Here is a 68,326-nt window from a genome sequence, read left to right as displayed (position 1 = left end):
GGTTCGATTAAACCTTGGTTTCTTACTGAGGGAAACTTGCCGCTGTGCGCATCACACCTTCCTCTTGGGGTTCCCAACGGACGTGTCAACCACACGCATCACTACTTATGAAATCACTGCTGCTTCTTTAGTTCACATGTTGGAAACAAAATTTGTTAATCTTAATCCTATAATCCAACACATGTTTCTCACACTTGGTGATATGGAAGAAGGGGAAAAGAAATATTTTGTTTTAGAAACCCTTCTTAAAGAATTTGGTGGTGTAGCAAGAGAGGCTAGAAAGGTCTTTATCAAATACAATATGCTTGGCTCTTATACCAATTTTGCTAGTATCCTTGAAAAGATGGATATGGAGAGAGTAAGGTACACTAATAATATTAATGATGTAGGGGATATTAAGACATCAATACCTTGCAAGCTCGCAGGAATGTTCGAGGCACTAGAAAAGAATTATGACTGGATTGTTCCTGAAAATTTGTTTAATGAGAATAGCAAGCCTAAGAGTAATGAAAAGGGAACCTCTGAAACTTACATAGATAAGATAACATGCATTGTTGAGGCAACTCCCAACACCCAAGGTAATGTTGATGCTTCATCTCTTGATAACACTTGATACACACTTTCTGCGCCTAGCTGAAAGGCGTTAAAGAAAGCGCTTATGGGAGACAACCCATGTTTTTACTACGATACTTTTATTTTATATTTGAGTCTTGGAAGTTGTGTACTACTGTAGTAACCTCTCCTTATCTTAGTTTTGTGCATTGTTGTGCCAAGTAAAGTCGTTGATAGTAAGGTTCATACTAGATTTGGATTACTGCGCAGAAACAGATTTCTTTGCTGTCACGAATCTGGGCCTAATTCTCTGTAGGTAACTCAGAAAATTATTCCAATTTACGTGAGTGATCCTCAGATATGTACGCAACTTTCATTCAATTTGGGCATTTTCATCTGAGCAAGTCTGGTGCCACTTTAAAATTCGTCTTTACGAACTGTTCTGTTTTGACAGATTCTGCCTTTTATTTCGCATTGCCTCTTTTGCTATGTTGGATGAATTTCTTTGATCCATTAATGTCCAGTAGCTTTGTGCAATGTCCAGAAGTGTTAAGAATGATTATGTCACCTCCGAACATGTAAATTTTTATTGTGCACTAACCCTCTAATGAGTTGTTTCGAGTTTGGTGTGGAGGAAGTTTTCAAGGATCAAGAGAGGGAAATGATGCAATATGATCAAGGAGAGTGAAAGCTCTAAGCTTGGGGATGCCCCGGTGGTTCACCCCTTCATCGACAACATTATCAGGTTCCTCCCCTGAAACTATATTTTTATTCCATCACATCTTATGTGCTTTGTTTGGAGCGTCGGTTTGTTCTTGTTTTTGTTTTTGTTTGAATAAAATGGATCCTAGCATTCATTGTGTGGGAGAGAGACACGCTCCGTTGTTGCATATGGACAAATATGTCCTTAGGCTTTACTCATAGTATTCATGGCGAAGGTTGAATCTTCTTCGTTAAATTGTTATATGGTTGGAATCGGGAAATGCTACATGTAGTAATTCTAAAATGTCTTGAATAATTTGATGCTTGGTAATTGTTGTGCTCATGTTTAAGCTCTTGCATCATATACTTTGCACCCATTAATGAAGAAATACATAGAGCTTGCTAAAATTTTGTTTGCATATTTGGTCTCTCTAAAGTCTAGATAATTTCTAGTATTGAGTTTTGAACAACAAGGAAGACGGTGTAGAGTCTTATAATGTTTACAATATGTCTTTTATGTGAGTTTTCTGCACCGGTTCATCCTTGTGTTTGTTTCAAATAACCTTGCTAGCCTAAACCTTGTATCGAGAGGGAATACTTCTCATGCATCCAAAATCCTTGAGCCAACCACTATGCCATTTGTGTCCACCATACCTACCTACTACATGGTATTTCTCCGTCATTCCAAAGTAAATTGCTTGAGTGCTACCTTTAAATTTCCATCATTCGCCTTTACAATATATAGCTCATGGGACAAAATAGCCTTAAAAACTATTGTGGTATTGAATATGTACTTATGTGTCTTATTTCTTAATAAGTTGCTTGTTGAGCGGTAACCATGTTTTCTGGGGACGCCATCAACTTTTTACCTTTGTTGAATATCATGTGAGTTGCTATGCATGTTCGTCTTGTCCGAAGTAAGGGCGGTTTTCACAATCAAATGGTTTGAGTATGCATACTGTTAGAGAAGAACATTGGGCCGCTAACTAAAGCCATGAATCATGGTGGAAGTTTCGGTTTGGACATAAAACCTCAATCTCTTATGAGAATATTATCTGATGTTGAATGCTTAAGCATTAAAAGAGGAGTCCATTATCTGTTGTCTATGTTGTCCCGGTATGGGTGTCTAAGTTGAAGAATGATCAAAAGCGAGAAATCCAAATGCGAACTTTCTCCTCAGACCCTTGTACAGGCGGCATAGAGGTACCCCTTTGTGACACTTGGTTGAAACATATGTTATGCAATGATAATCCGTGTTAATCCGAGCTGATTAGGACAAGGTGCGGGCACTACTAGTATACTATGCATGAGGCTTGCAACTTGTAAGATATAATTTACATGATACATATGCTTTATTATTACTGTTGACAAAATTGTTCCATGTTTTCAAAATAAAAGCTCTAGCACAAATATAGCAATCGATGCTTTCCTCTTTGAAGGACCTTTCTTTTACTTTTATGTTGAGTCAGTTCACCTATTTCTCTCCACCTCAAGAAGCAAACACTTGTGTGAACTGTGCATTGATTCCTACATACTTGCATATTGCACTTGTTATATTACTTTACATTGACACTATCCATGAGATATACATGTTATAAGTTGAAAGCAATCCCTGAAACTTAATCTTCCTTTGTGTTGCTTCAATATCTTTACTTTAATTTATTGCTCTATGAGTTAACTCTTATGCAAGACTTATTGATGCTTGTCTTGAAGTACTATTCATGAAAAGTCTTTGCTTTATGATTCATTTGTTTACTCATGTCATTACCATTGTTTTGATCGCTGCATTCATTACATATGCTTACAATAGTATGATCAAGGTTATGATGGCATGTCACTCCGTAAATTATCTTTGTTATCGTTTACTCGCTCGGGACGAGCAGAACTAAGCTTGGGGATGCTCGATACGTCTCCGACGTATCGATAATTTCTTATGTTCCATGCCACATTATTGATGATATCTACATGTTTTATGCATACTTTATGTCATATTTATGCATTTTCCGGCACTAACCTATTAACGAGATGCCGAAGAGCCGATTCTTGTTTTACTGCTGTTTTTGGTTTCGAAATCCTACAAAGGAAATATTCTCGGAATTGGACGAAATCAACGCCTAGGGTCCTATTTTTCCACGAAGCTTCCAGAAGACCGAAGAGGAAACGAAGTGGGGCCACGAGGCGACGACACGCTAGGGCGGCGCGGCCCAGGTGCTGGCCGCGCGGCCCTGTTGTGTGGCCACCTCGTGTGGCCCCCTGACCTACCCTTCTGCCTACTTAAAGCCTCCGTCGCGAAACCCCCAGTACCGAGAGCCACGATACGGAAAACCTTACTGAGACGCCGCCGCCGCCAATCCCATCTCGGGGGATTCGGGAGATCGCCTCCGGCACCCTGCCGGAGAGGGGAATCATCTCCCGGAGGACTCTTCACCGCCATGGTCGCCTCCGGAGTGATGAGTGAGTAGTTCACCCCTGGACTATGGGTCCATAGCAGTAGCTAGATGGTCGTCTTCTCCTTATGTGCTTCATTGTTGGATCTTGTGAGCTGCCTAATATGATCAAGATCATCTATCTGTAATGCTATATGTTGTGTTTGTCGGGATCCGATGGATAGAGAATACTATGTTATGTTGATTATCAATCTATTACCTATGTGTTGTTTATGATCTTGCATGCTCTCCGTTATTAGTAGAGGCTCTGGCCAAGTTTTTACTCTTAACTCCAAGAGGGAGTATTTATGCTCGATAGTGGGTTCATGCCTCCATTAAATGCAGGACGATGTGACAGAAAGTTCTAAGGTTGTGGATGTGCTGTTGCCACTAGGGATAAAACATTGATGCTATGTCCGAGGATGCAGTTATTGATTACATTACGCACCATACTTAATGCAATTGTCTGTTGTTTACAACTTAATACTGGAAGGGGTTCGGATGATAACGTGAAGGTGGACTTTTTAGGCATAGATGCATGCTGGATAGCGGTCTATGTACTTTGTCGTAATGCCCAAATTAAATTTCACTATACTTATCATATCATGTATGTGCATTGTCATGCCCTCTCTATTTGTCAATTGCCCGACTGTAATTTGTTCACCCAACATGCTATTTATCTTATGGGAGAGACACCTCTAGTGAACTGTGGACCCCGGTCCATTCTTTTACATTAAATACAATCTACTGCAATACTTGTTGGTCTTTACTATTTTCTGCAAACAATCATCATCCACACTATACATCTAATCCTTTGTTACAGCAAGCCGGTGAGATTGACAACCTCACTGTTTCGTTGGGGCAAAGTACTTTGGTTGTGTTGTGCAGGTTCCACGTTGGCGCCGGAATCCCTAGTGTTGCGCCGCACTATACTTCGCCGCCATCAACCTTCAACGTGCTTCTTGGCTCCTCCTGGTTCGATAAACCTTGGTTTCTTTCTGAGGGAAAACTTGCTACTGTCTGCATCACACCTTTCTCTTGGGGTTCCCAACGGACGTGTGTTAATTGCACGCATCAGTCGTGCATTATACGCAACGTTTACACTGACTAGAGTGACACACCATCGCTGAGCCGTTTGTTTCGTCATTATTTATCTCACATGTAGTGTGTCTCGCATCACTATACTTACCGCTGCCTAAACTCTCCCCACAACTCTCACTATAGCAATGGTGGGCAATGTAGAGGGGGTGACCGCAAGAAACAGAATCCCAAAGGTGTCAAGCACGACGGTGATAACGAGATGCATGATCATGGACGTGTTGAGTGCGTGGCGACAAACGTACATCATCCTTATGTATTTGGAGTATTTTACCTCCATATATGAAAAACTAATTTGGTGTTTTTTTTTTCTCGGACAGGGCATCAGGCCGATGTGGATCAATTTGAGAGTAGATGGGTGGACCGCCATCTTCAAGTCAAACTCCGATCTACTTTGCAAGTGCAGCCCTACCGCCACATTGCTTCATCGCATTTGAGGGCGTGAACACCGGCCGCAGGTTCCTCAGGTGTCACCACCAACAAGCTAAGTGTTCCTCAGGTGTCATGTTGTATGTTCATAAATATCAGTCATCGGAGTTGCAAAGTGTGCACTAGCCATTCAAAAAGTAATGTACTCCCTCTCTCATAGTTTATTAGGCGTGCGCGTACCCCTAGGTCACAAATTTGATCAAGTTAGCATTAGTTATATGTCATATAATTTATATCATTAGAAAGTTTAGATGTTCTATTTTCTAATAATATAATTTTTACATTATATAATTTAAATTATATAGGTCAAAATGTCGATCTAGGGATACAGAAAAGACTAGTAAACTGAGAAGGAGGGAGTAATGATTTTTATCTCTCTAAATGTAATGGATATTTATATTTTGAATTAAAATTATATCTTAACGAAAGATCACTTCATTATGGATTAATGATTGCGATTAATTTCGGTGCCATAAAAATGTACCAAAGTATGGCATAATTATGCCCGCACTTATCTATATGATGGTAGTAAATTTTGCGCCATCTATTATTGTACCAATGCTATTAAATCGTGGCACCACCTACTACAGAGTGTCGTGGATCAACATGTGCCACGAAAATAAGTGCTAGGTAATTGTCCTTGTGGATTTTATTTGCCAGCCAACGAGCGCGACGATTAGCAGCATGGCTCGACATTTAAAGCTGGTAGGGCCTGCCTACCATGTTGTAGTGCTTTCTGATGGTGTGCACTCTCTGGCACAGGAAATTGTGCTTGGATGACCTTGTCCCGGTAGATCAAAAGCTGCGGCGTGGGCATGGGTAGTGGCATCAAGACTCAAAGCCTAATGTTAGATGAAGAGCGAAGCCAGATGGACATGATTCCATGTGCCTTAACAACTAGATCGATTATGTATATGATGACATGTACTAGGACAAATGTTTTTCATGCTCTGAGTGTAAGGAGGCATGGTGATCGAGGCAAAAGCCATTGGATATCAGTTAATAATATCTTAAAGTACATAAGAAGGGAAAAGATATGTTCCTAGTTTATGATGGTGAGTAGGAGATCGATGTAAGGGGTTACAATGATGCTAGCTCCAAAACTATAATTTTGTGAAAGTACACAATAAAAGGTGTAAAATAGGGGTGTGGTGTTTTGGAACATGGGAGCATATGCTCCCTATATTTTAAAATGCATCTTACACCTATTTTAAATTTAAAAAAATTGAAACAAAAAATCCGCACGTACATATTCATGTGCTACGCGCTCGCAAAGTCGTTTCATAAAAAATGAACTTATCATGTGACGTGTGTAAAAAAGACAAAATTCAGTGCTTAAAACAATGTTTTTCACAGGATAAATTTTCTCTTTTTTACATAGGTCACAAAAAATATTATTTTTTCGTGAAACTTGACGCACACACATATATTATGGAGATGTACATGTAGATTTTTTTTTCAAATTTTTTTCCACAATTTTAAATATGTTTTGTTGGTAGAGGGAGCATGTGCACCCGGGAGCCGAATTGAATTTCCGGTAAAATAGTGCAAACATTATATTAATCTTCAATAGACATATATACGTTATGGACATACCACCCATGGCAACCAAACATACCCTCGATTGTACAACTGACGAGTCACAACCATCAGCCCTTGCCTCACGTGTCGACCCAACAACCTTGTGTGGGCAAAGTCCCCAAAGAAACCGACGTGGGGTGGAATTTAGTATTCTCTAGGGCCAAACATGGCATGTTCAATACTAACAAAAGAGCTGTTTGGATGCGAACCCCATGAATTTGTCCTCTACTTAATTAGAGAGAGAGGTTGAGATAAAAAGCGAGATAGAGCATCCACGCGACCATGCCATGAATGTTCACGTCAAGCGCTCTAGTTGAAACCGTTTTACACCATTCGTGCGGTCTTGACACTCACAGTCACATGCCCATCCCACCCGGCCATCTTGTGTGGTTAGAGTCCTCAAAGAACCCTCACACCCTTGAACTTGCATGCAAACTCTAGCGGACAAAGCATTTATTAGTTTGGATATTGTCCACGCTAACATCATGAACTCTAGCTGGAACCTATATTTGTTGTTCATCTGGTCCCCACGTTTGTTGTCACGTTCCCACCCCCTAGCATGTGGGTGGAGTTCCCAAAAATCATGAAGTGTAATTGGAACCGTTTTTGCCATCCATATACCCCCCACATTTTCTGTCATGTGCCCACCCCTTCCGCCTCGTGTGTGGCCGGAGTTCCCATAAAAGGCCATGTCAGCTTGAATTTATTATTTTCCACATCTAATGAAAGAGATTTCTGGATGCGGAAAGGCATGGATTTGTGCGCCACTTAATTGGATAGAGAGAGGTGACAATGATGCAAACATAGAAGAATTGTTCTTTCGAGAATGAATTAGGCTTGGTTTGCTGGAAAAAATTGTATGAAAAGCCATATATTTCAATTTATTTGGATTGACATTACAATTTTTTTTCTTTCTCCGCACTTTTTAGGGTTCGGGAAAGTACCTTGCGATGTTCAGCTCCAGCTTACAAATTACGGTTTCCAATTTCAACTTAAATGTCACGCATACCTCCTACATAAAGGGACGAGTACGGTTCGGTTTCTGAAAAGCTTTATATGTGCAGAAAAGGAACATGTGGGAGTACCAATTCCGAACATAAAACCATACACACATTTCACACCAATTCTGGCTTACAAAGAAGAGATGATGATGATGGAAAATGTCACCGTCAGGGCAGGTCAGATCCGCCCAACCACTAACCTTAATCGAACAGCAACACCAATTTCACCGGTGTGCTCTCCGGGCGAAGGAAGGTACTGGCACCTCGAAGGAAGAAAAATGACCGTTGGCGTCTCTCCGGGCGACACGGGTGGCGACCTCGCCATCCCAACGCCGGTGAAGACTACGACGGCCGGAGCGACTGGAAACACTCCGGATTGGATTGTTGGGAGTCGCTTTTGGACATTACAATCTTCAGATGATGAGGACAATGCGGAAGCAGAAGGAGGAGAAGGTGAGGATGAGAACTTGGTTTTTTCGGTAAGCTCTCTGTGTAGATCTCTATCACCAGCGGGCGATGCGGATCTTCATGAGAGATCGGTGGAGCTGGCGAGACGACATCGAAAGAGGATCCAAAGGCGAGATCATCAGCGAATGGCTACCAAAGCGGCCCTGATGTTGTCTACGTCCGAAGGTACGTATTCATCTACCTCGCCTTCGATGCCGATGGGCAATTCTGTTGGTGCACATCGCCTCAAAGCGTCACCTGTCCTGGAACCCACCGTCTTTTTCGATGATGATGTTGAGGGTTGGACTGTCGTTCGCCGGAGACGTTGGTCGCCGGTGTCTGACAAGAAGATCCGAGATCCGAGGAAAGAGGAAATTTCAAAAAACCAAAATGTGGGCTCCGTCAGGTTGCGGGCTGGAGTCCATTACAAATCGTCTCTGGTTGGCCCAAATTTGGTGCGTGAACGCAGCTTTGGTTCATCCCGGATTAACGGTGACCAGGATCCACGCCAAGCAAAGGTAGGGAACGCCGTCGCTGGGCACGCGTTTCGGAAATTACTAGGGTTAGCCTGGAAACGCTGCGAGTCTGGTGCTCCTGTGGTTTCGTGGCGGCGTGAAGTTGGTCCGATGAATGGAGATGGTGGCCGGGGAGGTTTCAATCCCGGTCGCGGTGGCTTTCAGGCTGGCCGGGGCGGGACAGGTCAAGGACGCGGCGGATATGCCAATGGTCGTGGTGGCTTCGCGGCTCGGGGTCGGTACAACTACGGCGGAGTCCGTGGAGGTCATGACTATGGAGCCGGTCGAGGGTACCAAGGCAACAATGCCGGCGGCCGTGGTGGTCGCGGATACGGACCTGACCGTAACTTCTTCCAGGGTGAGTCCAGCAATTCCACTGGTAGAGGTACGGGGCAGGGTCATGATAACTGGGATGATTCGTACGGCAATTATCAGAGAGGTAACAATTTCAACAATAATAATAGATTTTCTTACGGAGGTAATCAACAGAGGTGGATCTCTGGGCGAGGAGGGGGTTTTGTGAACCGACCTCATGCCGGTGGAACTGAATCAAATGCAAGGCCAGGTTTTGATGCTGAATTATTGCAGCAGACGGTACAGGCGGTGGTAGCGGCGGTCACAGCAGCTACTAAGGCTAATGAAACACCATCTGTGAGGGCTGACCAAGTGGCTGATTTGGATACGGGGAAGGATCAGCAGGGAGGACTGCCGGTTGCGGCATCCAAGGCTGTTCCTCAGCCGATTGTGTCTGGTCAGGAAGTTCAGGGTGTTCAAGATGGTGGTGCAAAGGGAAAGGAGACCGAGGTCCAGGGTCCTCCGAAGAAGAAGAAGGAGGATAAGACGGGCTGTTTTCGTTGTAAGCAACCTGGACACTATATTGATGATTGTCCTTTGCCTTTCTGTGATATTTGTGAGTCCGTTCACCATGCCACCACAGCTTGTCATCTTCTGAATGCTCCAAAACCCTCAGCTATTCTCCATGGATATGCAAATGAAGCTCTTATGTTTTTTGAACTTTCATGTGGTGCCTTCAAAGCCAAAGCCGAGAATCCTAAGCTGGCCAAAGTTACTGTAGATGGAGAGGCTATGACGATACCACAGTTGATTGAGCAGCTTAAGAAAATTGTACCTGCTGAGAAGTTCAATTGGGAAGTGTTCCACTTCAAAGATAATATCTACAGAGTTAAATTACCAAGCAAACTTGAAGTTCAGAGGTTGAAAAATTTTGGCACTTATATATGCACCGACAGGGAATCACACTTGACCTTTGATCTCTGGTCATCTTTGGAGGAGCCATTGTATATGCTACCGGAGGTCTGGGTTCGTGTTTTGGGTTTGCCATCTGATATTATTACAGATTATCTTTCTTTATGGAGTGTTGGAACTTTGTTTGGAAAGACTCTGGATGTAGATATGGCATATACTCGGAAGAATAGAGTACTTAGGATCAAGATTGGTTGTTTGGATAAGAGACTTATTCCAGAAGACTGTGATATGTTTATTAGAAGGGGTTTCTTCAAACTCCGTTTTGAGGTGGAAGCAGCAAATCAGCCACAAGAAGTGAACATGATAGATGCACATGATGAAAATGGTGGAAATGATGATGCACACAATGGTGGAAATGATGATACTCAAAATGGTAAAGGGAAAGATAGTGGAGGACATGTTAGGGACATGGAGCCCAAAGGAAATGATTTGAATAGTCAATCCAACAATAATGAGCAAGAGGAATCCATCTTAAATAATGATATTATGCAAGAGCAACTAGTTTCTTCTACAGCTGTTCAGATTGGGTCTTTGAGTGTCACACTTTCACCTTCAGGTTCTATTTCTTGTGCAAAAAATCTGAACAAAAATGAGCTTAATTTGGAGCTTTTATCTCATGTTGTTTTTCTGCCACTAAATGACGAATCTGGCACGTTTTCTGATGCAGCTTCGAAATCCAGAGGATCGGCCTTGGGATCGGTTCTGAGCAGGGCTGGGGATCCGTGCATTGGGCAGCAGGCCGCAGTTGTGCCGCCACTGTCAAAAGCAGCTGCCTCGGTTCCCGCCACTGAGCCACCTCTGGCCAATGAAAAGCCTCATGCGGCCCACCTGGTGCAGCAGCAGAGACCTGGGACGGATGGCGTGTTGACGCCTGTATCCTCGTCGCCCACGCGGGACGGTGGGAGCCGTCTGCTGATCGCCACATGTGACAACGCCGTTGGGAAGAGGATCAGCAGCGGGACGCCACTGCATGCTGCTGTCGAGCCTGTCGGCCACACAGCAGGCGGGGCGGGATCTTCTGAGGTCACTCAGGCGCCGTTAATGCGGAACAGTGCAGGATCGCCACAGACGATCCGGCCGGTCCTGCTTGGAAGCCAGGGGCTGCCCATGGCTGACACAGCCAATCATGAGGCAATGATTTGTACTGACGTGCAATCATTGGTTCCTGATGAAGGATCTTCTATGGCTGCTGGAGTTGTAGCAAATGGTATGGAACAAAATTCAGATTTTAGTTTATCTTCTATTATGATTTCAGATGATTTGTGTAGAGATTCTTCTAATTCTGTTCATGAGTTTGACAAGGGAACTATGTATGACTCAGGGATGGCTCGGAATAAGGATATCATGATGGATATTTCAGGGGTGCATGCAAATCAGAGACCGGATTATTGTCTTAAGGGAACAATGGGGGTTGCCTCATCTTCTAAGACTAATGGTAAGGTTTTTGATGCAAAATCAGTTTCTCCAAAACGTTCAAATAATCCTTGTTCATTGTCTTCCATTGAGAGTGACAATATGTCCCAATGTCCTTCGACAGAAGAAGTTATTGCTTTTGGGGGAATTCCGAAGCCTACTCTTGGAGTAAGATCGAGTACTAGGTTGGGTGGCCAGCCTAATGCTGATATGTCTCAAATGGAGAGGGCAATGAAGAATGCGCAGCTGCGTGATGAGTCTTTTAGTCCAGGTAAGTGTATGAAACCTACATACTCCATTGTTAATATTCCAGATTCTGAGATATGTAAGAGGGCGGGTTGTTTAGGTATATCCTTAGGAAAATCGCAAGATGAGATATGCAAATCGATTAAAGGTATTAAAATGGTGGAAGAGGAACGTATCTTAACTATTTTAAAAAAAGTGAGGCTGAGATTGAGAATAGGGAGGAAGGGTTGGAGACTTTAGTATTGACAAAAGTATCCAACCTATGTGAGGACTTGGTTGAGGATGATGATATCCCTTTGGGGTTAGATGATCAATTGGACCATCTTAAACCCGTGATTAAGGTAAAGAAAAATAGACAAAGAAAGGTGTACGACACTAGTAATATTCGCAAAAGCTCTAGGAAAAGAATTAAGAAACAGTTCTCATAATGCAGAATATAAAAGGAATTAACTGGAATCCAGGGGGTTTTGGTGATACTGCTAAGCATCTGTTTGTCAAAGAGGCCATTAGGGAACATAAATTAGATTTCATAGCCTTATTGGAGGTCGGGAGATCTAATTTTTCGATTCCTTTTTTGAACCAATTAGCGGCGGGATACAATTTCTCTTGGTTTTGTTTACCACCACATGGTCGCTCGGGGGGTATTCTAGTGGGAATAAACTCTGATACGTTGCAAGTGTTAAAGGTAAGCACAGGAGATTTTTGTGTTAAACTCCATATTAAATGCAAGAGAGATGGTTTCGAATGGATCCTGGTGCCGGTCTATGGGGCTGCCCAAGATTTGCACAAAGCAGAATTCTTGGCTGAGTTAGTGAGAACTTGTGAATCGGAATCATTACCTATGTTGGTAGGGGGTGATTTCAACATCATACGTAAGAGAGAGGAGAAAAATAATAATAATTTCAAAGCGCGTTGGCCCTTTGTTTTTAATGCAATCATTGAACATTTGAACCTGAGAGAAATTGCTCTATCTGGGAGACAATTTACTTGGGCAAGTAGGAGAGAAGAACCGACATATGAAAAACTTGATAGAGTGCTGGCTTCAGTTGCATGGGAACAAAAATTTCCATTGGTAACTGTAAGAGCTTTATCTAGAGCTGATTCCGATCACACCCCAATACTTATTGATTCGGGGGTGAAAGCTCATCTGGGCAATCAAGCAAAATTTTCCTTTGAGTTGCATTGGTTGCGACAAGAAGGTTTTTTTGATATGATAGCAAAGGAGTGGAATTCAGTTGTAGGTGGAGCGGATCCAATGGAGGTTTGGTTGAATAAGTTAAGACATACTAGAAGATTTCTCAAGGGGTGGGCAAAGAATCAAAGTGGAAAATATAAGCATGAAAAGATGAGATTGTTAAATATCATTGATCATCTTGATATGAAGGCGGAAACAAACCCATTAACTACAAATGAAAGAGATGAATTAAAAAAGGCAAATGATAGTTTGAACAAATTAAGAAGAGATGAAGAGTCTAAATGGGCACAAAGAGCCAAAGTTAAGCATATTCAAGAAGGGGGTAATAATACGAGGTATTTTCATTTGATAGCGAATGGTAAACACCGTAAAAAGAAAATTTTCCAATTAGAGCAACAAGAGGGAACTATTGTCGGGGAAGATAATTTGAAGGTCTATATTACTGAGTTTTATAAGAAATTGTTTGGGGCACCGGCACCAACCAATATTTCTTTAGATGAAGAGGAGATCCAGGATATTACACAAATTTCATTAGTTGAGAATAATATCTTGACAGCCCCTTTTACAGAAGAGGAGGTTTTTGAGGCGATTTCTCAGATGGAACTGAATAAAGCTCCTGGACCAGATGGTTTCCCAGCTGAGTTTTATCAAAAATTTTGGGAAGTAATAAAATATGATCTCATGGCCTTGTTTTTTCAGTTTACCAAAGGGGATTTGCCTCTTTATAAACTAAATTTTGGCATAATCACTTTATTACCAAAGAAAGAGGACGCGGTCCAAATTCAACAATATAGACCGATCTGTTTGCTAAATGTATGTTTTAAGATTTTCACTAAAGTTGGTACTAATCGCATATCGGGGATTGCCCCGAAGGTTATAAAGCCAACCCAATCAGCATTTATGCCAGGTAGAAATATCTTGGAAGGGGTAGTTATCCTACACGAAACAATTCATGAATTACATACGAAGAAAATGGACGGGGTATTATTTAAGATCGACTTTGAGAAAGCTTATGATAAGGTGAAATGGCCTTTTTTACAACAAACTTTGCGCATGAAGGGCTTTGCCCCGGAATGGGGGAGATTAGTGCAACAGTTTGTTCAAGGGGGTAGTGTTGGGGTGAAGGTAAATGATGATATTGGTCATTATTTCCAGACAAAAAAAGGACTTAGGCAAGGGGATCCGCTATCTCCAATGCTTTTTAATATTGTAGTGGATATGCTTGCCATTCTGATTGAACGAGCAAAACTCGGATGGTCAAGTTGGAGGTTTAATCCCACATTTAGTTGAGGGAGGACTCTCTATACTACAATATGCGGATGATACTATCCTTTTTTTGGAACATGACCTCGACAAAGCGAGTTAATATGAAACTAATTTTATGTCTCTTTGAAGAGTTATCGGGGCTTAAGATTAACTTTCACAAAAGTGAGATTTTTTGTTTTGGAAAGGCAAAGGAGGAGGAGGACCAATATAAGCAGATCTTTGGATGTGATGCTGGTCAACTCCCCTTTAGATACTTGGGTATTCCAATTCATTACAAAAAACTCAGGAATTCGGACTGGTATCCAGTAGAAACACGGTTTGAAAGTAAATTAGGATGCTGGAAAGGAAAGTTGCTATCCTATGGTGATAGGTTAGTCCTTATCAATTCAGTATTAACTAGCTTACCGATGTTTATGTTGTCTTTCCTGCATATACTCGTTGGGGTAAGGAAACGACTCGGATTTCTATAGATCTAGATTCTTTTGGCGATCCGATGAAAATAAAAGAAAGTACCGCCTTACAAAGTGGAACATTGTTTGTCGACCCAAAGATCAAGGGGGCTTAGGTATTGAGGTTCTCGAAATCAAAAACAGATGCTTATTGAGCAAGTGGCTCTTTAAAATTCTGAATGAAGACGGGGTGTGGCAAGAGTTGCTACGTAATAAATACCTAAGATCGAAGACTTTATCGGAGGTGCAAGCCGGACCTACCGATTCCCCTTTTGGAAAGGATTGATGGAGGTCAAACGGAGTTTTTTTCTAGAGGTCTTTTCAAAGTGGGTAATGGGAGGAACACCCGCTTTTGGGAAGATATCTGGTTAGGAAATACTTCTTTGGCTCAGCAGTATCCGTCATTATATAATATTGTACACCATAAGAACGTCACTGTCGCTCAGGTGTTAGCACAATCACCTTTGAATATTACATTCCGGAGGGTGTTGAGTGGCAACAAATGGACTTTATGGTTACAGTTATGTAGGAAACTTATGATGGTTAATTTGAATGAAGAGGAGGATCGTTTTGTTTGGAGGTTGACAACTAATGGTTCTTTTACAGTGAAGTCGATGTATGAAGATATTATGTGTGACCATACCCCATTTCTAAGAAAATATCTATGGAAGGTTAAAGTTCCACTTAAAATTAAGATATTCATGTGGTTTTTAAGTAATAAAGTTTTGTTAACTAAGGATAATTTAGCTAAACGGCATTGGAATGGTTGTACAAAATGTGTTTTCTGTGGGGAACAGGAGACCATACAACACCTTTTCATTGATCGCCCTCTAGCTAAGCTCTTATGGCGCACGGTTAATTTCACTTATGATCTTCCACCTCCCACCAATATTACTAATTTGTTTGGTAATTGGTTAAATGGAGTAGATAGACAATCTAAAGCTTTTATCCGGATTGGGGTTTCGCTTTATGTTGGTCTATTTGGAGGGTCGTAAATGATATAATTTTTAACAAAAAATCCTCTTTTCATTTCTTGCAGAGTTATTCATATGGTCTCCCATTGGGTTCAGCTATGGGCCCTTCTCTCGCCGGAGGGCCAGCGGGATGCTATGGTTTCTGGATGCACACGGCTCCTGATGGTCGCTCAGGATATCTTGTGCGAGGCTGGTTGGCGACATACTAGAAGACTATGTTGAGATATAGTCATAGTATATGTTGTTTTCGATGGTTGATTCTTGTATCAATCCTCGATGATGTGTGAGTTGTAAACCTTACTTTGTGGAACCTTTTTTTAATAAATGGCCGTGTGCATCATCATGATGCAGAAGCCGGGGCAATATCCCCATTTCGAAAAAAAAAAAAAAAATTTCACCGGTGTGCAACTACTGCAACAGCAACCGGATTCACCGTCGAGCCGTCCAAACAGGGACACGCCAAGGGAGCGACAGCGACCAGGACGACGACGAAACCCCTGCCACCTGGACCTGGACCCAGGTCGCGCGCGTGGAGGCGGCATCCGGGCCGTCCGCGCGGTCCAGCTGGAGCGGATCTGGGCCGTCCGTCCGGCCGGGCGGGCCTCGCGCAGGCGGAGTCCCCGAAGACGGAATTTATTATTTTAGGCCGCACAGCCCCCATCCCCCTCGCCACGCCCCTCTCGGGATATCCGCCCGCCAGCGCCCGCTCCACTCTCCTCGCGCCGCCCGCCTCCGCCGGCACAACGCCGCCGCCGCAAGATCCAAGCCCGGGGCCGCGGCAGGGACGTCGCTCTCCCCGCCCGCGCGCGTCGGCACGTCCGCCTCCCCGAGGTGCGCGCCCTACTCCGCTAGTTATTTATGCCCTCCCCATCCCCGCCATTGCACTGTCGCGCCCCAGATCCGCCCGCCCGATCCGCCTCCGCTCCCGGAGGTGAGACCAGCCGCCGCATGCCGCTGCTGCTGTTATCTGCTATTGCTCTGTTTTGCGCGCGCTGGTTCGTCCGCGGCGTTGGTTCGTGGCGGGGTGGCGACGAGGGTTTAAGGGTGCTGTGCTGCGCGGGGCTTGGGGGTTAGCCTACCTCGTGTTCGACACTAGGCGGAGCTTAGGGTTGGATTCTTCCGACCTCGCGGTACCACGCTTAGGTAGTGCCGCTAGACAGGGCAACGCTAAAATGTGGCTCGCCTACTGTACACGCGCGCTAGTGCTTACCGGCTCGTCCAAGCCGCGTGCCCTGCGGGCATGCCTACCTAGCATTGGCGTTCCCCAGGTCGTGCTTCCGTTGGAGCATGCTCATGCCAAGCGCAGCAAGCCCCCTGCGACGTTACGCCATCGTCGCAGCGTCCGGTGCCGCAGTCTGTCGACGTGGGCGTTGCCACTAATGTGCCGAAGCTTTGGGATGATAGGTGGTGCATGTTCTTAGTTTCCCTTTCGGGACCGTGTCAATGCTACCTGCTCTACTGTGCTAGTATTGCACCGAGATCGCTAGACCTACCTACCTTTTTCTTTTCGCAATACATAGTGTGGGTTCCCTGTTCCACTGGAGAAATGCGTTCATTACCTATTTTACCCTGTAGCATCTAGGGTGTTTTGAGCTTACCTAGTTAGGCCATCAATTAATCCGTAAACCTCTTGTTGCATGTCTCTTTGGACTAATAATGATTCCCATGCCTATGCATCTGCCAGGTTTCCAAACCTGGGGTCACAAGCTTCTTTGATGGCACTCTGCCTCTGAAGAACACTGCAACTCTGCTCTCTGTCCAAAGCGAGGACGATGGGATCCACGCATTTGCCCATTGTTGGGCTGAATGCCTCCACAACGCCGTCGCTGTCCACTCTTCGCCAGATCAACTCAGCTGGTGCCTCGTTCCAATCCCCTTCCCCTTCAAGGTCGTCCAAGAAGAAAAGCCGCCGTGTTAAGTCGATACGGGATGATGGCGATGGAAGCGTGTCAGACCCTGCAGGGCATAACAAGTCTATTCGCCAAGGTAAACCCCACACCGTCTCCTTTCTATTTTGGTGTCAACCTCAGACTTGCATAGATGATGAAAGTTTTCTTGACTCAGAGCATGCGGATTTTAGTGTACGACAGCTCAATATTACTAGTACAAAAATGATAGTTAAGATACAAATCAATGTTGCAGCAACCTTCACATATTGTTTCAATGGTTTTGCTAAATCTTAGTCGCATGGGATTTCCTTTTGTCACACTGAGCCATCTGAGAATTCACGCTGGGATCTAGGAAATCAAGATTAGATCAGATGGCTAGCACCATTGATTTAGACATAATAAAATCTCTGTCAACTTAGGTGTAAAGATGGACTCTATTTTATTTGATCTATGTACTAGTATTTTATTTGTTTATTACACTATGCATATTTTTTCTTGATCAATTGTTTTCAGTGGACGGAATGTTTAATATTCAATACGATGTTTTCTTAATGAAAGGGAAACAACAATACATGTATATCGCAGTTTAAGTGCGGTTGACTGAATGCTTTTCATATTTATAATAGTTCTAGAGAAAGAAGGATGTCGCAAAATATTTTCTTATAAATTTGGTCAGAAGAATAACAATAACATTCCAAAAGTTGGCAGGCCATTGCTTGTTTTTAGCTGTTGTGTAGGCTTGCTCAGTTTCCAATGCATATCTGGATGTAGGTCTCGCTGGCATCATCGACCTCCCAAAGGAAGGCACATCAGTTCCGGAAGTGGACATTTCACAGTATGTACTTCAGCACAGTTAAATATAGTTAGTTCTCTTGAAAGGACAGGGAAAAATGTATAGCTCATCTACAGTTCAATATATTTAACTTGTTTTATTATCTTTACGCTTAAATGTTGAAGTTGTAAATTCTTTATTCTCATAGATTGACACTTGAATACATCATAGTTATACACTGTGCACCTGCTAGTGCTGGAAATTGAACCATTGTCATGTGGTGAACTGCAATCTGTAAGGTTTTTTTTTTGATCTAATAATAGTTATAAATCATGTACAACCTCTCTCCATTTATAACATTAATGCGTGATGTATAAGATATACTCCCTCCGTCTAAAAATAAATTCACTTATCTAGATGCATTTTAGTTAGAGACACCTATTTTTAGACGGAGGGAGTAGTAATGTTACAGGGTGTGATTTCGCTATGTAAATTATGGAATTACATCCAACTTTGTAAAGGGAAATATCCCCCAAAAGAGGTTACTTCTTCTTAAGGGTTACAGCCCAAGCACATTGCTGTTACACTGCATGGAGATTGTTGGGCACTCACAAAACATTTCACTGGAAAGAGTTTTTCATATACGCATTGTTTAAATTTAATTGCCAACTGAAACCCATACCCTACTGGCGGATGAAAGGCCACTTGTGTTTCCGATTCATACTAGGCAATACTATGTCACATGTATTATGGTGACCACAGTAATGATTTTCCTCGTTTCTTTTCTAGTGGGTCTGGAGACCACATGGGCTCCTACCAAATGAATGGGATACTGAATGAATCACATAACGGGAGACACGCTTCGCTGTCTAAGGTTGTTGAATTTTGTATGGCATTGGGTGGAAAGACACCAATTCACAGTGTATTAGTCGCCAACAATGGAATGGCAGCAGCTAAGTTCATGCGGAGTGTCCGGATATGGGCTAATGATACATTTGGGTCAGAGAAGGCGATTCAGTTGATAGCTATGGCGACTCCGGAAGACATGAGAATAAATGCAGAGCATATTAGAATTGCTGATCAGTTTGTTGAAGTACCTGGTGGAACAAACAATAACAACTATGCAAATGTCCAACTCATAGTGGAGGTCAGTACTGTTCACCCCTTTGATGTGCAATTTATGCACAAGCTACTCTTTGTTCTTTTAGCATGACATTTGACATGGCAACTTTGCTTTTGCAGATAGCAGAGAGAACAGGTGTTTCGGCCGTTTGGCCTGGTTGGGGCCATGCATCTGAGAATCCTGAACTTCCAGATGCACTCACTGCAAAAGGAATTGTTTTTCTCGGGCCACCAGCATCATCAATGAACGCATTAGGTGACAAGGTTGGTTCAGCTCTCATTGCTCAGGCAGCAGGGGTTCCGACTCTTGCTTGGAGTGGATCACATGTAAGCGTTACATTCTCTCGGATAATTCATCGCCTTATATTTTTGGTGGATGCATTTTATAATGACATTTTATTATAGGTGGAAATTCCATTAGAGCTTTGCTTGGACTCTATACCTGAGGAGATGTATAGGAAAGCTTGTGTTACTACCGCGGATGAAGCAGTTGCAAGTTGTCAGATGATTGGTTATCCTGCCATGATCAAGGCATCCTGGGGTGGTGGTGGTAAAGGGATTAGAAAGGTACATTATTCATTTGGTTGCACTGTACTCAAGAGATTCTGTTATTATGTGTGCAGTGTTAGACCTAACCTTTTTAACATATTAACTCGATATCTCTTGCAGGTTAATAATGATGATGAGGTTAAAGCACTGTTTAAGCAAGTACAGGGTGAAGTTCCTGGCTCCCCAATATTTATCATGAGACTTGCATCTCAGGTTAGACTTGTCTTGAATTTCTAGTTTCCAAGGATGCTGTTTCTGGGTGGTATATTGTACACCTGGAAGCTTCACTTGCTCTTCCTTGCAGGCTAGAATTGTATTTTGTAATCTGTACTCATATGGTAATTTTCATTTTAATCTCTTCCCCCTTTCCTTTTGTAGAGTCGACATCTTGAAGTCCAGCTGCTTTGTGATCAATATGGCAATGTAGCAGCACTTCACAGTCGTGATTGCAGTGTGCAACGACGGCACCAAAAGGTATGGTCCTAGAGATGGAAACCATCACTTTTATTACGGGTCTGCTTACCTGTAGTTTTGACCACATGGTTCAATTCCGTCCTTTTTTTTGTTATAACAGATAATTGAGGAAGGACCAGTTACTGTTGCTCCCCGTGAGACAGTGAAGGAGCTAGAGCAAGCAGCAAGGAGGCTTGCTAAGGCTGTGGGATATGTTGGTGCTGCTACTGTTGAATATCTCTACAGCATGGAGACTGGTGAATACTATTTTCTGGAGCTTAATCCACGGTTGCAGGTTTGTTCTTTTGAACACTCTACAGGACTTCTATTTTTTTTGGCAGTCATTTACATGGTTAAATGGTCTACATTCAGGTTGAGCACCCAGTCACTGAGTGGATAGCTGAAGTAAATTTGCCTGCAGCTCAAGTTGCAGTTGGAATGGGTATACCCCTTTGGCAGGTTCCAGGTAATAATAAAATCATTGTAATATCTTTAGTTTCTGGCCCATGTTATTTCGTTGTCTAATTATCTCCTTACACAGAGATCAGACGTTTCTACGGAATGGACAATGGAGGTGGCTATGACATTTGGAGGAAAACAGCAGCTCTTGCTACTCCATTCAACTTTGATGAAGTAGATTCTCAATGGCCGAAGGGTCATTGTGTTGCAGTTAGGATAACTAGTGAGAATCCAGATGATGGATTCAAGCCTACTGGTGGAAAAGTAAAGGTGCGTTTTCCTAATGTGATATCTATGTTTCAAGCACACTAGGGTTAGTAAACTCATCTGGTTTTGATTTTTCGTATATTTCAGGAGATAAGTTTTAAAAGTAAGCCGAATGTCTGGGGATATTTCTCAGTTAAGGTGAGCTAAGCTGTTCATAGCGCTATTGCAGTGCCATGTTATTTTGAGTTCTGCAGAAAATTGGTCTGCAAGATTTTTTATTTGAATTAGTATTCTCATTTTGGTTTTGATTGACTAAGTACTGATCCAATCAAAAAATCTTTTCCTACCCTCTTCATCTGTTTTCAGTCTGGTGGAGGCATTCATGAATTTGCAGATTCTCAGTTCGGTATGTATACCCAGTGCATATTCCTCTTTGCTATTTGTATTGATCCTTACATTGTAAATTGCTCCTTCGATTACAGGACATGTTTTTGCCTATGGAGTGACTAGATCAGCAGCAATAACCAGCATGTCTCTTGCATTAAAAGAGATTCAAATCCGCGGAGAAATTCATTCAAACGTTGATTACACGGTTGATCTCTTGAATGTAAGTAATAATAGCAACTTGTTGAACCCTACTTTTTGATTTTACATCTGGCTTTCCTTCAAAATAATCCCTTCTTGTGGTTTCTGCATCTTTAATTCAGGCCCCAGACTTCAGAGAAAACACGATCCATACCGGCTGGCTGGATACCAGAATAGCTATGCGTGTTCAAGCTGAGAGGCCTCCCTGGTACATTTCAGTGGTTGGAGGAGCTCTATATGTAAGCCAATGAAACTAGTTAATGTTACAGCAACTTTTGGCAAGCCAATTGTGAAAAACACAACTAGTGTTGAAATGATTGTTTTGTGTTGTAGAAAACAATAACCACCAACGCGGAGACTGTTTCTGAATATGTCAGCTATCTCATCAAGGGTCAGATTCCACCAAAGGTAGTGTCTTAATTGGCGTAAACTCTGTATATTACTTGAAGGTGAACGTTGTTGACCATTATTTTTGTGCAGCATATATCCCTTGTGCATTCAACTATTTCTTTGAATATAGAGGAAATCAAATATACAGTAAGTGCGACATTCCTTAAGAAAGATTCAGTTATAATGCAATGATAGCTACCATTGATGCTCATCTACACCATGTCACAGATTGAGATTGTGAGGAGTGGACAGGGTAGCTACAGATTGAGAATGAATGGATCGCTTATTGAAGCAAATGTACAAACATTATGTGATGGTGGCCTTCTAATGCAGGTATTTATACTTGCTCATAAATATAATCTAAGGTTGAAAAGTACTGCCGAAAGAGTTCTGATTCTTTGGTTGTAATTTCTCCAGCTGGATGGAAACAGCCATGTTATTTATGCTGAAGAAGAAGCAGGTGGTACACGGCTTCTTATTGATGGAAAGACATGCTTGTTACAGGTAAGGATATTCTCTTTGTTTGTTCCTTTATCTATAATCTTGGTGTTTGATGATTGGATTTCGTATTCCTATTTGTGACTTGTTACTGACTTACTGCAGTCACCTTCTGATCATTAGCACTTTAGTTTGAAAAGAAAAGATAAATCGGTATTATGAACTAATGAATGGTAGAACATGATGTTTTTCAAGATCACACCAGGACCAGGTGATATTAAATTTTACCGACAGCAGGTCTTGTGATGTATAAGGACAAGTTACATAGGTGCAATATAGCTAAGAGGGCTCCAGCTCTTTTATATTGCTTCTTCTATTTCTCAAATCTAGGTTTTCCAGCAACAATAGTATTTTTAACAAGCACTAATTATCATAATAAGGCACAAAAAGAGTTAGAAGGTGTCCTTTAACACTATGTCATGTAACCTTTAAAAGCTTGTGATCAGATCATTTTAGTGATACAAAAGAACAATTGAATACTTTATGATTTTTTTCTTACACAAAAACTTTATGATTCTTGATCACACTGCATTGTATCCTCAACTAAATAAATGACAAATCATTCTGCAGAATGATCATGATCCGTCAAGGTTATTAGCTGAAACACCCTGCAAACTTCTTCGTTTCTTGGTTGCCGATGGTGCTCATGTCGATGCTGATGTACCATATGCGGAAGTTGAGGTTATGAAGATGTGCATGCCCCTCTTGTCACCTGCTGCCGGTGTCATTAATGTTTTGTTGTCTGAGGGCCAGGCGATGCAGGTTATATTACTGCACTTTTTTGTTGCTTATGCTGTTAATAACGATTGCATGTGAAGCATCTGAATTTAATATTTTTTTCAGGCTGGTGATCTTATAGCGAGACTTGATCTCGATGACCCTTCTGCTGTGAAGAGAGCCGAACCATTCGAAGGATCTTTTCCAGAAATTAGCCTTCCTATTGCTGCTTCTGGCCAAGTTCACAAAAAATGTGCTGCAAGTTTGAATGCTGCTCGAATGGTCCTTGCAGGATATGAGCATGCGATCAACAAAGTAAACTTTAAGACCCCTACAGTAACTATATTTCGAATATATTGTCTCATATTTCCTGTTTTTCTCAAATACCATTATTTTATTATTATTATTATGAAATTCTGGATTATTCTGAGTTCCTCATTGACCTTTTTCTGCCTTTCGCTACAAAATGGTTTCTAATATATAGAAGTTCTTGATGCTTGTCTTTGCAAATGTTGATTCAAATGCTTTTCTCTTATGTTCATCGTACTCACTTACGATAGAGATGCTCTTTCTTTCTGTAATTAATGTTTTGGTTTGGTGATTCCTGATCAAACCGTGTATTTCCGTAATTAATGTTTTGGTTTGGTGATTCCTGATCAAACCGTGTATTTCCTTGTAATTTAGTCGATAAGCTTAGCATTTGATTACTTTTTCCATTGCACCTGGCTTCTTTTTCAGGTTGTACAAGATTTGCTATGGTGCCTAGATACACCTGAGCTTCCTTTCCTACAATGGGAAGAGCTTATGTCTGTTTTGGCAACTAGACTTCCAAGACGTCTTAAGAGTGAGGTATGTGATAATTGATATGATATGGAGGATCTGGCAAAAGGGGACATTGGCACATTTAGTTTATAATATAGAAGGGTCTTAATCCTTGACTAAATGATCATCTCACTTATCGTGGTTTACATTGTACATTGATCAATCACCTTGGTAATTCGACATAACTTATTGCACAACCTTTAAAATGTCTTTATATTCTAATAATGTAATAAAAATTCAGAATATTCAGCTTCAGTTCTTCATAATATGAAATATTTGGTACTTTGTCTCATTTATTTGCACTCTACGTTGTTTTAGTTGGCTTGCCATTCTAACTGAATCTTTAAAGAAGTTCTTGTTTGGTTTAGCCAGTTCTTGTTTATTGATCTTTTGTACCTTGTGTTCTGCCTCAACGGATTCTAATTTTTATGCAATCAGTTGGAGCGTAAATACGATGAATTTAAGTTGAATATTGACCATATGAAGACCAAGGATTTCCCCACCGAGATGCTTAGAGAGACAATCAAGGTCAGTTTTTGGTTTCTGATGGCATCCCGGTCTAAGTTGTACTATTTTTTGTAACAAGTTTTCTTTTAGGAAAATCTTGCATATGTTTCTGAGAATGAAATGGCGACAATTGAAAGGCTTGTTGAGCCTCTGATGAGCCTACTGAAGTCATATGAGGGTGGGCTAGAAAGCCATGCCCACTTTATTGTCAAGTCCCTTTTCGAGGAGTATCTCTTGGTTGAGGAACTATTCAGTGATGGCATTCAGGTATTCTTTCATTTCAAAACTGAGAAAATCTACTAGATTCATTTTTACGGGTCATTCCTTTTAAACATATATGAACTGATGTTATATACTCCATCCGTCCATAAAAGGATGTCGGAGGTTTGTCCAAATTCGGATGTATCTGTACACTAAAAAGTGTCTACATCCGAGTTTATACAAACTTCTGACATCCTTTTATGGACAGATGTTGTACATATTGTTGATTGCATCAGAGCCTTTTTTCGTAATTAAGTACCAAATATTTTGTACATGGCAAGAAATTGATTGATTTCCCCAAAATGTGTTATTTTGTAGTCTGACGTGATTGAACGACTACGCCTACAATATAGTAAAGACCTTCAGAAGGTTGTAGACATTGTTTTGTCTCACCAGGTAAGTTACTTTTGGCCTAATGACTTGGTGCAATTGATCACTGAAGCAATCTTCGTCACTGATAGTTTGATTTTTTTCTAGGGTGTGAGAAACAAAACTAAGCTGATACTCACGCTCATGGAGAAACTGGTTTATCCAAATCCTGCTGCCTACAGGGATCAGTTGATTCGCTTTGCTTCCCTCAACCATAAAAGATATTATAAGGTGACAATGGCGACCTAAAAGAAATGGAAGCTTTTGGATAATCTTAATGTGATATCTTAGGCTAACGAATTACTTTCATTGTAATAATGTAGTTGGCCCTTAAAGCGAGTGAACTTCTTGAACAAACCAAGCTCAGTGAACTCCGCACAAGCATTGCAAGGAACCTTTCAGCTCTGGAGATGTTTACTGAGGAAAGGGCAGGTTTCTCCTTGCAAGCCAGAAAATTGGCCATTGATGAGAGCATGGTAGATTTAGTCACTGCCCCACTGCCAGTTGAAGATGCACTTATTTCCTTGTTTGATTGTAGTGATCAAACTCTCCAGCAGAGAGTGATTGAGACATACATATCTCGATTATACCAGGTATTGCATGAGCTATTTTTTGGATCTTCTGCTTTTCTGGATGCAAACACTATAGTTTCTAATGAATAAGATGATCAGTGTGGAAGTATTTGATTTAGAACTTGTAAGACATTTACTGCTCTATAAGTGGGCTAACTTGCCAATGATATTTTCAGCCTCAACTTGTGAAGGATAGTATCCAGCTGAAATATCAGGAATCTGGTGTTACTGCTTTATGGGAATTCACCCAAGGGCATCCTGAGAAGAGATTGGGTGCTATGGTTATCCTGAAGTCGCTTGAATCTGTGTCGACAGCCATTGGAGCTGCTCTAAAGGATACATCGCATTATGCAAGCTCTGCGGGTAACACGATGCACATTGCTTTGTTGGGTGATACTCAATTGAATACAGCTGAAGATAGGTATGTTCATGTGCATATTAGTGCTGATGAGTTTATTTGGTGCAATTCTTAAAATAACTTAACCTATTTCTTTCAGTGGTGACAATGACCGAGCTCAAGACAGGATAGACCAACTTTCTTTGATACTGAAACAGGATACTGTCACGGCTGATCTATGTGCTGCTGGTGTCAAGGTTATTAGTTGCATTGTCCAAAGAGATGGAGCACTCATGCCCATGCGCCGTACCTTCCTCCTGTCAGATGAGAAGCTTGGTTATGAGGAAGAGCCGATTCTCCGGCATGTGGAGCCTCCACTTTCTTCACTTCTTGAGTTGGTATGCGACTCATCAAACTGACTGCATGATGTTTTGATACAACTTAAAATGCTATTATTTTGTTATCTGCTACTTGTATTTATTTAGCCTGCTTTGGATACAGGATAAACTGAAAGTGAAAGGATACAATGAGATGAAGTATACACCGTCACGTGATCGGCAGTGGCATATATACACACTTAGAAATACTGAAAACCCCAAAATGTTGCACAGAGTATTTTTCCGAACTCTTGTCAGACAACCCAGTGCTGGCAACAGGTTTACGTCAGGCCATATCAGCGATGTTGAAGGGGGACGTGTTGAGGAATCTCTTTCATTTACGTCTAGCAGCATAATGAAATCGCTGACGACTGCTATAGAAGAACTGGAGCTTCACGCGATCAGGACTGGCCATTCTCATATGTACTTGTGCATATTGAAGGAGCAAAAGCTTCTTGACCTTATTCCCGTTTCAGGGTAAGCTTGGACATTGTTCTTTTTACATAACATATATGCCTTGCTCTTGTGTCTCACCTTCTCAATGAGCTTTTCTTCGTACACAGGAGCACTGTTGTGGATGTTGGTCAGGATGAAGCTACTGCATGCTCTCTTTTGAAAGAAATGGCTCTAAAGATACATGAACTTGTTGGTGCAAGAATGCATCATCTTTCTGTATGTCAGTGGGAAGTGAAACTTAAGTTGGATTGCGATGGACCTGCCAGTGGTAGCTGGAGAGTTGTAACAACCAATGTCACTCCTCACACCTGCACTGTAGATGTAAGTTTTATTGCCTTGCATCTTGTTTTCCTGTATGGAACTAATGAAACTAAAGTGAACACATGATACTTATATACATAGAACTACCATCTTACTTAGTTTGTTGTCATTTCCACCTCATTTAGACATATGGTCTGAAGCTCATGGTGCTTTTAATGCTTTTAGATCTACCGGGAGGTCGAAGATACAGAATCACAGAAACTAGTATACCACTCTGCCTCATCGTCATCTGGTCCTTTGCATGGTGTCGCACTGAGTAATTCGTATCAGCCTTTGAGCATTATTGATCTAAAACGATGCTCTGCCAGGGCCAACAGAACTACATACTGCTACGATTTTCCATTGGTTAGTATCTATCTCTACGTATTGTGTATTCTGTTAGCAGATTACTATTGGTATTACATGTCCTCCTAAAGCTGATAAGAACTCAAAAATGTAGGCATTTGAAACTGCAGTGAGGAAGTCATGGTCTAACATTCCTAGAAACAACCAATGTTATGTTAAAGCGACAGAGCTGGTGTTTGCTGACAAGAATGGGTCGTGGGGCACTCCTATAATTCCTATGCAGCGTGCTGCTGGGCTCAATGACATCGGTATGGTAGCCTGGATCTTGGACATGTCCACTCCCGAATTTCCCAGTGGCAGACAGATTATTGTTGTCGCAAATGATATTACTTTTAGAGCTGGATCATTTGGCCCAAGGGAAGATGCATTTTTTGAAGCTGTTACCAACCTGGCTTGTGAGAGAAAGCTTCCTCTTATCTATTTGGCTGCAAACTCTGGTGCTCGGATTGGCATTGCCGATGAAGTTAAATCTATCTTCCGTGTTAAATGGATTGATGATAGCAACCCTGAACGTGGATTTGATTACGTTTATCTGTCTGAAGAAGACTATGGCCGTATTAGCTCTTCTGTTATAGCGCACAAGACACAGCTAGATAGTGGCGAAATAAGGTGGGTTATCGATTCTGTTGTGGGCAAGGAGGATGGACTAGGTGTGGAGAACATACATGGAAGTGCTGCTATTGCCAGTGCGTATTCTAGGGCATATGAGGAGACATTTACACTTACATTTGTGACTGGACGAACTGTTGGAATAGGAGCCTATCTTGCTCGACTTGGCATACGGTGCATACAGCGTGAAGATCAGCCCATTATCTTAACTGGGTATTCTGCCCTGAACAAGCTTCTCGGGCGGGAAGTGTACAGCTCTCACATGCAGTTGGGTGGTCCCAAAATCATGGCGACTAATGGTATTGACCATCTGACTGTTCGAGATGACCTTGAAGGTGTTTCTAATATATTGAGGTGGCTCAGCTATGTTCCTGCTAACATCGGTGGACCTCTTCCTATTACAAAACCTTTGGATCCAATAGACAGACCTGTTGCATACATTCCTGAGAATACATGTGATCCTCGTGCAGCCATAAGTGGCATTGATGACAGCCAAGGGAAATGGCTGGGTGGTATGTTTGACAAAGACAGTTTTGTGGAGACATTTGGAGGATGGGCGAAGACAGTAGTTACTGGCAGAGCAAAACTTGGAGGGATTCCTGTGGGTGTTATAGCTGTGGAGACACAGACCATGATGCAGCTCGTCCCAGCTGATCCAGGACAGCCTGATTCCCATGAGCGGTCTGTTCCTCGTGCTGGGCAAGTCTGGTTTCCAGATTCTGCTACCAAGACAGCGCAGGCAATGTTGGACTTCAACCGTGAAGGGTTACCTCTGTTCATCCTTGCTAACTGGAGAGGCTTCTCTGGTGGGCAAAGAGACCTTTTTGAAGGAATTCTGCAGGCTGGATCAACAATTGTTGAGAACCTTAGGACATATAATCAGCCTGCCTTTGTATATATCCCCAAGGCTGCAGAGCTTCGTGGAGGTGCTTGGGTTGTGATTGATAGCAAGATAAATCCAGATCGCATTGAGTGCTATGCTGAGACAACTGCAAAAGGGAATGTTCTCGAGCCTCAAGGGTTGATTGAGATCAAGTTCAGGTCAGAGGAACTTCAAGAATGCATGGGTAGGCTTGATCCAGAATTGATAAATCTGAAAGCACAACTCCAGGGAGCAAAGCATGAAAATGGAAGTCTATCTGACGGAGAATCCATTCAGAAGAGCATAGAAGCTCGAAAGAAACAGTTGCTGCCTTTGTACACTCAAATCGCGATACGGTTTGCTGAATTGCATGATACTTCCCTCAGAATGCTTGCTAAAGGTGTGATTAGGAAAATTGTAGATTGGGAAGAATCTCGGTCTTTCTTCTACAAGAGATTACGGCGGAGGATATCTGAGGACGTTCTTGCAAAAGAAATAAGAAGTGTAATTGGTGTCGAGTCTTCTCACAAATCAGCAATGGAGTTGATTAAGAAGTGGTACTTGGCTTCTGAGACAGCTGGAGGAAGCACTGAATGGGATGATGACGATGCTTTTGTTGCCTGGAGGGAGAACCCTGAAAACTACAAGGAGCATATCAAAGAGCTTAGGGCTCAAAGGGTATCTCAGGTGCTCTCAGATGTTGCAGACTCCAGTTCGGATTTACAAGCCTTGCCACAGGGTCTTTCCATGCTACTAGATAAGGTACACATGCTTACAGTTTTTAGCTGCATCTATTTTGTTTGCAAGTTATTTGCTGAGGGTGAGTAAAATGTTGCTATCTTCATATACACTTAGTCTGTAACCAAACAATGCCGCCGCTATCTTTTTCATGTAGTATCGTTCCAAATAATGTCTGACACACTTTTCTTTGGACACTTTGTAGATGGATCCCTCTAGGAGAGCAGAGTTTATTGAGGAGGTCAAGAAGGTCCTCAAATGATCAAATGATACCAACACATCCAACACAGAATGTGCATGATATCTGTTTCTCTTGAGTACATATATAGAAGGATACAAGGCGGCTGTAACCGATCGTAGCCAATCTGGGCCAACCATTATTTTTGTTAACTTGTTGGTGGTCTTGCTTTCGCGACCCCCTCCGGCTGGTTGAGGAGTGTAAGTGGATGTGTTAGTTCTGCTGCCACATGATTTGAGAAGAATAGGGGCAGCGGGTTACCTGCCATTGGCAAGAACACTGGTGATCTTTCTCGGGTGCTTTAGTTCTGTGATGTACTATGGCCTGTTCGACGCTGTAACTCTAGTCTTGAAGTGTGATTCAGATGTCCATTCAATTTTGAACTTGAATAATGTGTTTTGTAGGCTTATGTGTACCTGTACGTGGAATAAATGTCTGTTGAGCTAGCATTCAACATGGAAATCTGCTCGGATTGTAATGTATGTTAGAATTCTGATCTTGTATGTCTTTCACTTGATAGCATGTCGCCTCTTCTGGCAACATACACGCTATCAGAAAGGTTGGCATGCGTTAGGTGTTACTGAAGCTCATAACTCTTGCCTAACCTTTTTGTCACCGGCTTTACTTAATTTCTAGCCCATGTTTGTCAGCCAAGGTTTTACTCTGCTGAAAGTTCTCAAGAAATATTTTGGGTTGGAGCTATTGTAAGAGTTGTAAGTTGGCGTGAGCTAAATGCAGGGATCTTGTTTGCGACAGGGATAAGGTGTTTACGTTTCTATGTCTCTCCTCTCCCATCACTTTACAGAAAAAATTCTTTTGACTGTCGTAACTAATTCACATTCCCCTGGACTTGCTACTATGCTAGGGGTGCCCTGCGCCATTTTGGCATTTGTTCATTCTTCAGCTAGTGCAGTTCCGATTGTTTTATTGCATGCATGTGGTTGTTTCTTCTCAGTGAAACAGAGATGTGTTTGGCTGTTTGCTTTATATGCGCCAGCACAATGGAATGGAGCATCATGCCATTTTCTTCCACGGCCACCGGGCTAGACAAAGAAAGGAAAACATCGGAAGATTTTTCTCGCATAATCTATTTTCTTGCATGTGGGTGTTCCTATGTGAAGCCACTTGGTTGTTACACTGCATTAGTTAACTGTGTATATGTAAGAACTCTGTCGGATGGTTTCGTTTCTATGCATTAGTTAACCGGGAGTTGGGTCCCTGTTCATCAACTACCAGAAGTACGATGCTGCCACTAATCCATGCATACGTGTATAGTTCTGAACTCAAAATTCTAGCTATAGTTTTTTCTTTTGAGGGAAAATTCTACCCATTGTTGTGACACCGTGCGAGCATTTTACCCCAACGAAACAACCTTTATCTTATTGTACTCCTTGGTTGTAGATATTGTCACAACTTTAACCATTTCTCAGTATCCACTTGTTAGACATGTTAGCTAACTACAACTAAGACACTTACTCGTTAAAAAAAATTACCATACTATGTCAATTTACTCTGTGAAATTTTCTAACTAGTAGTGCTAGATGCATAATGGAACCAGATCCTCTAACGATAAGGAGCAAAGTCAGGGAAGCTACATTCCTTCAACTTCCTTCGCCACGTTCATGTGACCAATTTAATCTAAATTAAGTTGCACAACATATATATTTGGTATCCATTTACAAAGTTTCGGGAAGTCAAAGACAAATCTAATTGATCTCACAAAGTATCCACTGAGTCGCAATTGATGTGTGTGTGAGACGCACAACTCCACCTGCCACACAAAAAAGTAAAATTTACGACCACCCAGTTATATTTGCTTGCTAGTACGGCAACATGTCTACAGGTCAAACTTGTAAAAGCAGAATCAGTTCAGTTACAAACACTCCTATTCAAGGCATAGTATGATTTAGCAATCATTGGATCCACATGCTGTGTTAGACCTATTATCCAAACATGTCCCCCTTGCCACAAATCGTCACTACTACAAATAACGCCAGTCCAGTACACACATTCATAATCAACACATATATCATTGCTCATAATTAGACATGATTCGTGACCATGCATGTTAGGTGCGCCCTTGGACAGTTGTAGTTGGACCTTTGCCCCTCTCTCTTGGCAGCACACAGCACATCACAGCACAGCAGTCTCGCATGCATGACTCACACTGGTCGTACATACATATTGCACATCCGTCGACCCGATATATCAAATCCATCAAGAAAATATTGTGACATGGACGGCGGCTGTCTTGGAATAAAACTAGTAGGCATGTGACTTTCAAGGAAAGATTCGAGATGCAAAGCCCAGAGAATAATACTCGTAGGGGTCAACGTTCGTACGTACCCGACAAGTATACGCAACGCAATTATTGCGACTCGTGGTATTGTTTTGTGTTCTTTTGTTATTTATTTGCTGTAAGTGTATATATACATACATAGCCACTAGAAAGAAAGGAACATATGTGACACATCCAAAGTTACATAGTCTCATGACCATCCAACCCCAAATGAAAAATAATAATACTTAGGAGCAGTTAAGAGTAGCAATAAAATTCAGCAAAACTCCACAGGGACAAAGCATGACCCCATGGAAGTGAAATCTTGGCTCTGCTGGTCAATAGTGTGCTCAAAGAGTCTTCCCGGCTTTTAGGTTTCATTTGGCCAACCTGCGGGCATGACGATATATAGAACACTAACTAGGTAGTCTGTAGATCACTACACATATAGAGTGCAGGTATCAAGTAGCCCATGGAGAAAGGAGGCTTAATGGCCCCTTTGATTCACATGCTAAATAACGCAATATTGCAATTTCACACACTACATTTCAATTCTACAAGATTTATCTACTCCCTCTGATCCATAATAAGTATGGAGAACTTAGTATAAAAGTTATACTAACTTAGTATACTCTATTTCTCGATACTTATTATGAATCGGAGAGAGTATCAAAGTATTTTTTTCATTTCACCACAAGAAAAGTAAGGATTGTTACAAAGAGACGAATGAATAAAATCCTACTCCCTCCGATCCATATTAGTTGCAACTAATATAGATGTATCTAGACATATTTTAGTTCTAGGTATATATCCATACTAGTGTCAAGTAATATGAATAGGAGGAAGTATAAGATTCAATCATACAAATCAAACAGTCTTACACCCGCAAAATAAAATAAAAAAGCCTCCACTGGAAATTTTTCAAATATTTCAAATTGCTAATCCTAGGAATCTAAGAGGCCCTAACAACTGTCCAATTACATCTTGCCAAAAGTTGACCATAATCAGCTCTTATTTTACCGCACCCGTGCATGCATGCAATTGCACATGCACAAGAAAAGTACTCGGGGAAGATTAGTCAGGTCTCCATCGGAAAACTCGAACGCACGTCCTAGCCTTTGCAGTGCAGCGTAAGCCTGTGTTAATGCAGATTACAGGCGACAAATCAACACATACACGGAGCCTGCCTAGCTAACCATCTCTTTCAGTACCGAGACCTGCGCAGCCAGCTAAATGTTCGTGCGAGAACTTTTCTCACGCTTTGCGCGTGACAGCGAGAGGTAATTGTACAGTACGTACGACCATATTTGTCTACTGATTTTCTACTGTTTGCGTTTAATTTGCTGGGTTTATTCTGCCGTCCATGGCGGAAAATATACACTAGGCGGCCAGGGTTTTTCAAAGCCCTGTTACCTACCTGCCCACTGATAGTGATATCAGCCTGGTGATTCCAGGTCGGATAGAGTTGTGCATGCAGCTGCATGCATGGATCTTACTTTTTTGCCGGCGTGGAAATAAATTATCTTGAAATTTTAAGAATGGCACGTAACACCTAATTACAACATGTAATTGTACTAATGATGGACAATTTAATCGAAATCAGGCAACTACTCATTCATATGCTGCAGCCATGTGGATTCATATTCACGCTTTAACTAGAGTTAATTAAGGATTTACTCAAAAAAGGTTCGCCCCACTTTATAAAAGAAGCCACACGACCGAACCAATATAATGTAGTGAGGAAAAGCCTCTTACAAAACAGATCATAAAAAAATAAAATAAAAGAACATGAACAGCCACACCCCCAATGAGGCACCCGAGAGGCCGAGACTACCGACTAAAGACGAACCCACGCCCCATCGGGAAAACACCGGACATCATCACGCCGCACTCACCAACTTGTCACCAAAGAGGGCCACCTCCCCCCTCGCTCCGAGATGTGGAGTGCCGATCTTGCCAGCTGATAGTGAGGATCGAGAATAATGACAACTAGGTCACATATACAAGATAGGAGGCTGCTGAGAACACCCTATGCCAGATTTGAAAGAAATTCGAGGAGGGATGTGAACTTGTCTGCCTATGGCAACGGAACAAGACCGAAAAGTGCCGGGGCTGGCTCCACGGCGACGCCCTCCAAGAGGGTGACAACGCAATTGAGAGCGGAGGTTTGGTATCGCTGACGAGGTGGCCCGCGGGGAGCAACGTGTGCGGGTTGAAGCTTTTTTGACTAGGGATTTACCAGCTCTAGAATTTGTTGATATTGACTGAGGCCCTAGATAGTCTTCTCTGGATTTTTTTTTAGAATTTCATGATTGCAGACCAAATAGATGGTTGTCATGACGAAGTACCACACCTTTGTTTTCCCACAAACAGTTACTACTATTTATATTTACTTTACGCGTGCTGGACGTACTACCATAACAAAACACGAACGATTCCATGTGCAAGTGTACTTTGTTAATGGAAAGTGAGAGGCTGGTGTGGGGGCGAGGCTGTACCGCTAGGCTACGAAATTTCGATTTGAAGGGGCCAACCAGCGAGCCAGAGGTGACTGAAACCAACCAGACAAACGCAAGCCTACACATTGACTTCCTAGAGCATCCACATCGTCGTCGTCGATCTCCCTCATCTCTCTCTACCCCTCTCTGATCAACTGTCTCCTGTCAGTCTTATATATTTTTCTGGCGCTCTTGTTGCCTTGTGCTGGCTAGCTCCCTCTCATCTGTTCAAGCTTAGCTAGTCCTCCTTGCTTTCTGTGCCCTCCTCCAATATCTTCTCTCATCCTGAAAGGCAGTGTTCCTCTGTCCTCTAGCCTGTCTGTCTCGGCGGCTAGCAAGCTCGAGAGTGTTTAACAAAAGAAAGTTAGCTAGCTAGGAACCGCAGCAGTGGGATTCGGTGTAGCAGCTGCTCTGCTAGGTGTCGTCGTTGCCTTTGTAGCTAGCTGTGTTTCTTCTCCTTCTTCTTCATCTTCCTCACATCGACCGGTCTCACCTGATGGGAAGGGCGCCATGTTGCGATAAGAACAACGTGAAGAAAGGGCCGTGGTCGCCGGAGGAGGATGCCAAGCTCAAGGAGTTCATGGACAAGCACGGCACCGGCGGCAACTGGATCGCTCTCCCGCAGAAAGCAGGTATGTATGTGTGCGTGCATATGTGTGATGTGTGAACTACAATTTGGTAGATTTATGCTGGTTTGATTTATGTTGCAGAAGAGATTTCTTCCTATTTTCTCTCGGAATTATCGTTTGATTTGTTTCCGTTTTCTTGTTCTTGCTTTGGGATTGCTTTAATTTGTATGTGAAGAACACCTCTCACGCGTCTAGAACAAATGGTCCCTAATTAAGCATGTCATGACTCCTGCGTCTCCCTCCTCTCCCTCTCTTCCTCTCCCTCTCCCTCTCCCTCTCTCTCTCTAGTATGATGGATAGAGACATGACTAAGTCGAAATGTTGTCGTCTTTTGTGGTAACTTCTCTTTTCCAATCTATTAATTTCACTTATCATTTCCCGCTTAATTAATTATGATCAGTACCTTCTCTAGGATCATCACCTGTTCCATGTTCCTAGAGCCAAACGGGATTGTAATCACTTTCTACCTCTCTCTCACAAAGCGCACACCGTTTTCCTTTTTTTCGAAATGGGGAGTATCACCCCGGCTTCTGCATCATGATGATGCACACGGCCATTTATTAATAAATTCAGGTTTAGTACAAGTTTTACAACTCAAGCATCAGCCAGGATTGATACAAAAATCAACCAGCGAAAAAAGCACAAACTACTCGGAGTAACCATCAAAGTAATCTCCTAGTATGACGCCAGCCAGCCTGGCACCAGATATCCTGAGCGACCATCTGGAGCCGTGTGCATCCAGAAACCATGGCATCTCGCTGTCCCTCCGGCGACAGGAGAGCCCAAAGCTGGACCCAATGTGACACCATATGGATAACCTGCAAGAAATGAAAAGATTGTTTTTTATTAAAGATAATATCATTTCTGGCCCTCCATATAGACCAACATAAAGCAGAAACCCCAATCCGGATAAAAGCCTTAGATTGTCTATCTACTCCATTCAACCAATTACCAAACATATTAGTAGTATTGGTTGGAGGTGGAAGATCACACACCGTTTTCCTAGGGCTATCTAGCATACAGTTGGTAACCTCATGCAATTGTGACACTCTTGATTGGGTATGACTCTCACTGACTCTGAATCCCCTTTGTTAGAGCATTCTGGTGCATCTAATTGTATGCATGTTGCTTTTGCTCTTTGGCTAATTGCTTGCTACAGGGTTTTTCTTTCCTTTTGCTCTCTACAAAGCAATGAATTTCTAGTTTGCTAGACATTACTATTGGCCTCAATTTGCTATCTTCATTAGGGTTGAGGAGATGTGGCAAGAGCTGTAGACTCAGATGGCTAAACTACCTAAGGCCTAACATTAAGCATGGGGAGTTCACCGAGCACGAAGACAGGGTCATCTGCAGCATGTATGCTAGCATTGGAAGCAGGTATCCAAGACTGCTTTTGGTTCTCTCGATCTCTTAAGCGCATGTGCTCTAATAATCTCGTTTAGATTTAGGCACGCCCAAGTTGAAAGAAAATTATGAGAAAGTTCATGGAAGCAGCTAGCAAGTAACATGCGAACTCGTATATTATTTTTTCATCCGAATATTTTGCGCCTTCCAAAAAAATCCTTTAATATGATTCTGAAGTTTTTTTTTGCATGACACAAAATGATCGTTTTTTTAGGATGAAGTTTGTCACAGGTTTCTAGGTTATAGCATGCAGAATTTACCAAATTAACTAACCCCACACTACTTTCTCATCTGTTTCTCCCCCCAAGAAGAATCTTCAAAATGTGCTCTATGCTAGCAAGCTCTAATAAGAAACTGATAACAATCAAGGAAAATAAATGGAAATAGTATGCACACATACATATATGCTCATTAATTAGCTATTAACTGTATATATGCATGATCCAATATTACAATTCAGGTGGTCGATCATCGCGTCGCAGCTGCCTGGTCGGACGGACAATGACATCAAGAACTATTGGAACACCAAGTTGAAGAAGAAGCTCATGGGCTCTACGGGCGGAGGCGCTGGTCCGCCGCCACGGGCACCACGGCAGAACCACCAGCAGCACCGGCCGGTCCTGCTCCCCTACTCATCGTCACCCCACCCAAACTACGACAACTTCTTCCCAGGCTCCGGCGCCCTCCTCCAGCATCAATCAGAACTCAACATCCCCCATACCCTAACCCTACAGCCCCAACAAGACTACATGCTCAGCAGCTCAAACTCCATGACAAACAATGGCAGCACCTCACACCTGCTGCATGTAACCACGACGCACCGCCAGCTCCAGGTGAAGGAGGAATGCGGCGGCGGAGGCGCCATGATCGCGTTCGGCTGCGGCGACCAGCAGAGCTGCAGCTCGTCGGACGGGACGACGGCTCAGTACGGCGGCCAGTTCGGAGGCCGCCACCATGGGAGGGAGCTGAGCTTCGACCACAACGGATACAGCTACGGCGCCTACAACAATGGTGCCGTCGAGCAGGATCAGCAGAAGCTGTTCCAGCAGCAGCAAGCGCAGCTGGACTACGGCTACGAGGAGATCAAGCAGCTGCTCATGACCGCAGGGACAGGCGCCGACGGCGGCAGCCTGATCCACGATCCGGCGGCGGCGGAGCTGATCGCCTCGCACGCAGCTGCTGGCAAGTTGACGATGATGTAAATCTGAGTAATTAAGACAGACGACGTATCAAGTAAAGAAGAAGATCAAGAACGAAACGAAGGTGTGTGTTAATTATTTTTATCTCGTTAATTTTCTTTTCTTTTCTATTGATTTATGTAGAGTACTGAAATGAAGAAACTCCCGTGTCACGGCTGCATGCATGCACATGCACGTGCCTGACAGCGCTGCCCTTGCTGTATGAGTGTATCAGTGTATGTGAGCGTGACATGGGATCAAGATTCTCTCTCCTCTCGATCTCTTTTTTCTTTCTGTTACTGTTGTTGTACTTCTCTCCCTCTTCCTTTTTCATCAAAGATTCAGAGGTATAGTGATATGAAGTTCGTACTAGTACTGTGGAAACAGAATGACAGTGTTTACTTAATAATTGGCTACACCTTTCAATTTCACTCACTTGGTCTGGTACTCGATTGGACGGGAATGCTGGATTATATCTTGTGTATCCATATATTTACCATTCATGTGTGTCCTCGTGTCGATCAGTTGATGTGATGTGTCTGACACTCTCACTGTGTTATCACCCCAATTGTTTGAGTGCATAGTACAACCAAAGTGCACATGAAAACTTACAAGTTGAGAAACTGAAGTATATATTGGTTAAAGTTGCCAAGAATGTGACATGTTCATTTTTCTTTCATATTTGTCTCATAGCTAAGAGGACATCAAACTTTACCACACTATAGTAGCTATCTTGTTTTTCCCAGGAAAAACGCTATGCGTGGTCTTGACTGAAATTTTATTTGGTTCCACTATGAGTCTATGGCACATATAGTAGCCATGTTCTCCTAGAGAAAATTGTAGAAACCAGGTACTATTTTTGCATTTTTATCACTGTTGTGTAAACTACTCGCTTTGAATGTTTTTTTTTTGCATAGACCACCTAACTATTCTTGTGATAATTTGCGCATATCTCTAAATCTCAGATTAAGCTAGTTAAAAATAGATCTGTCGATTGGGGCCACAATCTAGTGATGATGTGGCATTGCATGTGAACATGTCATCAACTGCATTAATTAACCTAGTAAAGTTTTAATCAATTTGATCGGTTGTTTGGAAGTTTTCTCACTTTTCTTGAGATTCAACCAAACTTTGGTGATATTTTTGGACTTTTTAAAATAATGAAAAAGAATTTAATAATTGAAAAATTGGAACTAACTAATATATAAATGTTTAAAACAATTTGGACCATCCAATTGAATTTTTTATCACTTTTTCCCGATTCAGCCTTTGGTGAAATTTTCTAACTTCTCTAGCCAACTGATGACACATGGACATGCAATGCCATATCACCACTAACTTGGGCCTCAACCACTAGATTTGTTGTTAATCAGCTTAATATGAGATTGGACTTCTGTGCAACCTATCAAACAAATAGTTAGTGGTATGAACAAATATAGTAAGTAGTTTTCATAACGACGACATAAATGGTTGTTTGTTTCTGCTATTTCTCTGTTTTCCTAGCAATCCACCTCTCACATAGAATAATTTCTATTGCCAAATGGTGTAGAAGAAATTAGATTAAACTGCAGTAGCGAGATATTTATTGTTAAAGAGGAACCGGCGAGTACCGAACCTAGAAAACTTACATACCAAAATAAATATGATATTGCTATTTTTGCCAAAAGAGAGAGATATTGGTAGAAGAGAAAAATGATAATAGCCATGAAATACAGAATAAAGGAAGACTAAGAGATTCTTATTACTACAAAAAAATCCATTTCTCCTATAGGGAAAAAATGTAGTATCATCAAACTATAACGACCGGGAGGCTTGCTTTGGTGTCCCCTCCCTCACCCAAACTCGAAGGGGTAAGTTTTCCCCGGTGCCTTCTACTTTTAGCCTGAAAAACCCATTTTAAGTCCTATATACCCTCGTATAGATGTACTAGGTGCACTCATTGTTTCTACTAGCTGATGTGACCGACGGAAAATTTTACCCATGTACGTTTCTGGTTTCAGCGTAGACAGTTGGGTGCGCGTGTGACTAATGAATAATATAGACTTAAACGGACCGTATGAGCTGTTCTAGGGCTTGTACTTATGTCTTTTTTATTTACTTTTAATTATTGCGTCCATGGTTAAGAAGAGGTATGAAGAGATCCTAGCTATTCATGTGTTTCAGTTCACCAAAGTTTGAAGTAGGGGGGGACACCGAAGGAACGACCGGTTCTTTGCCATAATTTTGTGTGGTCTGAACAAGGAACCCACATATATAGCGTGTGTGTGGACTGGACCGTCGACAGAACAACGAAACGAGGTCTCCTGTATATGTATGTGTGTACGTACCGCGAGAAACGCGCCTCTTGTCAGTGTCAGGAACACCATTGTTTTCTGGCACTTGCAGCTACAGAAGCTGGCATGCATTGCGATGCACAGAGGGGCAGAGAGATCGATGAAAGATTCCGTGTGATATCACACACGAAAAGATTCCCACGATAATCTATAGATATCTAGTTGATTTAATTAGCGCGTGTGTGGACAGAGTGACAAACATCGGCCAATCTCGTGAGGTATATCCGCCTCTCTGTCGTCCTGGCTCGTGTACATATACAAATGTATTTTTTTTTGTTGAAACTTGTGTGTAGTATAATCTCGCTCCTTCTCTCAAAACGAAAAAAAATCAGTAATATCTTCTCCCATTTTTAAAAGACATGCACTACATGGTCAAGTTCACAAACTTGCCGAAAAATACTTTTCTACGCTTTTGATCAAATATTACGTAGTTTGACTTAGAACAAAACTACTAATTATGCATAATATCTTGATGTGGAGGGAGTACCCATTATATCACTAGTAGAAAACAGGCCTTTCGTCAGGCCCTTTAGTCCCGGCCGTGTCCTAGGCCGGAACTATAGGCCTGGCCACGTCGCCCCGAATCCGCCCAAGCGTACGGCACCCATTGGTCCCGGTTTGGGATACAAACCGGGACTAAAGGGTTCTGCGGCCCGCTGCGTCTGCTGGCACCCCCTTTAGTCCCGGCTCGTGACACGAGCCGGGACTGAAGTCAAACCATTCGTTCCCGCGCGGAAGCCGATCGTCGTCGCCGGCACAGAAATCGATCGTCACGCGCACGGGAATTTGGGTCGCCGGCGCCGGTGGCCAGCCACGGGAATTGATCACCCGGTGGCTGGCCTGTTCATCTTCATCTTCATCTTCCTCACCTTTATATGCTTCACATCTCCTTCACCATTGCCACACATCTCTTCACATCTCCATCATCCTCTCCCAAAAAGCTCTCTCCCCGTCGATGTTCCGGCCCCAATGGAGCACCTCGCGCGCGCCCTGGCTCCTCGATCTCGGATATACCACCTTATGGCCGAAGGGATGTCTTTCAAGATCACGGTCACTCTCCGTGCATCAAGAGTGGAGAAGTGGATCCGCATCGTCAAGATGGACTTTCTCGACGCCGCACCAATCAAGTGCGTTGGCTTGGACTGCGAGTTCACCAATCCTCGCGAGGGTAATCAGCGCGCCGCCTGAAAGAACAAGTTCTATCCATAGTGTTTTGTGTGTTTGTTGACAACACTCGAATGTATTTCACCGTGTGCATAGTTGCCTTTATAAGATTTGCAGGTGCACGGTGCCCTCGCTGAGACACCCTAGGATCGGAAGACTCAAGAGTAGTTGATAGGTTTTCCGGTTTTGCGTGTGTGTCGCGAGGCAAAATGGTTGAAGAGGAAAAGAGCAAAATGCAGTTCCAGGAAGCTCAGTAGTACCGGTACCAATAGCGGTAGTACCACTATCCCTACTGGTACCGGTATCAGATACCGCTCTGAGTTTGCACGTGAAATGGCCCGCAGTATACATTGCGGTACCTTTACGGTACCTCAAGCGGTAGTACCGCTCCCAAGCGGTACTTCCACCTTGGTACCGTAATGTAGGATACGACACTACCGCCCCAGTACCGCTGTGGTACCGGGGAGTAGTCCGGGGCTCGCAGAGACCCTTACGGTACCCAAGCGGTAGTACCGCTTGAGCCCCACATGTCAAGTTCTGCGGCCAGACTAAGTCACAGAGCGGTAGTACCGGTCGTGTGGGAACTGCACATAACGGTTGGATTAGTGGGACCCTATAGAAGGGGGCCTTCTTCCCCAGCCTGCTCCAAGTCTTCTCTCTCTCTCTCTCTCCTTCATTGCAGCTGTGCTCAAATTCTTGAGGATCTCCCTCCCCATCCAATCAATCATGCCCAAACTTTGAGGGTTGGCGGAGGAGACCCTGATCTATTGTTCTACGAAGAGAGATTTTACCAATACCACCTAGTCCTTAGTGAATCTTGTTGCTAGGGTTCCTTTGTGGGACTCCTTGGAGATGTGCTCCTATGGAGGCTAGCTTGGAGTTGTGCTAGCCCCATAGGGTGTTGGGAGCCTCCGTTGTTGTGGAGCTCGCTCCAACCTTGTGAAGGAACCGCCGCCTCGACCGGCTACTTAGTGGAGAAGGGAAAGCTCCTTCGTGGGGTTTTCTCGAGGAAGAAGGTGAGGCCTGTGTGGCCGTTGGACCTTTGTGGTCCACACCTCTCAACGCAGACGTACTCCCTCTTGTGGGAGGAACTGCGGGAAACAAATCGCGTCTCTTCTCCGCTCCCTGGTTGTCCCGCTCCATCTCTCTTACTCCTTTGTGATTCCTTTACTTGTTGCATCGCATAGCATCATACTAGGTTCACCATAGTCGCTAAAGCTACCACCTTTACTTCCGCATCGCACCTAAAACTGAAAAAGACATAAACATTGTTTAGCGCCTATTCACCCTCCCCCTCTAGTCGCGCCATCGATCCGTTCACCGCCGTCCTTCAACTCTCGGTGGCGACCGAGAATTTGGTCTTCCAGATTTGTTGGGCGGATGAAGTGCCACAACTGCTGAAGGATTTCTTGCAGGACAAGACCATCCGATTCTGCGGCGCGGCTATCGGCAAAGATGTGGAAATGCTGAGTCCCTACGGTATTGATATTACTTCTGCGTGCGACCTCCAAAAGATACTCCCGAACCCCACCAACAAGCCCATTCCAAGTCTGTATGATCTGGCAAATGCTACTGTTGGCACAAATCATGAGAAGAAGAAGAGGAAGAGGGACAAGAAGAACACGAAGAAGTACGACGAGGAAGAAGATGAACTTATTTTTGGATGGGGCAATGTTCCATTGAGTTATGAGCAAGTGCACTATGCCGCTTTAGACGCTCGCCTGGGCTTCGAGATGGCTAGGAGGTATTGGAGGCTAGTTGGCTACAATAGCCATGTTGATCATCTCAATATTTAAAGATGATGAGTAGATGGTGGTGTGGTGTGTGTCTTCTATATTTGTATGAACTATGAATCGTCTAAATATATCGAATCTTTCTATTGTTATTCAAATTTCTCATATTTTTCTAATTGCGGTTTACAGATTTCTCACATATTAATTATGTCGTATCCAAATCCCCCAAATTATAAATATTCAAATTGTGGTTTACAGATTCCTCACATATTAATTATTTGTCCAATTGCGATTTACAGATTTAAAGTTATTAATTATGCCATATTATATGAATAATGCATGTATTATTTGATAATAATAATAAAATATGAATGAAAGTTAAATTATTTCATATTCAAATTCTTCACATTTTTCTAATAATAATGGATATATTATTTGTCCAATTGCGATTTACAGATTTAAAGTTATTAATTATGCCATATTATATGAATAATGCATTTATTATTTGATAATAATAATAAAATATGAATGAAAGTTAAATTATTTCATATTCAAATTCTTCACATTTTTCTAATAATAATGGATATATTATTTGTCCAATTGCGATCTACAGATTTAAAGTTATTAATTATGCCATATTATATGAATAATGCATTTATTATTTGATAATAATAAAAATAGTTTATTACTTATTTTATTTTCATTGGAATTTATTATTATATTATTCATTATTGTTTACTTAAATAATTATTTTCGGTTTCAAAAAATTAAAAAATGTGACACAATGGTATAAGAGTTAATATGATTGATATGGTAGTATTTACAACAAGGTACAATCACAATCGCGGGAGCACAGCAGGAAAGAACCGAGGAGTTAAGCGTGCTGAGGGTGGAGTAGTGTGAGGATGGGTGACCGACCGGGATGTGACCAAGTCTACAATTTGACTAAAGATGAAGTGTAATTAGTGTTAAAAATGGTTCAAGTAAGAGAGTAGAGTCAGTGTAATTAGTGTTAAAAATGGTCCGAATGAGAGAGTAATGAGTTAAACAATTAGAAAAAAGAAATTAGAGAAATGAAATTCGAAAAAAGAAAAAACATTTCGGAAAATAATCATTAGTCCCGGTTGGGCTTACGAGCCGGGACTAAAAGGTCCTCCAGCCCAAACGCTGTATCGCAGCCACGTGGAGGAGCTTTGGTCCCGGTTTTTAAGCCGTCCCGATAGTAAAGATTCAACCTTTAGTCCCGCCCTTTAGGTCCCGGTTGGAAAACCGGGACTAAATCCCCTTACGGGCCGGGACTGAAGGGCATGTCTCCACTAGTGTATACTATTCCCTTCGTTCATGTGTATGAGGCCCACACATTGTAAATCAAGTTTGACTATTAATTTGATCGGGTCTGTTTAATTCAGAGGATTTTCTTAAGAATTCTGGAGAATTTAAAGGATTTTTTTTTTGAAATGTAAACCACACTATATTAAGCAAGCAAGCTCGTCTCATTAAAAACCTTCAACTCCCCTTCGGTACCCTGTAAGGAAAAGAGTGCGTCTGAAAACTTGCCCGCAATCAGCACAGAGAATGGTTACAAAGTACAATCTTTCTCGACCAGTGCCAACACGCAGGAAGGAGCTGAATCGCCTGAACACCCGTTTAACTCACGCCTACCTAGTTGCCCTAGGCTGTGTGCCACGCCGTTACCATTCCTTGAGATTTTCTCCACCCGCACCTGGTTCATGAACTCCAGTAGCTTCTTAATTTCTGTGATTATTGTCCAGCAGTCTGACTGATCGGCCGAATGAGTAGCTTCTTAATTTAAAGGAATTTTTCTTACCATGCCTCTTTGATTTGTAGGATGCAATCCATAGGAAGTTTTCCTCAGCAATCATTCTTTTAAATTTCATAGAAAATCTGACATCCGCTTCCTCTTTGTGAGAATCCTTCAATTTTCTGTGATTGAATCAAACAAACTTTTCTGCATACAGAATCCAATAGGATTCGGATGAACATGATATTGTAATCTGCATTATTCCTATTTCTATGTTTTTTGGGATCTTGCGAATCATAGGGGCCTTTGTATATGTGCCACCAAATTTGTAGCATTGAATTCATATTGGGAATCATGATTTATACATCACGTTTCACATATTATTGGTCTAGCTCATGGTTAAGGCCATAGCCAAAATACGTGGCTACCATATAGCTAGGAACGAGGGAATAGCTATATTTACATTGGTTTAGATTGTTTACCATCATGGAAGAGAGTAGCTATCTTTACATTAGTTTAGATTGCTTACCATCATGGAAGGGAGTAGCTACTATCTATCTTTCTTTCTCTCTTCCTTCTTCTTTATTTTTCTCGGAAAGTCCTTTTGGCTCCCGAGTTCCAGGGCTCTACTCATTTAAAAAAATGAAATTTATATTTAAAAGTTCAAAAAATCTGAAATAAAATGAGAATGTAGTTAATGATGTATACTACAAGCATGCCAAATCGCAACACTAAAATAATTTAATTATAAGCTACACAAAGATGATTTTCTTTGTAGTTTTGAAAATATGCACAAATTACTATATTCAGATCCATACGTTTCCATTTTTGTGTAGTTGAAAATATAAAGTATTTCAATCTGAGAATTTGCACCTTTGTAGAAAAAAAATTTATCAGAGTTTTTTTGGAACTTGTAATTGTGATTTCCAATTTTTTTAAATAAAGGGAACACTAGAACTATGGCTGGAAATCTCCGTTGTTTCTTTCTTTCTTTCTTTCTTTCTTTCTTTCTTTCTGGACATGCGTTGTGGCACCGAGGAGCATGTGTTCCTGGTTTTTAAATAGTTTTTAAATTCCTCTTAAAATGTCAAAAAATTCTGACCAAAACATCGTGGTTACATTTCGATGTTCTATATGCTCGCAAAGCCATTTCACGAAAAAATCAATATTTTTTGTGTCTATGTAAAAAAAGATAAAATCCGGTGCTAAAAAAAGCTTATCACGAGACATATTTTTACACATGACACAAAAAATGCCGGTTTTCGCAAAATTTATCATGCGCACATAGAATATCAAGTTGTACTCACCGAACTTTCTTTCATACTATTTTTAAGATTTTAAATTTGGTGGCGGGAGCATATGCACCCAAGATCAAAAGTGAATTACTATTTCTTTATTTGTCTCCGTATTGTATGCAATAGATAAAAAAATACAAGAGAAAATCATCTACTAATTGCAGTAGACAATTGTCAAAAACTACAGTAGACTTCAATAGGCAATACAAACTAATGTAAAAGTGCAGCGGAACTAGTGTAAATATGCGGTACACTTAATCAAAAATATGATATAGAATAGAATGTAAAAAGAGAGCAGAAAAATAGTGCAAAAATATAGTATAAACTAGTGTAAAAACAATACAATGCGTCAAAAGATTAAGTGCAAAGCGGTGTAAAAATAAGGTAGAAACTACTATTAACGTAGTATACTATAGATAAGGCAAACAGAAATCAGTGCATAAATGCAGTAGAAACTAATACAAAAACGGGGTAAAAATTAATGTGAGATGCAGTTTATGCCAAAACATGTGCAATAGAAACTACTGCAAAGTTGCAATACATATTATAAAATGTATTAGAAGCTATTGGAAAATGCAGTTAACTCCAAAAGGTGTAGTAAACATCGGTGCAAAAACATACTCCCTCCGGCCCTAAACACAATGGAGAGAAATAACACCATGAAAATTTACAAAGCTTGCTTTCAAATCAGATGACAAGTCTACCATCAAAACATATCATATTGAAATCTAATCTCAATGATAGGAAACAAATACAATATTGAGAAAACAAGTCGTTTTGTACCCTTCTATTTGAGAGTGGCGGCTGTTTAAAATTTGAAATCACTTTTTAAATTGCTTTCATGATATATTTTAGGATTGCATATTTTATTTAGTAAACCTAGTGCGAGAGGACACTAGGACCGATAAAAGCTATAAATATATGTTGACATTTTATTTAGAAATACGAAAAATATAAATATTCAAATTAGGAAATTGAACGTGCACACGCTAGCAAAAACAATTAGGTAATAATAGCTCATACAAAACCATGTGTTTTTTTTAGCAACCGGCAGGAGCACTGCCTATTCATTAAGAAGAGTGAAATAAGACACAGGGAGGGCATGTTTATATTTAGTGGAACATGCCAAAACCACCCCAAATCTATGACGAAAACGTGCTAAAGTCATGTGTTCATTATGACTAAATAAAACAAGTGATAAAGAGGAGGCATCTAAATATCCCGGACAGTCTCATTTTTCTCTATACTCATGTTAAAATTAGTAATTGTGGTGAAAATTTTCCATTGACAGCACTGAAATGTTCTGTTGCCAAAAGCAATGTACAATGCAATACCAAGGGGCCGAATCCGTAAGCACATGTTTGCAAGCGAGTCAATCATTCTAGTAGGGAGAAAGTAGCAAGTAGCAACTTCTCTAGCGGTATGAAGTGATAGGGTCCCTGATTCCCTGTCATTTGTCTGGTACGATCGAGATGAGAGACGGAAGAACTCTCTTTTAGTAAGATGGCACTGTCAATTCATGAATTTGATATAGCTGGTCTCGTCGTGCATCATGCTGGCTATGGAACCACGGTCGCAAAATTGCCAACTTGCACATCGTAATGTATCTTATCCATCTAAAAAGGTCCCCACTGTCTAGTGTACATAGGCCGGCCTACTCCAAGCTCTAGTGTGCTCTAAAACCTACACCGATCGAGCTCTAGCATATTTGTTGCTTTTCATTTTTCGATGGCTGATTCATGTCTCAACCTCCATTGATTCATGATTGTAAACTTTGAATTACTGGTACTTTTAAAGAAAAATGAAAATGATGTGTGCATCTATTGATGCAGAGGCCCGGAAATTTCCCAGTTTTTTTTAAAAAACCGATCAAGCTCTAGCATATTTTTGGTGTGTTACAAGCAAAGTTCTTTTTTTCCCATTCTCCAAAAAATAGCCGTTGGCACCGATATTATCGGTTACCGGAAATATCGATCCAAATACCGGCCGACATATTTTAAATAAAAATTAAAATATATCTAGATTTTATCAAAAAAATCAAATTTGAGTAAATTACACAAATTTTGATAAATATCGGCCGGTATTTGCTTATACGGGTAGGTACCGAGAACACATGTTAACAACGAGATTTCGGAAATATCCACCAAGAAAAGAAACCTGATTACAAGTGCTAGTATTGTTTCTTTCTTTCCGATTATATTTTGGCAAATAATTGCTCACTGACGCAATTTACTCAGATGAAAAGGGCTCTATGTGATGTAGTTGGAGGGCAGAAGATGCAGAAGAAACCGTGGTGCTAATCTGTTGGGATGCGAGAGAGGCGGAGGCGCACCGATCTTCCTGAAAGCGGAAGGAAGAAAGCAATGCAGCTGTCGGGATGCAGGAGGACGCAGGGGAGGCGGTGGTGATAGGCCTGAAATTAAAACTTGAAACACACAAGCTAAACGAGTTACTCACGAGTCAACTCGCCTCGAATAGAACTCGACGTTGTCGAGCTGAGTTTCAACTTTCGTCGTTAAACGAGTTCAAGCTAAACGAGTTGAGTTCACCTAGCTCGCGAGTAGCCCTTTTAGCTCGGTAAAAGTGAACATTATGCAGTACAATCTAGTCAAACAAGCTAATTGACAAGGTATTAACTTGTCAATGCCTACAAGTTGTAGACTAGGGTTTTCGTGGAAGTAGAGGGCAAGTAGATCTCGAGGGTTTCAGCTGGAAAAGTACTCGACTGGTAGAAAACTAGGGTTATGTTGACAATGGAATCGATCCTTTCTTTCTCCCTCGACTCCCACTTATATAGGAGGCGGAGCCGAGGATTTCGTGACATACAAGTTACAAACAACGGGAGACTCTTTGAGTTCGACCCGTAAAGTTACAAATCTCTTTATTCCTAATCTATCTCTTCTTGCCATAGTCGATGCTTTAGTAGGCTTCTGGGCTTCGTATTCTTCGGGTTATGGGCCTTCAATAAACCCCGGGTACCATCTTCGGCGGGCTCATTGGGGATGCCTATGTCAGTAGCCCCCGAGATTTTGCTTGAATCGGAGAGTCGAGTAAAATCTCCATCATTACAATTAACACATGATTTCTTCGAGTCACTAAATAATTTTCATCATATATTGTACAGGGATAATGGTAGATGGGGCTGGTTCATCTGACGGATCAGGTACTAGTTAACTGCTCTCGTGGCAATCCCGCAAAAACCTACTTCAAGGTCAAGTCCCTGGACTTGACCTCGGTATACTGGTGTAGTTCGACATGTGCCGCTTAAGGTCTTACCATATGCCGAACTCCAGTCATATTTTATCGGGTACCTAACGCGTCCGTTAGGATTTTTCTTCGCATCTGTTGATACGGAAAAAAGTAGCAGAGCGCATTCATGTGCGATACCACACCACGCAGGACGGATCCCGGGGTCTTACCTTCGTAAAGTATTACGGCATTCAGAGATTTAATCGCGACTGAGGCGCTCTGAGAATATATTGTCGAGTTCCTTTTTCGGCTGTTGGAATAGCACATTTATTCGAGTCATATGATGACTTATTATCTTGACCTCCCGATGGGAGTATATGAAGAGTTATATCATAACTCGAAATATACTCAATTTGACTCCTTCAGTTTCATCGGGTACGCGACCAGCGTTCCCGATGGGAGTAGCCCCCGAGGCTACAACCAAGTGCTTGTACTTGGTTGTAGGCTCACCTTTTTACCATCTTGTCACTATATTGTCAACTTTCCTATTTTTCCATCTTTATCGGGTGCGCGATCAGCGCTCCCGATGGGAGTAGCCCCCGAGGCTACAACCAAGTGCTTGTACTTGGTTGTAGGCTCACCTGTTTATCTTCTTTGAACCACCATATACTTACGTCCTTTATGCCATCCTCTTATCGGAAGTTATCATTCAACTTCGGATAAGAGTAGCCCCCGAGCATTTGAACAAATACTTGTATTTGATCAAAGGCTCTCGAAGTTATCTTATTGGAAACCTCGACAGTTCTTCTGCCGTTATTTTGAAATACTTATTCGAGATTTTCCAACGACGACGTCGATGCTGACGATAGCCACGAACTCTGTATTGGGAAGGTGCAAGTCCAGTCATGTCTCTGATATGTGGGTCCAAACCTCTGCGTCATTGGACACGTTATGCAAGTGGGGGACACACGTCCTCCGCTTTTTCCGGCACGCGCGCTGCGGCGCCTGTCCAGTAACTTCTCAGTAAATATACATTTTTACCCCTGTAGACACGTGTAGGGCATAGGATCCATTTTTACTTCATCCAACGGCGCGATGGTTCGGTGGACTGCTTATAAATTTCCCCCTTCATCCTCATTCATCCCCTTCGCCGCGCCGCCCATCTTTCCTTTCTCTCTCCCAAATCACCATTGCTGCTCCAAGCTCGCGCGGTATTGCTCTCCTCCAAAGCTCACTTTGATGCCACCGCGCACGAAGCTTCTTAGGCACACCGCGCTAGGAACCAACCCGCCGATGGAGCCTGCAGAGATTTCTGGGTGGGAGAGATCTAAGATCTCCAACCAAGATCTGAAGACCCTGAAGACGTTGGGGCTGCTGAAGAAGGAAGAAGCACTAATCTTCCCCACCGATGAAAGTTTCCCTACGCCGCGCATTGGATACCGGGTAACCTTCATTGACCACCTCATTCGCGGCCTTTCCACCCCCATCCACGAGTTTCTTCGTGGGCTGCTCTTTGTCTATGGGATTCAGCTACATCAGCTGACTCCCAACTCTATCCTCCATATCTCGATTTTCATCACGCTATGCGAATGCTTTCTCGGGACCCATCCTCATTGGGGCCTGCGGAAACGCATCTTTTACCTTCGTCGCAACAACTCCCGCAGCGTCGCCTACAACGTGGGCGGCGTTGTCATCTGTATCCGACCCGAAGTTGACTACTTCGACGTCAAATTCCCTGACTCCGTTCAAGGATGGCGTCGGAGATGGTTATACATTCAAGAGGAGCATGTCGACTCGCAGGAATACAATATCGCTCCTTTTGATGGTGCCGCAAAAATCCTTCGGCGCCGGTCGTGGGACGCCGAAGCTTCCGAGGAAGAAAAAACGGCGACAAATGCACTGATGAAGCGCATCCACGAGCTTCAGAACACCCGTGGTAAAGAACTGTCGGGTGTTCAAATCACTGCCCATTTCCTTAGGATTAGGGTGCAGCCTCTGCAGGCTCGCAAAAACCCCCTCTGGATGTATGTTGGCGAAGAAGATGTCGACCGCGTATCCAAGGACCTTTCTGTGAAGGACTTGGAGAAGCTTGTCCGATGTTTTTCATCGCTAAGCAAGAAAGACAAGGTTCCAACCTCTTGTCGCGTGGAGCCATACAGCAGCACCAACGCCCTCCCCAAAGTAAGTAACTTATCTCTCGAGTTTCTATTTTTTCGACTGCTGTCTTGCTTAACTTTCCCTTGGTGTTGATTTTCCTTCTACAGAACCATCAAGTCCTGTCTTCCCTGCCTCCCCTTCCTGAGGATGGAGAGGTCGACGAACTAGCCGTCGTCACCAACGATTCGCAGGGAACTTCTCGACCTGAGAGTGAAGTCGCGGGATCTCACAAATCTGCGGCTTCCTCCGAAAAAGAGACAGAATCTGAGGCTTCTGAGTCAGTGCGTGTAAGGGTACATTGCCCCTATGTGTGGTTTTGGTAATTAATGACAACCCCTATGGACTAATGTTTTCATTGAGTTTATATGAAGGAATATTCCATAGGGTCTACTTGTACTCCATGTGTTGGATTCAAGTATGGATGCCATGAAGATAAAGGTATACCTTGTGTATTGGCATCAAGATCATCGGTATGAAGATATATATGTGATATGATCAAGAAGAAGAAATGAAGATGGAGTTCTTATGTGGAACTCAAGATTAGCCATGCTCTATCTTAAGTGAGTATGAGAAGATACAAGGTTGAGTTGGGCAAGTTCAAGATGAGCATCTCAAGTGGATCACATGCTTGAAGCTTGCCGTCCATTTGGTGATAATGGACATGTGAAGATGTGCATCAATAGAGCTCTCTCATCATGGTGTATGGGGGAGCATTTGTGAGTCTTCACGAAGCGACGATGATCAAGTGTGGCATTCCGGCTTGAGTGAAGCTTGAAGAGTTATCATCAAGATCAAGCGGGATGCGCAAGGCAAAGGTATGGCCTTGCTAGGTTTTCCTTTTACCGGTCTCAAGGTGGTTGGGGTTCTATTCGTCATTATCTTTCCAACAAAATTGGTTTCATGTCAATCGGGTTCCGGACACAAAAGTTATCACAGTTCTTGTATAAAATGCTTTCCTGCTCACCCGGTCATGGACCCGGTTGGACCGGCCTCTGCGCTGGCCGGTTCCGGTCTGCCGCCCGGTCGAACCGGGTGCAGGACCGGGCGCCCCGGCGCCAACCGGCTCCTACGCTGATGCCATCCGGGTGAACTACTGAGCGACAATTCCCAGTTCCGGTCTCGGTCCGGCCCCTGCCCCGGTTTGGACCGGCTGGTCCGGTCCCTGGCCCGGTCGACCGGTCTGTGGACCGAATGGCCCGGTCGGTGGCCTGGTCTGACCGGCCCCTGGACCGGACATCCCGGTCCCAGGCCCGGTTGACCGGGTTCCTCGACTGCTGACTCAGCCCAACTTTTCCCCAACGGTTATATTTGCTCTTGGGCTATAAATAGCCCTTCTTCCACCTTGGGCTGAGTAGTTCTTCCTATTCTCTCTCCTCCATTGTTGCATCTTGAAGAACTTGCTATCCCCCTTGATTCCTCCAACCATTCTTGCTCATTCTTGAGGATTTGAGAGAGGAGATCTAGATCTACACTTCCACCGATCCATTTCTTCTCTAAGTGAGGGAAACTCTTGGGATCTAGATCTTGGAGTCTTTTGTTGACTTTCCCCATTGTTCTTTCACTCCAATCTCATCCTAGCATTTGTTGTTTGGGTGGGATTTGAGTGTGAAGGACTTGAACACCTCTAGTGTTCTTGCTTTGCATCATTGCATAGTGTTGAGCTCTCCACCACGATTAGTTCGAGTGAGAGACCGTGAGCTTGTTACTCTTGGAGGGAGACCTCCTAGTTGGCTTGGTTGGTGCCCCGGTGATCTCTTCGTGGAAGATTGTGAAGGGGCCCGGGCTTCTCCTTCGTGGAGCTTGTGAAGTGGTTGTGGAGCTTGCCATCTCCGGAGCGGAGAAAAAGCTAACCGTAAGGAAAGGGCCATTATCCTTCGTGGGTGTGGTTCGGAGAATAGGGTGAGCCTTCGTGGCGCGGGGAATCCTTCGTGGACCTCCACTCCTCCAAACGTGACGTACCTTCTTGCAAAGGAAGGGAACACGGGAATACATCCTCGTCTCCGCGTGCCTCGGTTATTTCTATACCCGAGCTCTCTTTCCTTGTGATAGCCATCGTGCTTGAAGTACATATATCTTGCTATCACTTGTGCTACATATATCTTGTGCCTATCTTGCTTAGCTCTAGTTGCTATTGTTACACTTAGTTGAGCTTAGCATATTTAGGGTTTGTGCTTGTAAACCAAACATTAGTTTAATTCCGCATTCTTACAAGACAAACCCGCAAGAGTTTTTAAATGCCTATTCACCCCCCCCCTCTAGGCGACATCTCGATCTTACAATTGGTATCAGAGCAAGGTCTCTCCTTGTTTTAGGCTTCACCGCCTTGAGAGTAAAGATGTCGGCTAGTACTATAGTGCACAATGACACAATTGTCTTTAATGGCACAAATTATCTTTTGTGGCGAAATTGCTTGCTTTGTAATCTTCGGACCTTGTGTCCAAATATAGAGCAATTTCTAGATGTCGGTTTTTCTCCTCCGATGGATTCTCAAAATCTATCTTTAGAGGATGAGAAAAACTTACATCTTGAAGCTCAAGTATCTAATGAGCTTTTATTCTCCTTGAGACCCGATTTTCGTAGGTTCTTGATATATATAAAGCGAAAGTCGTCTCATGAGATGTGGATCAAGCTTAAGGAAATGTTTGGTGGATCCACTTCTCAATTGGTCGGTGGTGACTCCAAGGAGCTCTCTTCCCCTTCACATCATGAAGAGCTCCAAGTTGCTTCCACCTCCGGCCGTGATGAGTTATCATCTTCTTCCACTTCACCAACGTGTGGCAAGACACAAGGTAATGATATGGTGAGTGGTGAGGAAAATTGCAATGTTGATATTGTGCTCAATAGTGATGATTCTTTACCTCTATCCCATTGCAATGTTTCCTCTTTGGACTTGAACACATATAGCACTAAAAATAATCTACATGCTTGTGTTGATAGTCCTTGCATATCGTGTATAAACTCCCTACATAAATCCCATGATGATATGCATGCCTTGTCTTGTTGCCATAATCAAAATGCTTCTATTTCCTCTAGTAGTTTGTTGACTAACAATGTAGAGGAAACCGAACACTCTATGGATCAAGACACAATTTCAAATGAGGATTCAAGAATATCCTCATTATCATCCTCCGGTATGCACATGTGCCTTATGGCAAATGGATCAAAGGTATCTCCTACTTTGACTCCTAACACATCCTCTAATGATGAGAGTGATGATGATGATAATGATGAAGAATATAATACTTTGTTGCATGATATGGCGCTTGTATATGCTTCTCTTCGTGGTAACAAAGAAGCTCGTGCTAGTCTCGAACACTCTATGGAAATCTTGAATAAATACAAGGAAACCATAGTGGAGTTGGAGTCCCATGTTGAAAATGGGGAAATGAGATTCACTCTCCTCAAGCATGAGCTAAAAGATGAGAAGCATACTAATTTCATGCTTACACAAAAAATTGAATCCTATATGCTTGAAAATGAAAAATCTATTGATGATGCTTGTGCCACTAACTCTATTTCTTGTGAAGCATCTATCTTAGAGGAGAATGTTGAGCTTAGGGCTCAACTTGAGTTGCTAACTAGCAATTATAGGAAATTGGAAGAAAGTCATGAAAAGCTCTCGGGCTCTCATAATGATCTTCTAATCTCCTATGATGGGCTAAAGTTAGCTCATAAGGCAAGTATCACTAAGGTAACATCTTGTGAGCCTCATATGGACATTAGCACAACCTCAACTCAAAATGCTATTTTGCCATGTGCTAGTCCTTGTAATCCATCTAGTCAAACTAGTGATACACCTTGTGTTGGATTACTTGCTTTGCCTTGTTGCCCTAACAATGAAGCTTCTACTTCCTCTAGTACTTGTATTTCTACTAACCATGTAGAGGAAATAAAAGAGCTCGAGGCCCAAGTCCTTTCTTTGAAGAAAGACTTGGAAAAGCGTCATGAAGGGAAATCCACACTTGACAAGATGCTAAGTGTGCAACAATCCCCCAATGACAAGAGTGGACTTGGATTCAACTCCAATAATAAGAACAAGTCCAAGAACAAGAACAACAAGAAGAAGGGCCAAGACAAAGTCAAGGATCCGGCCAAGTTGGTTTGCTTCAAGTGCAAGGTTGAAGGGCACCATGTTAGATCATGCCCATTGAAGAAGAAGAAGCACTTGAGTGAGAAGCAACAAGGGAAACGGCCACAAGGTCAAGGTCAAGCTCAAGCTCGACCACAAGTTGAAGATAGGCCACTTCCCAAGAAGAATCAAGATATTGTTCCCCAAGAGAAGAAATCAATAAAGAAGAAAAAGGGGAACACTTGCTACTTATGCCGTGAGAAGGGGCATCTTGCTTCTTCTTGCTTAGGTGGTACCTTATCTAACCCTATAATTGTTGATGATGATTATTCTCTAGGGAAGGATAAGGATGGCAATGTGTTTGCCAAGTTTGTTGGAACTCAAAGTGGTTTCAAGAAAAGAACCATTTGGGTTGCCAAGCCTATTGTGACTAACCTTTTAGGACCCAACTTGGTTGGGGACCAACAAGCTCAAACTTGATCAATAGGTACATGTGGAGGGCATTGGAGACTTGGATACTTCATGAAGAATTAAGGGATCTTCATATATTATATCTTTATCAAGCCAAGTCATACGGATTATCATCTATATCTTATATCCAATGTTCCTCCTTGCGGTAACTTATACTTCAACTCATCATATTTATTGTAAGTTACTTGCCCCTTTGCATGTTTGGTTTTGTACCAAATATGTGTTTGTATATGTTGTATCTTACTTGCCTATCTTGTGTATTCAAGTATGCTTGTTTGACTCATCATATACTTGTGTATTGTTTTGAGCCTAATGCATCTTAATGATATCTTATTTGGCTCTCTTTGAAGTGATTAATGGAACATCCCATTTTGGGGGAGTGATATGCTTTGTGCATCTCTCTTTCTTTAAAATGTGTGTACATGAGTACCACCACTTAGTATTGATATTGCAAGATTATCTAGTCACTATGTGGTGTGTCATACTCATGAGAAATTCAAATTCTAATGTACATTAATCATCTCTAGTCAAATTTTAGTTGCCTCTTGTTTTAGAAGAAATGACTTATCACATTATGGGGGAGTAATATGTTTTGTACATATCACAAGCCTAGAAAATGTGAACATATGAGGTTTTGCCACTTAGAGTTGATACTCTTAATTATCTTGTTCCTAGGTGGCATGTTTGCTCAAACAAGCTCCAACTTTATTAAAAAAAAAGGCTTTTATTGCTCTTCTTTGGATTCTTGTTAGAGTAAGAAATTCTTGGTACGGTTTTCCCTCAAATATATATCTCTATATCTTATTTGGGACACCGTTTGCTTCAAGTTATTCTAATCATTGCCGTGCGTGATTGTTTTACTAATTGAAGCTATCAAGAATCTTCATCCGTGCATAGTGCTTAATGCTATATACTTAATCCTATGCCTTTTTATTGTGAAGATGATCCTTACTATCATTGTCAATACACCACCGGAAATTATTTCCAATATACTCATTGTCTTTGACAATTGATAACCTTGTATGTGGTTGAATCTATGGATCACCTTCACCTTGGATTGCTTCTTATTGCCTTATTTTATTTCCAAGAAATCTTTGTTGCTCCCATGTGTCTTCCTTGTCCATTTGAAAAATCTTTTGATAAATTCTCTTGATTCATATCAAGTGTTTGTTTTGGAAGACAAACCTTTTCTTTACGGTACATTGTGCCATTGTGAAAAGTGTAGAGGGTTTGGTTTATTTGTTCGAACCTTGCTCTTTTGGGAGTTTTGCTATCTCATTCCTTCTTCTATGCTTTATTTGTTGAATGAGATAAATCCTTGAGCTTGTTTGCTTTATTTCATCCTTTATGCTCAATGGTTTCTTCCTAGTTCATTTGTTGAACTTTGTTGAACAAATCTTTTGTGATTTGCTTCTTTGATATAATTTGGACAACAAATTTGTTTGGTCACACCTTTATGCCTTCTTGAATTCATTTGGTGTTTTGTCCAAAGTATGTCTTTCTTGGATCTTTAAAGTATTTATGCGCGCTTATATGTAATTTGTTTATATTTGTAGCACGCTTGCTTTCTTTGATCCATTATATAGGATATACTCCATCAAATCCTATATGGCTAAGATGTGCATGAAATTCAAATTTCATCTAAATATGCACATATTTATATGGAGTGTGTCCTATATATTGTGGTTAGTCTAACCATGTTGGACCCAATGAGTTTGGGGACCAAGATGTACTTGAATATTGTTTTAGGTACATTGGAGATGCAATGGAGGCTTGTCTCATCTATAAGGAAGGTGTTGTCACCATACGAGAATTGGAGTCAAGCTAGGATGATCGATGAACTCTTATCTACTACATCATGCCATTGCTATCTCGGTAACAAGTATCTTTTTCATGCATACTCATATAGCATCCAACCCCTTATAGGTTGCATCTTGGCATGAAATTCTTTATTTTGAAAATATTGCGGTTATTGAAAAATCCTTTTAAATAAAACTTCTTATTGTACATTTGAGTAATTTGAGAAGATGCATATGATGGGAATATATATATATCATATTTATGATTCACCTATCCCATATATGCCCTCTAGCAATCTATTGCATATCAATTCCTCAAAGAACTCTTATGTGCAATATGGATGAGATTACGAAATAAATCCCTATTTATGATACTTGTTGCCTTTCTCAAAACATTCCAACTAGCTTTACTTCCCTTATTGTTAGTTGCTATGTTTTTGAGATTTTCTTGGTTGAAGCTCATTCATATACCATAAGTGAAAAATTGGAGCCATAGGCTATATATATGCTTTATTAAGCAAACATTATTTGGTATATTTTATGACTTCTTCTTGGATATCTTGTCTTATTTATTTTATTAACCTCTTGTGTGTGCATGTTTCTTTATGGATCACTTTGTCCACTTTAGAAACTTATATACATGAGAGCGTTAATCCATCACCTTGATATCCTTGTTCTTTGCCGACTATCTTTTTATCCTTTTGATTTTAGTGGTGTTGGTAAAGAAGATTTATGAGTGCTTGGTTTATTTGTTTTTCTTCATGCACTCATATCTCGCAATTGTTGGACTCAAGTTGTTCTTGATAAGCATATTCTCTTTATCTTGGTTGTGTTCTAAATGATATAGAGGGAGTGAGGATTCCATGTTTGTGCATATTGTATTCAAATGCAAACATTATAAATTGTGCACGAACCTTGGGGAGCTTCCTTATTTTATTTAAGAGCACTATATCTCGCTTATCATGATATCTTTGTTTGTCCAATTGGATCTTTGATTGCTTGCCTTATTTGTTGAAGCTCACTTCACCATGTTATCTTTATGCGATCTTTGATCCTCAATATAGTTTGACTTCCTTCAAGTATTCATCATTGGATATGTGCATTTGATTCCACTCAAATTATGAGAAATGCACACCTTGGGGAGGAACTCATATTATATTGGCCTTCTAAAGTTTTCACCCATTTTGGCACTTGTTGCCAATGGGGGAGAAGTTTAGAGGGTTTAAGGGAAATGGTTTATACTTAAGTTTGGTTTGTGCTTAAGTGTTTTGCCTCTCATGCATTCCATATTTATATGTCTTGCATGGTTGTATATATATAGTGGAAACTATCCCAAAGGTTAATCTTGACAATGTATGCAATGAATTCATGTTCATCACACGTGCATACATTGTGGGGGAGTTTTCTCTATATATATTGGTTCTACTCACATCCCTTGCATTTGTTGTAGTTGTGTGAGTAGAGCCGGTTTTGATATGGGCTAGTAGCTTTGTGTTACTTGACCATATCAAATACAACCTCTTGTATACAACTTATTCTCGGATAAGTTGCGTACTTGTTTCTAATATTCATTATATAAACCCTCTTATTGTGATTGTCATCAATTACCAAAATGGGGGAGATTGTAAGGGTACATTGCCCCTATGTGTGGTTTTGGTAATTAATGACAACCCCTATGGACTAATGTTTTCATTGAGTTTATATGAAGGAATATTCCATAGGGTCTACTTGTACTCCATGTGTTGGATTCAAGTATGGATGCCATGAAGATAAAGGTATACCTTGTGTATTGGCATCAAGATCATCGGTATGAAGATATATATGTGATATGATCAAGAAGAAGAAATGAAGATGGAGTTCTTATGTGGAACTCAAGATTAGCCATGCTCTATCTTAAGTGAGTATGAGAAGATACAAGGTTGAGTTGGGCAAGTTCAAGATGAGCATCTCAAGTGGATCACATGCTTGAAGCTTGCCATCCATTTGGTGATAATGGACATGTGAAGATGTGCATCAATAGAGCTCTCTCATCATGGTGTATGGGGGAGCATTTGTGAGTCTTCACGAAGCGACGATGATCAAGTGTGGCATTTCGGCTTGAGTGAAGCTTGAAGAGTTATCATCAAGATCAAGCGGGATGCGCAAGGCAAAGGTATGGCCTTGCTAGGTTTTCCTTTTACCGGTCTCAAGGTGGTTGATGGGAGACCGGATTATAGGATAGATAGCCGCACTATCAAGAGGGGCTTTCGGTTGGGTAACTTGATCACATCGTCTTAGGGAGCTCAATACTTTGCATACTTTGCATATCCCTATTGCTTCTTGGTGTTTCTCTCGTGTGAGGTTCTTGAGCTTGTTGCTAGCTTTACAACAAGCCCAAGTTCATCGAAAACGGAATCCGCATGCATCTTCTATTGCGTTTTCGAGTTTGGACGTCTTCACCGTTTCTTGACGGTGGGAGACTCCCTCTCTAAAATCATCTAAAATGTTCTGTGAGGAGTCTCCATATTTCCAGTTTTTGTTGGGGTTCTATTCGTCGTTATCTTTCCAACAAAATTGGTTTCATGTCAATCGGGGTCCGGACACAAAAGTTATCACAGTTCTTGTATAAAATGCTTTCCTGCTCACCCGGTCATGGACCCGGTTGGACCGGCCTCTGCGCTGGCCGGTTCCGGTCTGCCGCCCGGTCGAACCGGGTGCAGGACCGGGCGCCCCGGCGCCAACCGGCTCCTACGCTGATGCCATCCGGGTGAACTACTGAGCGACAATTCCCAGTTCCGGTCTCGGTCCGGCCCCTGCCCCGGTTTGGACCGGCTGGTCCGGTCCCTGGCCCGGTCGACCGGTCTGTGGACCGGATGGCCCGGTCGGTGGCCCGGTCTGACCGGCCCCTGGACCGGACGTCCCGGTCCCAGGCCCGGTTGACCGGGTTCCTCGACTGCTGACTCAGCCCAACTTTTCCCCAACGGTTATATTTGCTCTTGGGCTATAAATAGCCCTTCTTCCACCTTGGGCTGAGTAGTTCTTCCTATTCTCTCTCCTCCATTGTTGCATCTTGAAGAACTTGCTCTCCCCCTTGATTCCTCCAACCATTCTTGCTCATTCTTGAGGATTTGAGAGAGGAGATCTAGATCTACACTTCCACCGATCCATTTCTTCTCTAAGTGAGGGAAACTCTTGGGATCTAGATCTTGGAGTCTTTTGTTGACTTTCCCCATTGTTCTTCCACTCCAATCTCATCCTAGCATTTGTTGTTTGGGTGGGATTTGAGTGTGAATGACTTGAACACCTCTAGTGTTCTTGCTTTGCATCATTGCATAGTGTTGAGCTCTCCACCACGATTAGTTCGAGTGAGAGACCGTGAGCTTGTTACTCTTGGAGGGAGACCTCCTAGTTGGCTTGGTTGGTGCCCGGTGATCTCTTCGTGGAAGATTGTGAAGGGGCCCGGGCTTCTCCTTCGTGGAGCTTGTGAAGTGGTTGTGGAGCTTGCCATCTCCGGAGCGGAGAAAAAGCTAACCGTAAGGAAAGGGCCATTATCCTTCGTGGGTGTGGTTCGGAGAATAGGGTGAGCCTTCGTGGCGCGGGGAATCCTTCGTGGACCTCCACTCCTCCAAACGTGACGTACCTTCTTGCAAAGGAAGGGAACACGGGAATACATCCTCATCTCCGCGTGCCTCGGTTATTTCTATACCCGAGCTCTCTTTCCTTGTGATAGCCATCGTGCTTGAAGTACATATATCTTGCTATCACTTGTGCTACATATATCTTGTGCCTATCTTGCTTAGCTCTAGTTGCTATTGTTACACTTAGTTGAGCTTAGCATATTTAGGGTTTGTGCTTGTAAACCAAACATTAGTTTAATTCCGCATTCTTACAAGACAAACCCGCAAGAGTTTTTAATTGCCTATTCACCCCCCCTCTAGGCGACATCTCGATCTTACAGTGCGCTCTCCTCCTTCCGCTGTTTCTCCAAAGAAAAAAAGGAAAAGGGATGAAGTCGAAGATTCCGGCGTCTCCAAACCCATTGGGTCACCTGCCGAGGAAACTTCTCCCGAGGAAGAGGGTGGCTTCTGCCCTTACGAAGATGCTATCACTAGTTCGTAAGTACCGCTGTTTCTTTCTTTCTTCTTTTTTTTGCATATTTCTCATAAACATCCTCATGTTTCTTTCTTTGACAGTGGCGAAGAAGAAGAAGAGCCCGCTGCTAATGTGATGGCTCCAACGAGCACGTCGAATACCTTGGTTCTTTCGGAAGCACGTCGTGCTGCTGAGGAACCTTCTCCTTCTCGCCATCAAGATATGGAAACGTCGACTCCTGTCGCCAGCCTCCGAGTGCCTTCACCGAAAAGGCCAAGGGTTGAACTTGGTAAAAACTACGACTTGCTGGCTGGAAGTTCAACGACTCCTCCCTTGGATGACGTAAGTATTCCTTTTAGCTATCTTGATTTTGTCAATCTCATTTTGTACCATTTGTCGAGTTTTTCCCTTCTAACCCTGTCTCTCGACTCTCTTTGTAGCCTCTGATGAAACATTTCATCAGTCTCGGTCCCCAATTTATTGGGTATCGTGATACTGTCGAAGATTTGAAAGGTAAATCTCATTTTCTGCGGATATGATATTTTGTTTTTCCTTGACTGGATTACGTTGTATTTTGATTTCAAATTCCTGCAACATCTCCTTCCTCCAGAGGCTCTCGCCAAAGCCAACAAACGTGCTGATGATCTTGCTGTCAAGCTTGATCAAAGCGAGGAGGCTCGCAAAAAAGCTGAGGAAGACGCTGCCTCTGTTGAAGATCTTCGGAAGAGGCTCCATCATGCTGAGAATGCTTTGAGCGAGAAGACGACTCAACAGATTGCGCATGAAGAGGCCATCATAGGCCGCTTAGAGTCGCAAAATTGGCACTTTGTCAGTAAGTTCTTTGATCACTTTTCTCAAGCTTCTTCTAGGATTGGCTCTCCGCATATTTCTTGATGAACCCGAATTTTGTTTTCAGCAGGAAAAATGGGTGAATATTTTGCCCTTCAGGAAGCTGAGGAGGATCGTCTTCTCGACGCCCTCTCCATCCTTGAACTTCATGGGGATCTGGCGCGCAGCAGTATTGTCGATGCGCGGACCGCGTTCACGCGCCTCTTCCCCTACTTCTTCCCCAAGCAAACACAACCAACTACCTTCTCTGAACTTGCCAGGTGCTTCCTTCCCCAGGAAGATCTTGGATTGGCTTTTCGGCAGGAGAATTTGAAGGTTGGGGTCAAAGGAACCATAGCCCTGGTTGCCGAGAGCCAGCAAAACGTCGACTGGGCGAAAGCTGGTGAGACGAAGGGAATAAACAAAGAGAAGTGGAAGTCCTTGGTGAAAGCTACCAATCCACACTCTAAGAAGATCCTCTCCTTCCTGGGATACAAACCAGCTGCTTCCTCCAGTTCCGCCAAATCGGAGGTCAAGTAGACCAACTTATTCCTCCGTTCTTCTTTTTCTTTTGGTAGTCGTCGATAGCTTCATGATGTACGAATACTTTTGTCGACTCACTAGGAATCGACCTTTTGTATGGATCCCGACTTATGTAAATATCCCAATTTATGAATGAAAAGGAGGGAATTCTTGTGTGGTAATTGATGTTAACTTTTTTTCTTTTCTTCCAGTTGGTGTTTGATAATTACTCTAAGACTGTTGGACCGTCATCTACTTCCCCTGCCACTTCTCGCTCTAAATGGATAGCTGACGATGTTTTGCTGGATGATTCCTCGTCTTTGAACCTGGATCGACTAGAATTAGCTGAACTTCGACAACAACTCCAAGCCATGAGGAAGCAATCCGTTATTGTCACGGACCAATCCCGGAAATCTTCCGAACGGGAGAAAATAGCTATTCAACAGGCTCAAGAAGCCTTAGACTTGAAAGAATCCGCGGTTGCCGAAGCTTTACAGGCCACTTCTCGAGAAAATTATATGCTTGAGCTGTTAAATGACGCAAGCCTGGATATGGCGGGTAAGTTTCATCTCTTGTATCCTTCTGTTTTCTATCTGAAACCACTTTTTTGCAAACCTAATTGTATCCTTTGACATGGTTAGGCACCTTTTTGGATGCTGCTGCCGAAGATCAACGTGTTGATGTGAGGTCCAATGTTCTTATTCAACTTGCTCTGCAGAACAACGCCAATTTTTGGGCCACCCCGGACCGAACCCGACAAATTGTGCGATTTTAGGATCGTGCTTGTCAGGTTCGGGAATATCTCAACTTCTGCACAAGGACACTGGCCATGGTTTATAATGCCATGTTTTCGTGGAATCCTCAGCCTAAAACTCTTCCTGACTTGATGGACAAATTCAAGAGTGTTCATTGAATCCATGGATTTGTGAAGGCTCAGTTAATGGCTGGTGCTAGGTTCTCTATGATCATGCTCCAAATCTGCTACCCGAAATTGGATATGTCCAATGTCGTTGATCTTTGCCACGCCCGATTAAGAAAACGAAGGAGGAACGTCGACAAGATCAACGATGCGGTGACACCCGTAGCCGAAAAGATGATTGACGATCTTCTTCGGATGGATGCTGATTTCTTTACTGACTGCCACTATGCTGATTCCATGGGTGCTCCTGCGGAAGGTGAAAGGGTAAACATAGATGACCTTATAGGAGATGATTGAAGTTCTTTTTCTTCTGTCGAGTTTTTCCTGAAATAAAGAAATATCTTGTATATTGCGAGAAATATCTTGTAGGTTGCGAGAACTATGTATACTTGTTTTTTCTCCTCCTTTAGCCCCCGAGTGTATGTATGTTATTTGCGAGGTGTTTAGACCAAAGCAAATAAATTGAGTTTATATTGTAAGGGTCGAGTATATATTGTTCAACTTGCGGGTTGCAAGCCCCCGAGCCTGTCGAAGAAAAAGATGTATATCACCAATATCTTTACTATATTGCAGCATCGCGAGCCCGCCTCATTAAAAACCTTCTAGCCTCACTCGGTGCCCTGAAAGGAAAAGAGTGCGTCTGAAAACTCGCGAGCTTTTCAGTACATTGTATGTTTACATGCATATCTATATTTTTACTTTTATGCGTAAAAACGTCGAAGCTGTGCCACGTTCCATGGATTTGGCTCTGCGACCCCTGTCTTCTTGTCCTTTATTCTGTACGCTCCTCCTGCGATCACCTCTGTGACGATGTATGGTCCTACCCACGGTGATTCGAATTTTTCATGGCCATCCTGGGTAAGCCGAAGAACTAGATCGCCAACTTGAAAAGACCTTGGACGCAAACGTCGACTATGGTAGTTTTTCAGATCTTGCTGGTACTTAGTGACTCTTGACAGCACCTCATCCCTAGCTTCGTCGAGTGCATCGACATCGTCCTCAAGTGCCTTTCTCGAAGTTTCTTCATCGTATTCCGCCACTCTCGGAGAATTGTGTTCTATTTCTATCGGGATCACTGCCTCGGCTCCATGGACCAAGAAGAACGGAGTTTCCTGTGTTGCTGTATTGGGTGTTGCCCGTATACTCCATAACACGCTAGGCAACTCCTCTGGCCAAGTGTGTCGAGCTTTCTCCAGAGGTGTTAACAATCGTTTTTTGATACCATTGCAGATGATGCCGTTTGCTTTCTCGACTTGACCATTGGTTTGCGGGTGCGCAACTGATGCAAAGTGTAATTTGATGCCTATCTCTGCGCAATATGCCTTGAATTCCTTGGAAGTGAAATTGCTGCCGTTGTCCGTGACAATGCTATGAGGGACACCAAATCGAAAAACTATGCCCTTGATGAAGCTTACCACCGATGCTGCATCTGGCGAAGTTATTGGTTTCGCCTCAATCCACTTAGTAAACTTGTCAACAGCCACGAGCATATATACGTATCCTCCTGGCCACGCTTTATGTAATTTCCCCACCATATCGAGACCCCATTGTGCGAAAGGCCACGACAAAGGTATTGGCATCAGCTCTGCTGCCGGAGAATGAGGTTTTGCCGGAAATCTTTGGCACACATCACAAGTACGCACTATGTCCTTCGCATCTTCTATTGTAGTTAGCCAATAGAATCCTGCCCTGAAGACCTTGGCTGCTATTGCTCGACTGCTTGCGTGATGTCCGCACACTCCCTCGTGTACATCCTTCAGGATAACTCTTCCTTCTTCGGGTGTAACGCATCTCTGCAATACTCCCGATATACTTCGCTTGTACAGCTCTCCTTTGACCACAGTAAAAGCTTTGGATCATCGAATAACTCGCCTTGCTTCTACCGGATCTTCGGGTATCTCTTTCCTTAGGATATATGCTACGTAAACCTGCATCCAAGGAACTTGTACCATCATCACCTCATGTGACTCCTCTTCCTCTTCCGATGTGTTTGCTTCTGATTCTGCTGGAGCCCCCGAGTCTTTCTCAAGCTTCTCCTTCTTCTTCGGCTGTTTCGATGTTTTCTTCGCCTTAGTTGATCTTTCGCTTGTCTCCTCCCAAAATACGCCAGGTGGTATTGCTAAACATTGCGATCCGATGTTTGCCAAAACATCGGCTTCATCGTTGCTAAGTCTACTAATATGGTTCACTTCACACCCATCAAAGAGTTTCTCGAGTTCATTGTATACCTCCTTGTATGCTATCATGCTGTCATTGACTGCATCGCACTGATTCATCACCTGTTGAGCCACTGATGTCTACGCACGCTTCTATTCCTGTAGACAGTGTTGGGCCTCCAAGAGCAGAGGTTTGTAGAACAACAGCAAGTTTCCGTTAAGTGAATCACCCAAGGTTTATCGAACTCAGGGAGGTAGAGGTCAAAGATATCCCTCTCAAGCAACCCTGCAATTAAGATACAAGAAGTCTCTTGTGTCCCCAACACACCTAATACACTTGTCGGATGTATAGGTGCACTAGTTCGGCGAAGAGATAGTGAAATACAAGTAATATGGATGATTATAAGTAGTAATTGCAATCTGAAATAAAAATGGCAGCAAGCAAACATGTAGCAGAACTTGTTGGAAACGGTGTTTCAATGCTTAGAAACAAGGCATAGGGATCATACTTTCACTAGTGGACACTCTCAACAATGATATCATAAAGGAATATAAATATAAGCACTTCACTATGCTATTCTGAACTACTCTCTGGCTGGATAACGAACACTAATTCACCGTGTAGGGCTGCAAAAGTAAACCTTAAAGATGCATTCCCAAGTACTAACAAACACCCCACGCTCACTTTGGGCATTCATAGGAGGTACTAACACACCACAATTTCATAGAGACATCCAACTCAAATCATAATTCAGTGAACAAGTATTCTGTGAAATATAGCCTAAGAGACCCACACGGTGCACACACTGTCACCTTTACACACGTGGGACAAGGAGTCTCCGGAGATCACATAAGTAAAATCCACTTGAATAGCATAACGACATCTAGATTACAAAGCTCATCATATGGATCTCAATCATGTAAGGCAGCTCATGAGATCATTGTATTGAAGTACATGGGAGAGAGAGATAAACCACATAGCTACCGGTAGAGCCCTCAGCCTCGGGGGAGAACTACTCCCTCCTCATCATGGGAGACAGCAACGGCGATGAAGATGGCGATGGAGTCGATGGAGATGGATTCCGGGGGCACTTCCCCGTCCCGGCGGTGTGCCGGAATAGAGACTTCTGTCCCCCGAACTTGGCTTCGCGATGGCGGCGGCTACGGAACTCTTCGTGGAATATCGTCGACTGTGTTAGGGTTTTCGGAGACGGAGGAATATATAGGCGAAGGGGCGATGTCGGTGGAGTCCCGAGGGGCCCATCCCATAGGATGGCGTGGCCAGGGGTGGGGCCGCGCCCCCCTAGGGTTTGGCCGCCTCGTGGCTCCTCTTCGTCTCCTCTTCGGTGTTCTGGAAGCCTCCGTGTAAAATAAGACCGTGGGCTTTTGTTTCGTCCAATTCCGAGAATATTTCCTGTGTAGGATTTCTGAAACCAAAAACAGCAGAAAACGAGAGCCGGCGCTTCGAGCATCTTGTTAATAGGTTAGTCCCGGAAAATGCATAAAAATGATATAAAGTGTATATAAAACATGTAGGTATTGTCATAAAACTAGCATGGAACATCAGAAATTATAGATACGTTGGAGACGTATCAAGCATCCACAAGCTTAGTTCCTACTTGCCCTCGAGTAGGTAAACGATAAAAAGAATAATTTCTGAAGTGACATGCTACCAACATGATCTTGATCAATACTATTGTAAAGCATATGAGATGAATGAAGTGATTCAAAGCAATGGTCTATAGTTTGCTAACAAAAAGGTAATGACTAAACAATTGAATCATATAGCAAAGACTTTTCATGAATAGTACTTTCAAGACAAGCATCAACAAGTCTTGCATAAGAGTTAACTCATA

General features: G+C 42.4%; 2 protein-coding genes across 2 annotated transcripts; both read left to right on the top strand.

The window, feature by feature from the left end:
* Positions 1 to 17,244: 17,244 nt before the first annotated feature.
* Positions 17,245 to 30,514, top strand: LOC124674751 (acetyl-CoA carboxylase 2-like). The gene is made up of 33 exons (XM_047210804.1): positions 17,245 to 17,546; positions 18,221 to 18,284; positions 19,011 to 19,368; positions 19,464 to 19,670; positions 19,749 to 19,910; positions 20,013 to 20,105; positions 20,271 to 20,366; positions 20,467 to 20,640; positions 20,718 to 20,811; positions 20,887 to 21,074; positions 21,159 to 21,209; positions 21,378 to 21,417; positions 21,494 to 21,618; positions 21,719 to 21,835; positions 21,930 to 22,004; positions 22,077 to 22,133; positions 22,215 to 22,319; positions 22,404 to 22,490; positions 23,055 to 23,246; positions 23,328 to 23,516; positions 23,940 to 24,050; positions 24,462 to 24,551; positions 24,621 to 24,797; positions 25,110 to 25,187; positions 25,269 to 25,391; positions 25,484 to 25,753; positions 25,909 to 26,153; positions 26,230 to 26,467; positions 26,571 to 26,923; positions 27,010 to 27,223; positions 27,389 to 27,568; positions 27,663 to 29,801; positions 29,983 to 30,514. Exons 1-33 carry the CDS (start codon positions 17,333 to 17,335, stop codon positions 30,037 to 30,039), a joined length of 6,963 nt encoding a protein of 2,320 aa, XP_047066760.1. The 5' UTR covers positions 17,245 to 17,332; the 3' UTR covers positions 30,040 to 30,514.
* Positions 30,515 to 35,287: 4,773 nt separating this feature from the next.
* Positions 35,288 to 38,026, top strand: LOC124669481 (transcription factor RAX2-like). The gene is made up of 3 exons (XM_047206097.1): positions 35,288 to 35,423; positions 36,668 to 36,797; positions 37,285 to 38,026. Exons 1-3 carry the CDS (start codon positions 35,288 to 35,290, stop codon positions 38,024 to 38,026), a joined length of 1,008 nt encoding a protein of 335 aa, XP_047062053.1.
* The last annotated feature ends 30,300 nt before the right edge of the window (positions 38,027 to 68,326 follow it).

Source organism: Lolium rigidum, chromosome 7 (genome assembly GCF_022539505.1).
Source record: "Lolium rigidum isolate FL_2022 chromosome 7, APGP_CSIRO_Lrig_0.1, whole genome shotgun sequence".
NCBI classification, from domain to species: Eukaryota; Viridiplantae; Streptophyta; class Magnoliopsida; order Poales; family Poaceae; genus Lolium; species Lolium rigidum.
Note: the sequence above shows the minus strand (reverse complement) of the source record. Positions and strands in the feature narration are given on the sequence as shown.

Bases quoted from the DNA above. Each gene is read 5' to 3' on its own strand.
- LOC124669481 (XM_047206097.1), top strand. From the start codon at position 35,288: ATGGGAAGGGCGCCATGTTGCGATAAGAACAACGTGAAGAAAGGGCCG. The intron at 35,424-36,667 runs GTATGTATGTGT...TATCTTCATTAG, and splicing joins CGCTCTCCCGCAGAAAGCAG to GGTTGAGGAGATGTGGCAAG. The intron at 36,798-37,284 runs GTATCCAAGACT...ATTACAATTCAG, and splicing joins TATGCTAGCATTGGAAGCAG to GTGGTCGATCATCGCGTCGC.
- LOC124674751 (XM_047210804.1), top strand. From the start codon at position 17,333: ATGGGATCCACGCATTTGCCCATTGTTGGGCTGAATGCCTCCACAACG. The intron at 21,210-21,377 runs GTGAGCTAAGCT...ATCTGTTTTCAG, and splicing joins GGGGATATTTCTCAGTTAAG to TCTGGTGGAGGCATTCATGA. The intron at 21,619-21,718 runs GTAAGTAATAAT...TCTTTAATTCAG, and splicing joins ACACGGTTGATCTCTTGAAT to GCCCCAGACTTCAGAGAAAA.